This window comes from Lolium perenne, chromosome 3 (genome assembly GCF_019359855.2).
Source record: "Lolium perenne isolate Kyuss_39 chromosome 3, Kyuss_2.0, whole genome shotgun sequence".
Taxonomy (NCBI): domain Eukaryota; kingdom Viridiplantae; phylum Streptophyta; class Magnoliopsida; order Poales; family Poaceae; genus Lolium; species Lolium perenne.
Window position 1 is genome coordinate 233,823,484 of NC_067246.2, and position 72,089 is coordinate 233,895,572.

General features: G+C 44.1%; 2 protein-coding genes and 3 long non-coding RNA genes across 11 annotated transcripts; all 5 read right to left on the bottom strand.

Annotated features, from left to right (window-relative positions):
• Positions 1–37,467: 37,467 nt before the first annotated feature.
• Positions 37,468–39,199, bottom strand: LOC127343706 (anthocyanin 3'-O-beta-glucosyltransferase-like). Its single transcript, XM_051369897.2, has one exon. The coding sequence runs from the start codon at positions 39,087–39,089 to the stop codon at positions 37,587–37,589; it is 1,503 nt and encodes a 500-aa protein (XP_051225857.1). The 5' UTR covers positions 39,090–39,199; the 3' UTR covers positions 37,468–37,586.
• Positions 39,200–39,479: 280 nt separating this feature from the next.
• LOC127343707 (uncharacterized) lies at positions 39,480–43,448 on the bottom strand. 5 transcript variants are annotated; one of them, XR_011755810.1, is made up of 6 exons: positions 42,476–43,445; positions 42,332–42,379; positions 42,064–42,115; positions 40,921–40,988; positions 40,003–40,312; positions 39,480–39,884 (listed from the first exon to the last, which is right to left on the bottom strand). It is a non-coding gene; the product is annotated as an uncharacterized lncRNA (long non-coding RNA). The 5 variants fall into 5 exon arrangements; XR_011755809.1 differs by having other exon boundaries at positions 42,064–42,379; positions 42,476–43,448; XR_011755808.1 differs by having other exon boundaries at positions 42,332–43,443.
• Positions 43,449–43,497: 49 nt separating this feature from the next.
• On the bottom strand, positions 43,498–47,116 carry LOC139838551 (uncharacterized). The gene is made up of 4 exons (XR_011755811.1): positions 47,005–47,116; positions 45,901–46,050; positions 45,447–45,510; positions 43,498–43,594 (listed from the first exon to the last, which is right to left on the bottom strand). It is a non-coding gene; the product is annotated as an uncharacterized lncRNA (long non-coding RNA).
• Positions 47,117–47,158: 42 nt separating this feature from the next.
• On the bottom strand, positions 47,159–47,929 carry LOC139838552 (uncharacterized). Of its 2 annotated transcripts, none has more exons than XR_011755812.1 (4): positions 47,815–47,929; positions 47,628–47,717; positions 47,355–47,471; positions 47,159–47,190 (listed from the first exon to the last, which is right to left on the bottom strand). It is a non-coding gene; the product is annotated as an uncharacterized lncRNA (long non-coding RNA). The 2 variants fall into 2 exon arrangements; XR_011755813.1 differs by having other exon boundaries at positions 47,161–47,185.
• Positions 47,930–47,978: 49 nt separating this feature from the next.
• On the bottom strand, positions 47,979–50,114 carry LOC127343710 (uncharacterized). 2 transcript variants are annotated; one of them, XR_007877463.2, is made up of 4 exons: positions 49,243–50,114; positions 49,064–49,156; positions 48,152–48,965; positions 47,979–48,067 (listed from the first exon to the last, which is right to left on the bottom strand). XR_007877463.2 is itself a non-coding variant. In XM_071828380.1 (3 exons), the coding sequence occupies exons 1-3, from the start codon at positions 49,685–49,687 to the stop codon at positions 48,907–48,909; spliced, it is 597 nt and encodes a 198-aa protein (XP_071684481.1). In that variant the 5' UTR covers positions 49,688–50,114; the 3' UTR covers positions 48,083–48,906. The 2 variants fall into 2 exon arrangements, 1 of the variants encoding a protein (XP_071684481.1); XM_071828380.1 differs by lacking the exon at positions 47,979–48,067 and having other exon boundaries at positions 48,083–48,965.
• Between the last annotated feature and the right edge of the window lie 21,975 nt (positions 50,115–72,089).

Consider the following 72,089-nt stretch of genomic DNA (forward strand, 5'->3'; position numbering starts at 1 on the left):
TGCACTTGTTGATTCTATCACACCCGATCATCACGAGATGCTTCGAAACGACAAGTCTTGGCAACGGTGCTACTAAGGATGAACACTTTATTATCTTGAGATTTTAGTGAGGGATCATCTTATAATGCTACCGTCGCGATCTAAGCAAAATAAGATGCATAAAAGGATTAACATCACATGCAGTTCATATGTGATATGATATGGCCCTTTTGTCTTTGCGCCTTTGATCTTCATCTCCAAAGCACGGACATGATCTCCATCATCTTCGGGCATGATCTCCATCATCGTCGGTGTAGCGTCAAGGTCAATGGCGCCGTCTTCATGATTGTCCTCCATGTAGCAACTATTACAACTACTTTGAAATACTACTCAACATGAAATTTAAAGACAACCATAAGGCTCCTGCCGGTTGCCACAATACAATAATGATCATCTCATACATATTCATCATCACATTATGGCCATATCACATCACCAAACCCTGCAAAAACAAGTTAGACGTCTCTAATTTGGTTTGCATATTTTACGTGGTTTAGGGTTTTCTAGAGAGATCTAATCTACCTACGAACATGAACCACAACGTTGATACTAATGTTGTCAATAGAAGAGTAAATTGAATCTTCACTATAGTAGGAGAGACAGACACCCGGAAAGCCTCTTATGCAATACAAGTTGCATGTCGAACGAGGAACAAGTCTCATGAACGCGGTCATGTAAAGTTAGTCCGAGCCGCTTCATCCCACTATGCCACAAAGATGCAAAGTACTCAAACTAAAGATAACAAGAGCATCAACGCCCACAAAACCATTGTGTTCTACTCGTGCAACCATCTATGCATAGACACGGCTCTGATACCACTGTAGGGATTCGTTGCATAGAAAACAAAAAATTTCCTACCGCGAACACGCAATCCAAGCCAAGATGCAATCTAGAAGACGGTAGCAACGAGGGGATTATCGAGTCTCACCCTTGAAGAGATTCCAAAGCCTACAAGATGAGGCTTTTGTTGCTGCGGTAGACGTTCACTTGCTGCTTGCAAAAGCGCGTAGAAGATCTTGATCACGGCGCCACGAACGGGTAGCACCTCCGTACTCGGTCACACGTTCGGTTGTTGATGAAGACGACGTCCACCTCCCCGTTCCAGCGGGCAGCGGAAGTAGTAGCTCCTCTTGAATCTGACAGCACGACGGCGTGGTGTCGGTGGTGGTGGAGAATCCCGGCAGAGCTTCGCTAAGCGTGCGGGGAAGAAGGAGTAGTGGGGTGGCTAGGGTTTGGGGAGAGGGGGGCGCCGGCCATCTAGGTGGTGCGGCCACCTTGTGTTGTTTGGGGTGGCCGGCCCCCTCCCCTTGGCCCTTATTATATAGGTGGAACACCCAAGAGTTGGTCTACAAGTCTTCGAATAAGACCCCAAACCAAAACCTTCCATATCACATGAAACCTACCCAAGCTAGGACTCCCACTAGAGGTGGGATTCCCACCCTTCCTTGGGAGGGGGTGGCCGGCCCCCTTAGGGGAGTCCACTTGTGACTCCTCCCCTCTTAGGGTTGGCCGGCCATGGTGGTGGAGTCCCTTTGGGACTCCGCCTTCCAAAGTGGTTTCTTCCGGACTTTTCTAGAACCTTCCATAGAACCTTCCGGATCATTTTAAATCTTATAAAATGACTTCCTATATATGAATCTTATTCTTCGGACCATTCCGGAACTCCTCATGATGTCCGGGATCTCATCCGGGACTCCGAACAAATATTCGAACTCCATTCCATATTCAAGTTCTACCATTTCAACATCCAACCTTAAGTGTGTCACCCTACGGTTCGCGAACTATGCGGACATGGTTGAGTACTCACTCCGACCAATAACCAATAGCGGGATCTGGAGATCCATAATGGCTCCCACATATTCAACGATGACTTTAGTGATCGAATGAACCATTCACATACGATACCAATTCCCTTTGTCACGCGATATTTTACTTGTCCGAGGTTTGATCATCGGTATCACTCTATACCTTGTTCAACCTCGTCTCCTGACAAGTACTCTTTACTCGTACCGTGGTATGTGGTCTCTTATGAACTTATTCATATGCTTGCAAGACACTAGACGACATTCCACCGAGAGGGCCCAGAGTATATCTATCCGTCATCGGGATGGACAAATCCCACTGTTGATCCATATGCCTCAACTCATACTTTCCGGATACTTAATTCCACCTTTATAACCACCCATTTACGCAGTGGCGTTTGATGTAATCAAAGTACCTTTCCGGTATAAGTGATTTATATGATCTCATGGTCATAAGGACTAGGTAACTATGTCTCGAAAGCTTATAGCAAATAACTTAATGACGTGATCTTATGCTACGCTTAATTGGGTGTGTCCATTACATCATTCATACAATGATATAACCTTGTTATTAATAACATCCAATGTTCATGATTATGAAACTAATCATCCATTAATCAACAAGCTAGTTAAGAGGCATACTAGGGACTCTTTGTTGTTTACATATCACACATGTATCAATGTTTCGGTTAATACAATTATAGCATGGTATATAAACATTTATCATAAACATAAAGATATATAATAACCACTTTTATTATTGCCTCTTGGGCATATCTCCTTCACTTTTGTCGCTATATTGACATCTTTTTCGAATTCTTCCATTTTTATCGGGTGCGCGACCAGCGCTCCTGATGGGAGTAGCCCCTGAGGCTACAATCGAGTATATAAGGGCCAGGAGAGGGGCTTCCGAGGGACACGAACAATCTTAGCAACTTTAGCCATCATAAGTCTAGAGCTAGGTCACCGTAGCACTTAGCCTCTCAACGAGATCACAGCCGAAACCTTTGGCACCCCATTGTAACCCGATATTCTCATAATCAAGATCAGACAGGCAGGACGTAAGGGTTTTACCTCATCGAGGGCCCCGAACCTGGGTAAATCGCTCGCTCCGCTTGTCTGTTAACCGATGTCTCGTATCAGCCTACAGGATTCCATCAACCCTAAGCCCCAATCGGAGGGCATTGCCGAGGAGTACCCTCGACAATTGGCGTCGTTTGTGGGAACCCTGTCGGCACAAGATCTGTCATCGGCAGATCCAGTCATATCGTAGGCAGCTTCGTCGACACCATCATCATCATTGCCAAGTCTAGGAAGCCCGATTTGATTCGGCTCCTGTGAGTTCACCCGCACAGTGACTCTTCTCGCTCGACTTTCTCAGATCTACAAGGAAACATGGAGATGACGTTCGGCAGCGTCCACTACAACGTCAACGCGGAAGGAGTCCTTCGACTGCTAGAACCGTACACCCCCAGATCAGCGAGGAAATCACCACCACCGGCCGCAAGGCCAGGCACGTCGTCATCAGTCGATCTTTCGGCTGGCCTGACGGATTCGAAGAACTCATCTTCGCCATCAACCCCTCAGTCGACGTCTTCAAGGTCGGTTGGATCCGACAATCCCGTATCTTCAGAGATGACCTCGTACTACTGCTTGAACTGCGACACCAGGCACGTGCTGGGATCGAGCGACACACCGTTCATCTGCAGGGCCCAGTATTCATCGGGAGAGGACAGTGTCGACAGCATCGTCAAGGGGGTCACCTGGAAAGCGGCGCACCACCAAGTTTATGCCGCCTATAACACATGAAATGCAAGGAATAGGGGAGATGGAGATCACACCCCTCGCTCTAGCAGGCGGCTAAGTTTTGAAAATAGCGGCAGTAACAACAACAGCGATTACACCATCGCGGAGGAAGAGTGGGCAGCAGCCAGAGCAGCCGTGCTTAATAACATGTCACTCCCTGCTGGAACTTCGGTTGGAACCCTCAATGCCTATCGCTCTATATTGGAGAAAAACCGGGAGCGTCTATCGAAAGAGCAAGCCACCCTCGAGAAACGTCTAGTCGCCGCAGAACAATCTAGCGAGCGACGAAGGCGCTCGCGAGGAAGCGCCTCCCGAAGCAGTCAAGGCGTAGGAAAACACCGATCGAGGTTATCCAGGCTTTCGGAAGATGATGCTAGAGAAATCACATTGAACCTGTCCGTCCTTCATGACTACGGAAGCCGCGGGTATGCTACGGCCGAAAACCGTCGAGGGAGCAACTGCCAATCTCGCGGCGTACCTCATCAATCAACGACCCGAAGGTTCCATGGCTCAAGCTCACCGAGGCGCCTTGGAAAGCCTCGCAATATTAGGAGACAACTTGGTCCCACGGAAGGAAAAGACCACTATACAGGCCAGTGGTTCAAAGCATCGCTCGAGGGATGCTCGAGATGAAATCACCCAGAGTAGAATCGATAAAGCAAGGCGATGACGCGCCACCATGGAGGAATACGACAGTGATGCCTCAGATGAAAGCCAAGAGTATGACGGCGAGCTAAGGGGGGCCGATTGCTTAAGCTACAAGATCCATGAGACGATGCCGCCCAAAAAGTTCAAACCTACCCCCACCGACGCCGCTAAGTACGATGGACAGCAGGAGCCGAGCTCATGGATAGACGATTACCTACAGACTGTGATCCTACACAAGGGAAATCAGATAGCAGCAATGCAGTGCCTGCAGCTTTACCTGAAGGATTCGGCACGCGCTTGGTTGAGAGGCCTGCTGAAAGGTTCCATCAAATCATGGGATGACCTAGTGGACTCTTTCGTCGCGAACTTCCAAGCAACATACAAAAGACCTGTTGGGATTGAGGAATTACGGCATTGCCAACAGAAGCAGAAGGAGTCGATGCGCGCGTACATGGGAAGATTCACCAAACTCCTGAACGCTGCCGAAGATGTCTCCGTCGACAGAGCAATCGATGCCTTCAGCGATGGCATCCAACGTGAAACCTACATAGAGGAACTTGGGCGCAGGAAGACAAAAACTATAACCAAGTTAATGGAAATCGCTAACAGCTGGGCTGATGGCGAAGACAACGTACGAAGACCACGGCAACGCAGTGACGACGAAGACAACGATCAGCCGAAGCATGACTCGGGTGGACGAAGGGATCACCGTAAGAAAAGAAAAGACCGCAGTTACGAAGACAGTAACCATGTAGCTGTGGGGTATTCCGATCGACAGGACGATCGGTACGACGACAGGCGAGACGATCGGCAGGACGGCAACCGGAACAACTCTGGAAACCGTGGCAACTACAAACCACGACCACAGAGGACACCTGAGCTACCCTTTGCCGAACAGATAAATGCCCCCTGCTACCTGCACTCGTACATCGACTCTAAAGACAACAAGAAGAAGTCAAGTCATCTACTCAGAGATTGTCGACAGTTCATCGAAATGCAGAAGCTCATCCAGCAGCAACAACAGCCGCCGCCGCCACCTCCACCCCTGCACCAGGTCCAGCAAGCTCAGCCTCATAACCCCAATGAGTCGTTTCCACCACCACGTGGGCAGATGAGCATGATCCATAGGACAGGTGTTTCGAGAAGGGAAATGAAGAAGCTCACCCGAGAAATCAATTTGGCAGAAAGCATTATGGCCAACATACCCGAATATGTCGAGTGGTCGTCTCAGAGCATTGTGTTCGGCAGAGCGGATCACCCAATGACAATCCCAAAACCAGGGCATGCTGCTTTAGTCATTGAGGCGCAAATCGGAGAATTCAAGATGAGCAAAATCTTCATGGATGGCGGAAGTGGATTAAACCTAATATTCGTTGACACAATTAAAAGTATGGGGATCACTATGAGGATGCTAGAAGAGGCAGACACCTGTTTCCATGGGATTCTCCCCACTTCACCGGCGTACTCTCTTGGCAAAGTTTACCTGAATGTCGTCTTTGGCAAACCCAACAACTTCAGGAAGGAAAAGATCGAGTTCGAAGTCGTAAACTGGGAATCGCAGTACCACGCCATACTCGGGAGACCAGCTTATGCCAAGTTCATGGCTGTGCCGCATTATGCTTACCTCAAGCTGAAAATGCCTGGGAGCAATGGGACAAACATCACAGTCTATGGAAGTTTCTCACGCTCGGATAATTGTGATCGCGAGTTTTAGAGGATCGCTGCAAAATTTTGGGTAAAGCAAGAGGCTGTTGACCCCCCTTCAAAATCATCCGCTCACAATAATAAGGAAGATGAACGCATCAGGAAAACGAAGAAGAAGCCAACCGATCCCGTCCTAGAAGCTTCATCAGTGAAAACTTCGGCAGCAGATGGCACGGCAGCTATAGGAGAAAATAAAACCCTGGCAATCAACGCCAGGACTACCGGTGAAACTGGTGAAGCTTCCGAAACCGCTGACGCGACGAACAAGCTCGAAGATAAGAAGAACCCTCCTCTTGTTTAAACAGGACGGATAGCTTCTAGTTTTTTCTCTTTTATTCCGCAGGGCTACTTTTTGCCCCTTAGTTTTTGCCTACTTCATTAATGGAAACCCAAGTTTTGTCTCTGTGAAGCATTGCAGTAACTCGGGATACCCGAACCACATCATCAAAAACCTTGTTTCAACAAGCATTGGTGCGATGAAAAACACGCCAAGATATTGCACCCTAAAGAAAGCCTCTAAAATTACGAGTGCTAAGGTGCAAGATCAACGGGGACCCTACTCTTTTCTTTGCTATAGATGCCTCTACGAGCGCCGCAAATAGCAAGGATCATGAAAACTATATATATACGACCCACGTTCGGTACTTTACTTATAGAAGTACCCAAAAGCGACGGAGTCATCGGCAGAGCTAGTGCTACTGATATATTCGGAGCTGCTGTCAAGACATACATCGGTTGAAAGCAAAGTTGCACATACAACGGGTTTAGCAAGACCCGCAGCACGAGCTGATCACTCAAATAATTTGCTGACCAACAAACACACATACGCTGAAACGAGTAATTAAGATTTGCTCCTGCAAGATCTGCCAACGGCATTAACACGGTAAAAGTGTATATATACGCACTAACCGACATAAACAGTTTAAACCTAATCATCCAAACGCTCGGATGAAGTAAGCAATCAAGTCTTCTATTTACAATAGGGATACGATTCTGAATCATCCTTGTGAAGTTTCTTTTTCTTCAGACGCCTTTGAAGTCTCTTCAAGCCTGTCAACAATTATATTGGAAGGCAGTCCTACCTTCGGGTACAGCGACCCCAAATCGCCCACCGCATTGGCAATTGCTAGCAGATTGGCCGAAGGATAACGCGCGAGGACGAGGGCAAGTGTGAGTCTAGCTCCTGCAAAAAGTTGAGCTCGAACCAAGTCTCGGATCTTCTTGGTGTTACTAAGCTCTGACATCAAAGTCAACAGCGTGGGAGGAACTGCGTTCAAAGGAAACATCGTCTTCCATATTACTCTCAGCCCTTTGTAGCATTTGTCGAAGAAGCGATGGACCTGCTGGACCCGATCTTGAAACTTTGCGATAGCCGAAGCCTTCGAGTGCTCCTTCCAGAAAACCTCATCCGACGTTGATAGCTGAGTCAACGCGTTCACACGTTCGTGAATCCGCTTGTTCTCTTCAGCAGGATTTAGAGCTATGACTAGAAGAGGAAACAAGAAAAGTTAAGAGGATACATTCCGTAAGAAAACAAGGAGTAAAAAGATAAGGGGGCTTACAGTTCAAACTTTCTGTGGCCCTATGTAATTCAGTAAGAGCGTAGCGTTCTACGTCAGCTGCAAGCTCGCTCTTCTTTTTGATGATAGCATCCAAGGCGTAAGTGATGCGCAGATCTTTTTCCATCTGTGTGATTCGATTCTTCATCCGCTGAAGTCGATCGCTCTCAGAGATAGCACCCGAAGAATCATCAACAAATGAAGGCACAGGGAAAACCTGCAAGACATTGTCAAAGGACATGATGGATTGTTTGGATTCAGCATTGAAAATTACTCCCATCGGGACAGTGCAAGTAAAAAATGTCGTAATAAGAGTGCGTTGGCAACATTGCCAGCGTGGAATTCATTACAATCACAAAAGTTTCATGGCAGGACATTGTTTTAATCGAACTAAGTTACAAAAATCATGGGGCCTGGGTCTGGTTTGACAAGCTCGGACCAGTTGATGACTTCTTTGCGGAAACTAGCTCAAGAAGCTGGTAAGCACACTTGAGAGCCGAGGTTTTAAAGACACCCAGGTCGACAAATTGCCCATCTTGCTCTTTCGGCATCTCTTTGGACATCTCCTCAATATTGGCTTTGAAGCCATGACCCATCATGAGTTGAAAGGCTAGGAGGGCGCCATAGGTACGCGAAGTACGTTTGAATACATCGATAACCTCCTTGGTGTTGACGGCGAAAGCATCGATCAACTGCCCCAAAGTCTTGTCCTGACTAATCTTGGGGAAGATCATCGAGTGCATCCGTGTCATGGCTCCCTTGCCCTTCTCGAGGAGGTCCTGCGTAAGCCGATGCGAAGCAAGAGTCATCGACAAAGCGTTCGCCGGAGAATTGTCTGGAAGCTTATCCAGAGCTTCGGCAGGGATATCGGCAGCCTCTGTGAAGAACGAAATAAGAGGAGGTTATTAACAAAGGATTGAATTCGCGAAGCAATAATCAACAGGAATGCAGAAAGGGAGTTACTGAGCAAAGCCAGGGAAGACTGGCGAAGAAGATCATCCTTCTCAACCACCCAAGCTTCAGCGGCCAGTCTGGATGCCTCTTCGTCCTTCAGCTTCTTCTTCAGCCCCTCAAGTTCCTCCTTCAGGGAGTCGACTTCCTGGCGGGCTTCGGCAGCTATTTTTATTGCACCTTCCAACTTCGAGGAAGAAGACTTGACCTCCTTTTGCAGTCGAGCCTTGTCAGCTTCCAGGGAAGTGAATTGGGAGGCGAAAGTCCCCAAAGAAGATATGACAGCTCGCAAATCCTTAAGAAAAAGGAAAAAACAGATATTTGATGAAGGATCACTAATCAAAGTTCATTCAGGAAAGCTTGTGTTACGACAGAAAAAGACTTACAGATTTCCCTGAAGGAGGAGTTGCGGCAGCGGCAGTCGAAGGAATATCTTTCCCCTTGGAAAGAGAGGAAGCAGTCTATATCTGGGACGCGGGGACTGCAGCAGGGGCCGAAGCCTCGGAAGCCGCAAGATTCGGCAGGGCAGCGCCATATTTGGCCTTCTTAGATGGAGGCTCGATGAAACCTTCGTCACTGCAAAGAAGAAAAATTGGCAAAAGTTAAGAAAAGAATGTGAATGATAAGGACGTAATACGAATTCTGGGAAAGGAAGCAAGGACTTACAGATCGAAAAGATCATCTTCGTCGCCAAAGCCGCCGGATGGTCTCTTCACAGGCGAAGCTCTGGCATCCTCCGCAACTGCATCAACAAAGGCAGCATGATCAGTGTCATCGCCATGCATTGACCCCGCGGTGTCGCTACTATCGTTGGCTTGGGGTGGAGGATTGGTAAAGTCGGCTTCAGAGTTCATCGGGTCATCTCGTTCGTCCTTTGGCCTTGCGTTTTCGTCAGTATGAAATCCTACAGGGGCTGAGGAATCTCTTCCCTCGGAATTATCTTCCGACAGGTCTCGCAAGCTTTCGGAAGCAATGGGGATCTGTCGAAGTAAAACAAGTAAGAACAATGACAGATATATTAATCAAGGGAAAAAACGCAATGAGATTACGGAGAGGAAAATTTAACTCCATTGGTGGATGATCTGCATCAAAAGGTGGATGGGAAGATATCAGTGGAATCGAGTCTTCCTGGCTGAAAAGAGTGAGGCGTCGAACTTCATGAAGCAGTTCCTTTTCCGATAGTTCAGCAATATTTATCCTGGTCTCATCTTTGGGACCCGAATATAACCACATCGGGTGAGCCCTAATCATGATCGGCTGAACCCGACGCTTCATGAACACAGCAGCTACCTCTGTACCTATCATGGTTTGGCCATCGGTTTCCTTGATCCGAAGAAATCTGTCGAATAACTCGTCGACTGCTGGCTTTTCGTCGGGCGAAAGGATATTCTTCCAAGATTGCTTCGGCTTGGCATCGAGAACATCGGAGAAACGAGGAAGCTGGGATTCGATTGTTGAAGAGTACCTAATGTAGAACCACTTCAGTCTCCACACTTGCACGGATTCTCTCATCGGAAAGTTGAAATAATTAACCTCTGAGCGGGTGACGAACCCAACTCCCCCGATGACAAAGGGCCCGTTGCTACTGCTGTATCTTTTTACGAAGAAAATTTTCTTCCACAACCCGAAGTGAGGCTCAATGCCCAAAAACGCTTTGCAAAGGGTGATAAACACAACAAGATGAAGGATTGAGTTGGGGGTCAGTTGTCATAGTTGGATCTCGTAAATCCGTAGAAGGTGATGAAGGAACTCGTGGGCAGGAAGAGAGAGACCTCGGTACAAGAATGTCAAGAACATCACGGTGAAACCAGCAGGAGGATTAGGTCGTGAAATCGCACCTAGGAGGATCACATTCCTCTCATCGGAAGAGATTAGACCAAGGCTCCGAGCCCTCTTTTCGTCGCGCTTCATGACGGAGGATGCCAGCCAATCGCCGGGATTAGACCCGGCCGTGGAGCTTGACGGCGCTGGCGGCGCCAGAGCTGGAGGAGGAGCATCGGTAGTGCTTTTCTTCGGTGGGTTTAAAGGAGCCTTGGCGGCGGCACCGCCGCTCACAGAACTGGCGGCGGTGGTGGGGTTCGTCTTCTTCACCATTGTTGGATCTGGAGAAGATCTGGAAGCGGCGGCGGTGGCGCAGCGGTTATGAGTGAAGAAGCTGGAAGAAGGAGAAAAGGATGCGAGGATGAAGAGTGGAAAAGGGAGAGCTTGCTCCGAAAGATTATAAAAGCACGAGGAAACCTGAGGCCTGCGTGGGCACGTTTCATTGTTTCCAATTAAGAGGACTCTCTTTTCATCATTGATCACAGAAATCGAGGAGACGCCTTGGTGATGTACGAGAGTAGCGGTCATTTCTTAAAACAGAACCATGAGGAAGTAGGATGGGCCCAGCGGGTCGTGTCCTGTCAGTCAGAAACACAGCAGTGGTTACGTCATCAGTGACGTCGTGAAGCTCGCCGGAAGCATCCGAAGGAAAACGGAAAAAGCATCGGATGGTCAAACTTGAGTCTACGCACGGATCGCAAGCATCCGCACCTAGACTCGGGGGCTACTCCCATCGGGAGCGCTGGACGCGCACCCGATAAAATGAGAACTCGGAAATATTCCTGAGAAGAAATATTTGAAGAAAAGGATGGAATGCTCAGCTCGAGTCTGCATCCGGTCACAAGTGCCCATGCCCAGGCTCGGGGGCTATTCCCATCGGGAGCGCTGGACGCGCACCCGATAAAACTTTTTTGCACTCCAGGATCATGCCCGGGGACTTGATTCTGTGTAGGGTAATGTTGTTTTGCCATCGGCAGTTAACCAGCAAAGCTGGGCACGTTACTTAATATCCTTTACGCGTTAAAACCTTACTGAAGAATATAAGCCCCGGTACAAATGTATCAGATGACCCGTGAAGATTTGCAGAAAGCTTCGACAGAAGAAGACGTTCGAGTGGCACAACTTGAGTCTACACACAGATTGCAAGCATCCGTACCTAGACTCGGGGCACCCGATAGAGGAAGATAATGCTGGTACAAGATGAACAAGAACAATCAAGGGAGAAGAACATTCAGTAGAGGCGTGCTTTAGTCTCTACCGGAAATATCTTCGGCTAGACACTCGGGGACTACTGACATGGGCATTACCCTTCGGGTAACTGATATCACCCTATCCTGTGCGGCCCAACTGGAGGCCCATGAAGATACCTGATGGCAAGGCGGGCCACTAGGACGGTGCTGGAGAAGATTCCTTGAGGAATAAGACAAGAGAGGAGCCGAACAAGGAAAGTTTAGAGCTAGGTCTTTTGTAAACCTAGTCGTACCCGGACAGGTCTCTTTAGACCTGGCCTCCTATATAAGGGCCAGGAGAGGGGCTGCCGAGGGACACAAACAATCTTAGCAACTTTAGCCATCATAAGTCTAGAGCTAGGTCGCCGTAGCACTTAGCCTCTCGACGAGATCACAGCCGAAACCTTCGGCACCCCATTGTTACCCGATATTCTCATAATCAAGATCAGACAGGCAGGACGTAAGGGTTTTACCTCATCGAGGGCCCCGAACCTGGGTAAATCGCTCTCCCCGCTTGTCTGTTAACCGATGTCTCGTATCAGCCTACAGGATTCCATCAACCCTAAGCCCCAGTCGGAGGGCATTGCCGAGGAGTACCCTCGACATTGAGATTCATGGAGATGAAGTGCGCCAGAGTATCTCTGATGCTAAGGCGGCATTTTTGCGCCTTTTCCCCTACTTCTTACCAAAGAAAGAGCAGCCCGACACCTTTGCTGCCCTGACCAAGCACTTCATTCCCGAAGAAGATCTTGGGCTGACCCTCCGGCAAGAGAACTTGAAGATTGGCGTTGAAGGCACCATCGCTTTGGTTGCCGAGAGCCAACAAAACGTCGACTGGGCGAAGGTTGGAGAAGCAAAGAAGATGAAGAAAGAGAGGTGGCAATCCTTGATTAGGGTTGCCAAACCACATTCGAAGAAAATCCTCTCCTTCCTCGGATACAAGCCAGCTCCTTCCCCCAGTTCTGCGAAGCCGGAGGTCAAGTAGACCATCTTGTCCCTGTCTTTCTTTTTTCTTCTTTCTTTTGACGTTGTCGCCTGATACGCGTACAACACGCGTCCGTTGGGAACCCCAAGAGGAAGGTGTGATGCGTACAGCGGCAAGTTTTCCCTCAGTAAGAAACCAAGGTTTATCGAACCAGTAGGAGCCAAGAAGCACGTTGAAGGTTGATGGAGGCGAGATGTAGTGTGGCGCAACACCAGGGATTCCGGCGCCAACGTGGAACCTGCACAACACAACCAAAGTACTTTGCCCCAACGAAACAGTGAGGTTGTCAATCTCACCGGCTTGCTGTAACAAAGGATTAGATGTATAGTGTGGATGATGATTGTTTGCAGAAAATAGTAGAACAAGTATTGCAGTAGATTGTATTCAATGTTAAGAATGGACCGGGGTCCACAGTTCACTAGAGGTGTCTCTCCCATAAGATAAATAGCATGTTGGGTGAACAAATTACAGTTGGGCAATTGACAAATAGAGAGGGCATGACAATGCACATACATGATATGATGAATATTGTGAGATTTAATTGGGCATTATGACAAAGTACATAGACCGCTATCCAGCATGCATCTATGCCTAAAAAGTCCACCTTCAGGTTATCATCCGAACCCCTTCCAGTATTAAGTTGCAAACAACAGACAATTGCATTAAGTATGGTGCGTAATGTAATCAATAACTACATCCTCGGACATAGCATCGATGTTTTATCCCTAGTGGCAACAACACATCCACAACCTTAGAACTTTCTGTCACTGTCCCAGATTTAATGGAGGCATGAACCCACTATCGAGCATAAATACTCCCTCTTGGAGTTAAGAGTAAAAACTTGGCCAGAGCCTCTACTAATAACGGAGAGCATGCAAGATTATAAACAACACATAGATAATAGATTGATAATCAACATAGCATAGTATTCTCTATCCATCGGATCCCAGCAAACACAACATATAGCATTACAGATAGATGATCTTGATCATCTTAGGCAGCTCACAAGATCCGACAATGAAGCATAATTAGGAGAAGACGGCCATCTAGCTACTGCTATGGACCCATAGTCCAGGGGTGAACTACTCACTCATCACTCCGGAGGCGACCATGGCGGTGAAGAGTCCTCCGGGAGACGATTCCCCTCTCCGGCAGGGTGCCGGAGGCGATCTCCTGAATCCCCCGAGATGGGATTGGCGGCGGCGTCTCTGGAAGGTTTTCCGTATCGTGGCTCTCGGTACTGGGGGTTTCGCGACGAAGGCTATAAGTAGGCAGAGGAGATAGGTCAGGGGGCCACACGAGGGCCCCACACAACAGGCCGGCGCGGCCAGGGCTTGGGCCGCGCCGCCTTAGTGTGTCGGCGCCCCGTGGCCCCACTTCGTGACTCCTTCAGTCTTCTGGAAGCTTCGTGTGAAAATAGGCCCCTGGGCGTTGATTTCGTCCAATTCCCAGAATATTTCCTTACTAGGATTTCTGAAACCAAAAACGTTAAAAACAAAGAATGGCTCTTCGGCATCTCGTTAATAGGTTAGTGCCGGAAAATGCATAAATATGACATAAAGTATGCATAAAACATGTAGATATCATCAATAATGTGGGATGGAACATAAGAACTTATCGATACGTCGGAGACGTATCAGCATCCCCAAGCTTAGTTCCTGCTCGTCCCGAGCAGGTAAACGATAACAAAGATAATTTCTGGAGTGACATGCCATCATAACCTTGATCATACTATTGTAAAGCACATGAGCTGAGATCAAATCATTCAAAGCAAGTATCTATATTGATATAAGAGATGATAATGCAAGAGTTAGACAAGCTAGAAGTTTTCATGAACTATTGCTTTAAAGACATGAAACCGTACAAAGTTCATTAAGGATGTGTTAAGTATTCAGCGTAGAAGTTCTATCCTTCATTCCAAGCATCAAGTAAATTTTCACAACATAAGAAGGATTCAGTCAAGTAAACATAAACATGAACGTGATGAATCAACTGTTTCGAAGTCTACTCAACCGGTGAGCGCAAGCATTTGGTATTAGCACCAGGATGTTATGGCATAAAGAACGTTAATGGGGGTTTGGAAGGCCAAATGGAAGAAAGGCTTGCAAAGCTGTAAATGACCATTAGACAAGAGGAAGCCTTATGATCGAAGCTATGCAAGGAGTAGTGATTGCCATGCAACGGATGCACATAGAGCTATATGTGTATGAAAGCTCTCCAATGGAACTAGTGGTGGTGCATCCAACTTGGTTGCTCACGAAGACCTAGAGCACTTTTGAGGAGGCTCATCATTGGAATATACAACCCAAGTTCTATAGTGTAAATTCCCCACATAGTTATACTAGTAAAACATGAAAACTCTATCATATGAAGTGTAGGTGCTAAACATGAGCACAAATGATGACTATGAATAATGCGGGTGCTAAAACATGAGCACAAGTGTGGATAAAAGATAGTAATGCTGCCCCCTTTTTCTTTATTTTCTTTATTTTTCTTTTCATTCCTTTTTTCTTTCTTTTCATCATTTTTTTTTCTTTTCTTTTTTTTTTCTTTTTGATGGCCTCCATGGCTCTTTTCATTTTTAGGGGCAACATCCTAATATGACAACACACTTTTTGGTACAAATAACTCATAATGAATGAAACATGATGTATGAAACTGTATGCCTCTGCCAGTGTAGCAGGATGTGCAATGATCTAGCGTAACATGGTTAAACCACACATCAGCTGTATATGATCATGCAAAGCAATATATAAATAATAAATGACAACATGGCATGTAATGTAAAATGGATGTTGCATGGCAATATATCTCGGAACAGCTATGAAAATGATGTGGTAGGTAGGTATGGTGGCTGTTTTGAGGAGATGTATGGGCTTATGTGTAGGAGAACAGGAGAAATTACTCCCACGGGTTTGGATGTACCGGCGAAGTATGCACAATCCTCAATGTGAGCAAAAGGTAATGCACAGTACCGAAGAGGCTAGCAAATTTAGATGGTGGAAGTGCCAAAAACCGTAGCTTAACATTAGTCAAAAAGAACTCACAAGCTTATTGCAAACATCTAGCAGGTTCAACATTAAGAGCATGATTAAAATTTACTCCAAGGAGGGACGTTCACGGTGGCACAAGTACCCCGCTAGCTCCCTCGACCTTCAGCACAACTTAGTTATTACGATGAACTCTCAGACATGGAAAGCTATCAAGTCCAACTACACCTTCAACTATTTAAATAGAGTTTGTAGTACGGCACAAGCTTAAAGACAACAATCCACTACTAATTTTAACTTATTTATCCAGCAAGCCTTACCATATAAATACCTCAAAACATTTGCAAGGAATCAAGTTATCAAAGCTCAATGTTCTACAAGTATTTTATTATACACTACCACATGCAATATTTCCCGTTTCCAACCATACAACAATTTAACGAAGAAGATTCAACCTTCGCCATGAACACTATGAGTAAATCCTAAGGACATATTTGTCCATATGCAACAGCGGAGCATGTCTCTCTCCCACACAATGAATGCTAGGATCCATTTTATTCAAATAAAACAAAAACAAAAACAAATCGACGCTCCAAGCAAAGTACATAAGATGTGATGGAATAAAAATATAGTTTCACTAGAGGAACCTGATAATGTTGTCGATGAAGAAGGGGATGCCCGGCATCCCCAAGCTTAGACGCTTGAGCCTTCTTAAAATATGCAGGGGTGAACCACCGGGGCATCCCCAAGCTTAGAGCTTTCACTCTCCTTGATCATATTGTATCATCTCCCTCTCTTGATCCTTGAAAACTTCCTCCACACCAAACTCAAAACAACTCATTAGAGGGTTAGTGCACAATTAAAATTCACATGTTCAGGGGTGACATAATCATTCTTAACACTTCTGGACATTGCTCAAAGCTACTGAAAGTTAATGGAATCGAAAAATCCATCAAGCATAGCAAAACAGGCAATGCGAAATAAAAGGCAGAATCTGTCAAAACAGAACAGTTCGTAAAGACGAATTTTATTGAGGCACCAGACTTGCTCAAATGAAAATGCTTAAATTGAATGAAAGTTGCGTACATATCTGAGGATCACTCACGTAAACTGTAATAATTTTCTGAGTTACCTACAGAGAATTAGGCCCAGATTCGTGACAGCAAAGAAATCTGTTTCTGCGCAGTAATCCAAATCTAGTATGAACCTTACTATCAAAGACTTTACTTGGCACAACAATGCACAAAACTAAGATAAGGAGAGGTTGCTACAGTAGTAACAACTTCCAAGACTCAAATATAAAATAGAAGTGCAGTAGTGAAAACATGGGTTGTCTCCCATAAGCGCTTTTCTTTAACGCCTTTCAGCTAGGCGCAGAAAGTGTGTATCAAGTATTATCAAGAGACGAAGCATCAACATCATTTTCACAATTTATCCCATTAGGTATATTAGATGCTCCTTTTTCTATAGTGGTATTAAGAGCTTTATCAATTTTAGTCCTATAATAGTTTTTTTGGTTTAGGCACCTTAGAGACATACATGAACTTTTGCTCCTTACCCACATAAGATTTCTCTCTAAACTTTATAGATGAAAAGGTTGAACCCAATGTTTCCATAGCCTCTTCAAGTTCACTAATCCTTTGAGTTTGATTATCATGAATAGCACAAGCTTCTAAGATGGCAATTCTCTCATTAATTCCACCTAGAGATTTATCAAGTTTATCAGTGCTATCAAGTAATGCTCCCAAATTAATCTCAATACTTGGAAGATTTTGCTCTATGGTTTCCAACTTTTTCATGACATCTTCAAGAGAGGTTTCAATTTTAACTTCATTAACAGGTGGTATTCCAAATAGACTCTCAATAATGCAACTAGCTTCTAAGGCAGGAGTACCTAGAAAGTTACCTCCCGCGAGACAATCAAGAACATATCTATTCCAGCTAGAGACACCAACATAAAAATTCCTCAGTAGGATAGTGGTGGAGTGTTTCTTAGTGCACCTATTATGGGCATCACTAATTCTATACCAAGCATCTTTTAAACATTCTCCCCCTTTTTGCTTAAACGAACGAACTTCAACTTCAGGATTACTCATTTTAGCAATAGTAAATAAAGCAAACTAGATAAAGTAAATGCAAGTAACTAATTTTTTTGTGTTTTTGATATAGCAAACAAGATAGCAAATAAAGTAAAGCTAGCAACTAATTTTTTTTGTATTTTGTTTTAGTGCAGCAAACAAAGTAGTAAATACAAGACAAAAACAAAGTAAAGAGATTGGAAGTGGAGACTCCCCTTGCAGCGTGTCTTGATTTCCCGGCAACGGCGCCAGAAAATCTGCTTGATACGCGTACAACACGTGTCCGTTGGGAACCCCAAGAGGAAGGTGTGATGCGTACAGCGGCAAGTTTTCCCTCAGTAAGAAACCAAGGTTTATCGAACCAGTAGGAGCCAAGAAGCACGTTGAAGGTTGATGGCGGCGAGATGTAGTGCGGCGCAACACCAGGGATTCCGGCGCCAACGTGGAACCTGCACAACACAACCAAAGTACTTTGCCCCAACGAAACAGTGAGGTTGTCAATCTCACCGGCTTGCTGTAACAAAGGATTAGATGTATAGTGTGGATGATGATTGTTTGCAGAAAACAGTAGAACAAGTATTGCAGTAGATTGTATTCGATGTTAAGAATGGACCGGGGTCCACAGTTCACTAGAGGTGTCTCTCCCATAAGATAAATAGCATGTTGCGTGAACAAATTACAGTTGGGCAATTGACAAATAGAGAGGGCATGACAATGCACATACATGATATGATGAATATTGTGAGATTTAATTGGGCATTACGACAAAGTACATAGACCGCTATCCAGCATGCATCTATGCCTAAAAAGTCCACCTTCAGGTTATCATCCGAACCCCTTCCAGTATTAAGTTGCAAACAACAGACAATTGCATTAAGTATGATGCGTAATGTAATCAATAACAACATCCTCGGACATAGCATCGATGTTTTATCCCTAGTGGCAACAGCACATCCACAACCTTAGAACTTTCTGTCACTGTCCCAGATTTAATGGAGGCATGAACCCACTATCGAGCATAAATACTCCCTCTTGGAGTTAAGAGTAAAAACTTGGCCAGAGCCTCTACTAATAACGGAGAGCATGCAAGATCATAAACAACACATAGATAATAGATTGATAATCAACATAGCATAGTATTCTCTATCCATCGGATCCCAACAAACACAACATATAGCATTACAGATAGATGATCTTGATCATGTTAGGCAGCTCACAAGATCGACAATGAAGCATAATTAGGAGAAGACGACCATCTAGTTACTTCTATGGACCCATAGTCCAGGGGTGAACTACTCACTCATCACTCCGGAGGCGACCATGGCGGTGAAGAGTCCTCCGGGAGATGATTCCCTTCTCCGGCAGGGTGCCGGAGGCGATCTCCTGAATCCCTCGAGATGGGATTGGCGGCGGCGGCGTCTCTGGAAGGTTTTCCGTATCGTGGCTCTCGGTACTGGGGGTTTCGCGACGAAGGCTATAAGTAGGCGGAGGAGATAGGTCAGGGGGCCACACGAGGGCCCCACACAACAGGCTGGCGCGGCCAGGGCTTGGGCCGCGCCGCCTTAGTGTGTCGGCGCCCCGTGGCCCCACTTCGTGACTCCTTCGGTCTTCCGGAAGCTTCGTGTGAAAATAGGCCCCTGGGCGTTGATTTCGTCCAATTCCGAGAATATTTCCTTACTAGGATTTCTGAAACCAAAAACAGCAGAAAACAGCAACTGGCTCTTCGGCATCTCGTTAATAGGTTAGTGCCGGAAAATGCATAAATATGATATAAAGTATGCATAAAACATGTAGATATCATCAATAATGTGGCATGGAACATAAGAAATTATCGATACGTCGGAGACGTATCATCGCCTTAGTAGCCATTTGCGATAGCCTTCCATTGGTTCACTAGGAACCACCTTGTAATGGTCATGTAAATATCCAAATGAATTAATGGAGTGCTATTTTTCCAAATGATTGATGTTGGGATTTTCTTTCCAGTTGGTTTTTGACAACTATACCGCGGCTCCTCGTTCTTCGGATGCTTTACCTGCTTCATCCTACTCGAGGAAAACTTCCATTGACGAGTTTATTGAAGATTCTTCGAACGCTGATCCAGTAGAGGATTTGAACGAACTTCGGCAACAACTCCAGTCGATGAAAAAACAGGCTCTCGTGATAATGGAGCAATCTCGAAAATCTTCTGAGAAGGAGAAAATTGCTCTTCAGCAGGCCCAGGAAGCCTTAGCTTTAAAGGAGGTTGCGGTTACCGAAGCCGCACAAGCTACTTCACGAGAAGATTACATGCTTCAATTGATGACCGACGCTAGTCTGGATATGGCGGGTACGCTTCCTATCTTTGCAATTCCTCTATTCTATTTGCTTGTTTCCATCTCTCGCTATAATACTTCCATCGAATAGGTTCCTTTTTGGATGCTGCTGCTGAAGACGAACGAGTAGATGCGAGATCAAACCTTCTTGTCAAGCTTGCTCTGGAACATGGCGCCTGATCGTACCCGAAAAATCGTTAGATTCCAAGACCGCGCAATTCAGGTCCGTGATTTTCTTGATTTCTGTGCAAAGACGCTAGCCTTGGTTTACAACACCATGTTTCCTCACAACCCCCCGCCGAAGACTCTTCCTGACCCGATGAACAAATTCCGGGATGCTCCTCGAATCTATGAGTTTGTGAAGGCCCAATTGACTGCTGGTGCAAGGTTTGCCATGATCATGTTGCAAGTCTGCTATCCGAAGTTAGATATGACCACAATTGTCGAAAGGTGTCAAGCCAAACTGACGAGGAGGAGGAGAAATATCGACAAAATCAACGATGCTGTAACCCCTGTGGCTGAAGAGATGATGGATGAATTACTTCGACTAGATGTTGAATTCTTCGTGAAAGGTAGTTATGCTGAACATAGGAGTGGTACTGCAGACAATGAAAGAGTAAACATAGATGATATAATAGGTGATAACTGGAAGTTTCTTTTTTCCTTGTCGAATTTTCCTTGATAGTGAAAATATGTATATTGTAAGCACTATGTATATTGTAAAACAATTTATACGTTTTTCTTTCATCAAGCCCCCGAGCTTTTTTGTTGGCCGATGTTTGTATCTTTATTGGTTTGCGAGGTGTTTTGCGCCAGGTCGAATAATTTTGTAGACTGTGTTTTGCGGAGGTTTATATATATATATATTGTTATTGCGGGTTACGAGCCCCCGAGCCTGTCGACGAAAAAGATGTATATCACCAATATCTTTACTATATTGCAGCACCGCGAGTCCGCCTCATTAAAAACCTTCCAGCCCCACTCGGTGCCCTAAAAGGAAAAGAGTGCGTCTGAAAACTCGCGGGCATTTCAGTACATTGTATGTTTACAAAGAGGATTATATTTCGACTTTAAGCGTAGAAACGCCTAAGTTGTGCCATGATGACCCACAAGTATAGGGGATCGCAACAGTCTTCGAGGGAAGTAAAACACAAATTTATTGATTCGACACAAGGGGAGGTAAAGAATACTTATAAGCCTTAACAACTGAGTTGTCAATTCAGCTGCACCTGGAAAGGCACTAGTAACAGGGGTGATGTGAAAGCAGCAGTAATATGAGAGCAATAGTAACAGTAACACAGCAGCAGTAGCAGTAACACAGAGGCGATGGCACCAGAAAATAGTTGATACTACTTCCAATGTCATGTAGAACGAGTATATGATGATGAGAGATGGACCGGGGATTCCCAGCGATCTACACTAGTGGTAACTCTCCAATAACAAGTGACAAGTGTTGGGTGAACAAATTACAGTTGGGCAATTGATAGGATTGAAATAGCATTAAGAAAGAACATCAAGATTATTAATCATGTAGGCATGTTTTCCATACATAGTCATACGTGCTCGCAATGAGAAACTTGCATAACATCTTTTGTCCTACCAGTCGGTGGCAGCCGGGCCTCAAGGGAATCTACTGGCTATTAAGGTACTCCTTTTAATAGAGCACCGGAGCAAAGCATTAACACTTGGTGAAAACATGTGATCCTCATACCTACGCCTTCCCCTCCAGTTATCCCAGTTGCTGTCACTCTAGGGCCTCGGGTTCCGGACATAGACATGTGCATACAACTTGTAGGTACAATCTAAGCAATAAGTATAGAGCTTAAATCTAAGATCATGCCACTCGTGCACTAGTGACAAGCATTAAACACAACAAGATTGCAACAACAATAACTTCACAAACTTATAGATAGACTAATCATAATGTAACAATCCATCGGATCCCAACAAACACAACACCGATTACATCAGATGGATCTCAATCATGTAAGGCAGCTCATGAGATCATTCTATTGAAGTACATGGGATAGAGAGTACCAACTAGCTACTGCTAGAACCCGTAGTCCATGGGGGAACTACTCATGGAGCATGATGGAGGCGGTGGCGTCGATGGAGATGGCTTCCGGGGGCACTTCCCCGTCCCGGCGGCATGCCGGAACAGAGATTCTGTCCCCTGAATTAGAGTTTCGCGATGGCGGTGGCACCACTGGAGTCTTTCTGGAGTTTCGTCAATTGGTGTCACGTTTTGTAACATCCCAAATTTCAATAAAAGAAAGTTAGAAGAATTCCAGAGAGCAAAATTTCAAACCAACAAAAACTTTTTAAATTGCATATAGTGCCATGCATAGGACTTGTGCATTTGAGTGATATGCCATGATGATTTTTATTATGTGTATAAGATAAACCCTAAAACCCTAAAGTGATCATAAGAAGATCACAAACCAAATAAAGCAAAAAGAGGAAGAAAATCAAATAAATGCAAAACCCTAAAAACCCTCACATATGCCCTATGGCATTTTTATAAATTTTGACCCTAGACCAATTTGGTCTTCACCATTAGTTGAATAATGTTACTAAACACTTACTACAACTTTTGGAATCAAAGAATCACAAATCAAATGGATTTCAAATACAAAACTTGCTCACATATGATAATGGTCAAAACTGCAAATTATAGCCTGATCACTACTTTGAGCCATTGCTATTCAATTTTCTCCAACCAAACCTTGCTAACTCTTTGCACCACATCCAAGTCAACATTAAGGTGAACACTTTTTTGTAAAGATCACCATGCCAAATTCTTTCTTGATCATTAGCTATGCTCATCCAAAGTTGCAACTTTTTAACATATGTAACAATCTCACACTTGTCAAATTTGGCAATTCTTTGAATTCAAAAATTCCACCACCACACCTCACCACCTCTGATCATTTCTAACTCAATGGGACACTCACAATTCAAAACTTGCCACCTTTTGAATGGAATCCAATTTGGACAAATTTGGCAAAATGCAAATATGGAACTATTATACACTATTTCAAATAGTGTTCTATCCCACCCTAATCTACCTCAAACCACCCTATCTGGTCCCCTTGCCCCCTCTCACACTAAATGCAACATAGTAACCCTAGGAGGGAGGGCACACATGGCATAGCACTAGTAATAGGGGTGATGTGAAAGCAGCAGTAATATGAGAGCAATAGTAACAGTAACACAGCAGCAGTAGCAATAACACAGAGGCGATGGCACCAGAAAATAGTTGATACTACTTCCAATGACATATAGAACGAGTATATGATGATGAGAGATGGACCGGGGTTCCCAGCGATCTACACTAGTGGTAACTCTCCAATAACAAGTGACAAGTGTTGGGTGAACAAATTACAGTTGGGAAATTGATAGGATTGAAAGCATTAAGAAAGAACATCAAGATTATTAATCATGTAGGCATGTTTTCCATATATAGTCATACGTGCTCGCAATGAGAAACTTGTACAACATCTTTTGTCCTACCAGCCGGTGGCAGCCGGGCCTCAAGGGAGTCTACTGGCTATTAAGGTACTCCTTTTAATAGAGCACCAGAGCAAAGCATTAACACTTGGTGAGAACATGTGATCCTCATATCACAGCCTTCCCCTCCGGTTGTCCCAATTTCTGTCACTTTGGGGCCTCAGGTTCCGGACAGCAATATGTGCAAACAACTTGTAGATAAAATCTAAGCAATAATTATAGAGCTTAAATCTAATATCATGCCACTCGGGCCCTAGTGACAAGCATTAAGCATAACAAGATTGCAGCAACAATAACTTCACAAACTTTATAGATAGACTAATCATAATGTATCATCCATCGGATCCCAACAAACACAACACCGATTACATCAGATGGATCTCAATCATGTAAGGCAGCTCATGAGATCATTGTATTGAAGTACATGGGGGAGAGAGTACCAACTAGCTACAGCTAGAACCCGTAGTCCATGGGGGAACTACTCACGGAGCATGATGGAGGCGGTGGCGTCGATAGAGATGGCTTCCGGGGGCACTTCCCCGTCCCGGCAGCGTGCCGGAACAGAGATTCTGTCCCTTGAATTGGAGTTTCGCGATGGCGGCGGCGCCCCTGGAGTCTTTCTGGAGTTTCGTCAATTTGTATCGCGTTTTTAGGTCGAAAGGTCTTATATAGGCGAAGAGGCGGCTGATGCGTGTGGTTGACACGTCCGTTGGGAACCCCAAGAGGAAGGTGTGATGCGCACAGCGGCAAGTTTCCCTCAGTAAGAAACCAAGGTTTAATCGAACCAGTAGGAGTCAAGAAGCACGTTGAAGGTTGATGGCGGCGGGATGTAGTGCGGCGCAACACCAGAGATTCCGGCGCCAACGTGGAACCTGCACAACACAACCAAAGTACTTTGCCCCAACGAAACAGTGAGGTTGTCAATCTCACCGGCTTGCTGTAACAAAGGATTAACCGTATTGTGTGGAAGATGATTGTTTGCAGAAAACAGTAGAACAAGTATTGCAGTAGATTGTATTTCAGTATAGAGAATTGGACCGGGGTCCACATTTCACTAGAGGTGTCTCTCCCATAAGATAAACAACATGTTGGGTGAACAAATTACAGTTGGGCAATTGACAAATAAAGAGGGCATGACCATGCACATACATATTATGATGAGTATAGTGAGATTTAATTGGGCATTACGACAAAGTACATAGACCGCCATCCAACTGCATCTATGCCTAAAAAGTCCACCTTCAGGTTATCATCCGAACCCCCTCCAGTATTAAGTTGCAAAGCAACAGACAATTGCATTAAGTATGGTGCGTAATGTAATCAACAACTACATCCTTAGACATAGCATCAATGTTTTATCCCTAGTGGCAACAGCACAACACAACCTTAGAACTTTCTGTCACTGTCCCAGGTGTCAATGCAGGCATGAACCCACTATCGAGCATAAATACTCCCTCTTGGAGTTACAAGCATCTACTTGGCCAGAGCATCTACTAGTAACGGAGAGCATGCAAGATCATAAACAACACATAGACATAACTTTGATAATCAACATAACAAGTATTCTCTATTCATCGGATCCCAACAAACGCAACATATAGAATTACAGATAGATGATCTTGATCATGTTAGGCAGCTCACAAGATCCGACAATGATAGCACAATGGGGAGAAGACAACCATCTAGCTACTGCTATGGACCCATAGTCCAGGGGTAGACTACTCACACATCACTCCGAAGGCGACCATGGCGGCGTAGAGTCCTCCGGGAGATGAATCCCCTCTCCGGCAGGGTGCCGGAGGCGATCTCCTGGATCCCCCGAGATGGGATCGGCGGCGGCGGCGTCTCTGGAAGGTTTTCCATATCGTGGCTCTCGGTACTGGGGGTTTCGCGACGGAGGCTTTAAGTAGGCGGAAGGGCAGGTCAGGAGGCGGCACGAGGGCCCCACACCACAGGGCCGCGCGGCCAAGGGGGGGGCCGCGCCGCCCTAGGGTGTGGCCCCCTCGTGGCCCCTCTTCGTCTCCTCTTCGGACTTCTGGAAGCTTCGTGGCAAAATAGGACCCTGGGCGTTGATTTCGTCCAATTCCGAGAATATTTCGTTACTAGGATTTCTGAAACCAAAAACAGCAGACAAAGAATCGGCACTTCGGCATCTTGTTAATAGGTTAGTTCCAGAAAATGCACGAATATGACATAAAGTGTGCATAAAACATGTAGATAACATCAATAATGTGGCATGGAACATAAGAAATTATCGATACGTCGGAGACGTATCAGCGGCGCAAGGAGGCGCCTGGGGCCCCCTCACCATAGGCTGGCGCGGCCAGGGGGCCACCCGCACCGCTTTATGGTGTGGGCCCCCTGCTGCCCGCCTCCGACTCTCCTTTGGTGTTCTGGAATCTTTCGGGAAAAATAAGATACTGGGTCTTTGTTTCGTCGAATTCCGAGAATATTGCCCGAACAGCCTTTCTGGAACCAAAAACAACAGAAAACAGGAACTGGCACTTCGGCATCTTGTTAATAGGTTAGTTCCGGAAAACGCATAAAAACATTATAAAGTGTGAGCAAAACATGTAGGTATTGTCATAAAACAAGCATGGAACATCAGAAATTATAGATATGTTGGAGACGTATCAGCATCCCCAAGCTTAGTTCCTACTCGCCCTCGAGGAGGTAAACGATAAAAAGAATAATTTCTGTAGTGACATGCTACTTACATGACCTTGATCATACTATTGTAAAGCATATGATATGAATGAAGTGACTCAAGGCAATGATCTATAGTTGCTAACAAATAGATAACATATAGCAAAAAAAATCATGAATAGTACTTTCAAGACAACCATCAAAACTCATAAAGCAATAAATTCAAAGTAAAGGCATCAAAGCAACACAAAGGAAGATTTAAGTTTCAGCGGTTGCTTTCAACTTTCAACATGCATATCTCATGGATAATTGTCAACACAAAGTAATATGATGAATGCAAATAAGCAAGTATGTAGGAATCAATGCACACAGTTGACACAAGTGTTTGCTTCTAAGATAGAAAGAAGTAGGTAAACTGACTCAACATAAAAGTAAAATAATGGCCCTTCGCAAAGGGAAGCAGGGATAAAATCGTGTGCTAGAGCTTTTCAAGTTTTGAAATCATATAGAGAGTATAAAAGTAAAGTTTTGAGAGGTGTTTGTTGTTGTCAATGAATGGTAGTGGGCACTCTAACTCCCTCATCAAACAGACTTTCAAAGAGCGGCTCCCATGAAGGACGTTATCTCTACCAGCAAGGTAGATCATCCCTCTTCTCTTTTGTTTACACATGTACTTTAGTTTAGTTTAATTATTTTTGGGTGACACTCCTTCCAACCTTTTGCTTTCACAAGCCATGGCTAACCGAATCCTCGGGTGCCTTCCAACAATCACATACCATGAAGGAGTGTCTATTTATTTTAGTTTTATTTAGATATGACACTCCTCCCAACCTTTGCTTTCTCAAGCCATGGCTAACCGAATCCTCGGGTGCCTTCCAACATTTCACATACCATGGAGGAGTGTCTATTTGCAAAATTAAGTTGCTTACTGATAAATCAGGGCAAAACATGTGAAGAGAATTATTAATGAAAGTTAATTAATTGGGGCTGGGAACCCCATTGCCAGCTCTTTTGCAAATTATTGGATAAGCGGATGAAGCCACTAGTCCATTGGTGAAAGCTGCCCAACAAGATTGAAAGATAAAACACCACATACTTCCTCATGAGCTATAAAACATTGACACAAATAAGAGATGATAAATTTTGAATTGTTTAAAGGTAGCACATGAAGTATTTACTTGGAATGGCAGGAAATACCACATAGTAGGTAGGTATGGTGGACACACATGGCATAGGTTTTGGCTCAAGGTTTTGGATGCACGAGAAGCATTCCCTCTTAGTACAAGGCTTTGGCTAGCAAGGTTATTTGAAGCAAACACAAGTATGAACCGGTACAGCAAAACTTACATAAAAACATATTGCAAGCATTATAAGACTCTACACTGTCTTCCTTGTTGCTCAAACACTTTTACCAGAAAATATCTAGACCTTAGAGAGACCAATCATGTAAACCAATTTCAACAAGCTCTACGGTAGTTCTCCACTAATAGGTCCAAACTACATGATGCAAGAGCTTAAACTTGATCTACTTGAGAGCTCAAAACAATTGCCAAGTATCAAATTATCCAAGACAATATGAGGCATTTTCTGTTTCCAACCAAATAGCAATAAATGCAACAACTTCCAACTTTTGCCATTGGACATTAAAAATAAGAGCGAAGAACACTAGTGTTCATATGAAAAAGCGGACCATGTCTCTCTCCCAAACAAGGATTGCTAGGATCCGAATTTATTCAAAAACAAACAAAAATAAAAACATACAGATGCTCCAAGTAAAGCACATAAGATGTGACCGAATAAAAATATAGTTTCAATAGAAGAAACCTGATAAATTGTTGATGAAGAAGGGGATGCCTTGGGCATCCACAAGCTTAGAGGCTTGAGTCTTCTTGAAATATGCAGGGATGAACCACGGGGGCATCCCCAAGCTTAGAATTTTCACTCTTCTTGATCATATATCATCCTCCTCTCTTGACCCTTGAAAACTTCCTTCACACCAAACTTCTCATAAAATTCATTAGAGGGGTTAGTACTCAAAAAACTTTAATCCACCTTGGTACTGTAGTGACACATTGCAAGAACTCAATAAAACATTAGCTACAGCTCTCCACGTCTAGAAAGCCTTGCTTAAAGTCCACAAGAGACAATGCAAAAAACAGAGACATAATCTGTCAAAACAGAACAGCTAGTAAAGACGAATTTTTAAGAGTTACTGCCGTTGCTCAAATCAGAAAACTCAAAACTAATGAAAGTTGCATACATATCTGAGGAACACGCACGTAAATTGGCAGATTTTTCTGAGTTACCTACAGAGAACCCTGCCCAAATTCGTGACAGATAGAAATCTGTTTCTGCGCAGAAATCCAAATCTAGTATCAACCTTCTATTAGAGACTTCACTTGGCACGACATTGCAATAAAATAAAGATAAGAAGATGTTGCTACAGTAGTAACAACTTCCAAGACACAACAAAACAGTAGCAAAATAAAGACATGGGTTATCTCCCAAGAAGTGCTTTATTTATAGCCATTAAGATGGGCTCAGCAATTTCCTTGGCCCCTGGGGGTTTCTGTGTACTGCTTGCGTGCTAGTATGCCCTGCATATCTATGCAGCGCTAGAAAAGTTCGGCAGTCCTTCTGCAGATGCCCTGACTGCCTCTTTCCATTGTTGTCGAGGTAAAAGTGCATTTGGCATGGTCCATTTAAGAGATCCTCGGGTGATACATACGGCCTCTGAAACCTTGGTCCATTATTTTGCCTATTGGGACGGGAGCCATCCTTGTATTCACTTCGCTGCTCACCACTCTTTTGATAATCATCTCGATTGTTTCCCCCACTATTTCCTCGAAAACCAGCCGATATTTGGCAGGGAGCATCATAATCTGAGAACTGTCGAGGGAATCGTCGCCTATTTTGAAAGTTTCGATTGCGCTCATCCTCAGGTGATCTATGCCGCTTGTTATGAACAGCATCTTCTCCATTCGCCCAGCGATTCGCTATTTCCATGAGTGCTGCTATTGTTTTTGGTTGGTTCTTCCCAAATCCTCGACAAAGTCCCTCCTTCGAATTCCAGCAACAAATGCATCTATTGCTCTCTCGTCAGATATGTTCTCCGCTGAGTTTTTGATGATGTTCCACCTCTGGATATACGTCCTCATTGATTCGTCGTATTTCTGTCAACAAGCCCTAAGCTGCTCCAATGATGCGGGTTTTTTACACGTGGATCAGAAATTCTTCACAAATATATCCTCAAAACTTTCCCAGCTGTCGATAGAACCAGGAGGCAGCTTCTTTATCCACGATCGCGCGGCTCCACTCAAGTGTACTTGAATGCTCTGCATGGCTGTTGCTCTAGTTCCACCCATCAGCTTTACCGTCTCTAGGTAGTCAATTAGCCAATCCTCAGGATCTTGCAAGCCATCGAATTTTTTTGTAATTATCGGGTAGCTTAAACCCTGATGGAACTCGAGTTTTGCGGACTCGTCTCGTAAAGCATGGGAGCCCGCACATATCCTCTTCGTCAACCTCTGGTGAGTGCCGACGTTCCCTTCTTTCGTGTCGTGCTCTGTCCACCCTTGCTTGCGTCGCTATGTCTCTTGCCTCACTCGTTCTCGCAGGATCTTGCACCGCTGCAGTAGATCGTGGACTATTTTTCCTTGCAGATCCTTCGGGAGGTGTACTTGCGAACGCTGTTCCCATGGCTCCAACTCCCGCCATGGCCATGTTATAAAGCGCTTCTCTTGGATCTCCAGGAGGTGGCCTGAATGCCAGGATGAAAGCTTGTGTCACCATATATCCAGCTTCTGGTGTTTTCGGAATAATATTCCCCCTTGTATCTATCGACATAAAGGATATATCGAGGTTTTGAACTAGGTTCTCCCTCTCAGCCTCAGGTATATGTTGCAGTCGAGACCTTGCTCTATTCCGAGCTGCTCTGTGACTGTCTCCTCCCGAAGTACCTGATTGTCGACTCAACTCCGCTCTTCGCCTGCTTGATGCGGAAGCCGCAGCTTGCCTCCTATCCAACTCAACTTTTTGTTTTTCGAGCTCTCGCCTAGCACGGGCGAGTCTATATTGATATGCTTGCAATTCTTCCGCTGTTGCAGTTACAGTCATTGGTTCTGTGCCATCAATAGCTCTTGCAACTCTATCCCAAACTGTCTGCGCCTCGCGTAAGATCAGCGGGATCGACGTACGAATTTCCCGCGTTATAGAAGTCCTCTGATGTCTCCTCTTGTGGTCGGCTTGTATCTCCGATTGCATAGATTTTATGATACTTTGAACTTTGACCTTTATCGGGATTGTTGACACTGTCGTATAGATCGGCGAAGACCTCTCCAACGGAAGTGGATTTGTCGATGAAGCTGAAGCTGTCGACGCTGTCTGAGTCGCTGCTTATATTGGGGTCCGCAGACGACTCGAAGGACATGTTGTCGAAGATCTTGGCGAGCTTTTGGCTTGCCGTAGTTTTTATGAAGCGTGGCGGAGAAATCTCCTCATCGCCTGTCTCGGACGATGACGATGAATCCGAAAAATTGGAACCGATCGTCGACGGTTCCGACGAAATCGGAACCTCGAGACGATACGATCCTTCTTTCTCGACGCGGAAGTGGAACCTTCCGAACATCATCTCCATAGGCTCCTCAAGATACGCATATGAATCCAAACGGGAGGGCGGGTGAGGAACAAAATCGACTAGATCAATTTCGATCTGTTTACCTCTATCCATCGCGTTGCTTGCTACCGAAGAAGTCGACGATCTTGAACGTGACATCGAGATCAGCTCCTTGTGGCCTCTAATTCCCACGGATGGCGCCAATTGACAAGGGATTAACTTGTCAATGCCTACGGATTTTAGACTAGGGTTTAGTTGGAAGTAGAGGGCAAGTAGATCTCAAAGGTTCAGCCGGAAAAGTACTCGACTACTAGAAAACTAGGGTTGCGTTGACAATAGAATCGATTCTTTCTTTGTCCCTCCACTCCCCCTTATATAGGAGGCGGAGCCGAGGGTTTCGTGATACACAAGTTACATAGTTCGAGAGACTATTTGAGTCCGTCCCATAATAGCTACGAGTCAATATTCCCAATACAATTCTATCTTTCCAAACTATCTCCTGACTGGGCTTTCGGGCTTCATAATTTTCGGGTCGTGGGCCTTCAGTAAAACCCCGGGTACCATCTTCGGCAGGCCCATTGAGGATGCCTATGTCATAAGGAAACCAGTGCAAAAGCTCAAGACATTTCTCTCTCTCATACTCCATTGTTGAGCTCCAAATCCTTCAGATCTCCCTCCTCCTCCACCCAAACTCAAATCCCTCCGGGGAAAAGATAGAGGAGGCCTTGATCTACCATTCCACCAAGAAAAATCTTGTTCCACCTTGTATTCGTCAAGACACTTGCTCTCTATGGTTCCTTGGAAACCCCAGGTGGGCAAGAGAGGTCCGGAAGCATCCGGACTGTGGATTTTCTCCTGACAAGATTGTGAAGGTTTGGAGGCTACCTCAAAGTCTACCACAAGTGAGTGAGCTATTCCTTCGTGGGATAGGCTCTGGAGAATAGGGTGAGCCTTCGTGGCGTTGGGGAATCCTTCGTGGGACCTCCACCCCTCCAAACGTGACGTAACTTCTTGCAAAGGAAGGGAACACGGGAATAAACCCTCGTCTCCGCGTGCTATCGGTTATCTCTAAACCGAACTCCTTACTTGTGATATAATCGCCTGTGAGAGCCTTCGTGCTTGAGTTACTTGTATCTTCATATAGGTTGCCTCACCTAGTTGCATTAGGCTCACCTTTATATTCCGCAAAGCCTAATATTGCAACGAAAGAATTAAAATTTGTAGAAACCTATTCACCCCCTCTAGGTTTACCATCTCTGAACTTTCAATTGGTATGAGAGCCTGGACTCTTTTTAAGGGCTTCACAGCCTTAAGAGTGAGATGGATAAACTATTCGAGGGTCTGGATGAAGACTCTAACCTTTCGGTTAGGGAGATGAAATCCAGATTCTTGGCATATAATGCTGAGAAAAAGTTGAAGGAGGATGAAGTCCAAAGCCAAATGGCACAAATGACTACCATGCTTAAGAACCTGACTAGTGGAACTTCTAGTGGGACTTCGGTTCCTCTGGAAGGTTTCCATCAAGTCAATCGTGACTATCCCAAAAACACTTCATCCATGCCTCATATAAACCATAGTGGGAATGTTCCCCATTTTGATGGAACTCACTTTCCTTTTTGGAAATCTTCTATGGAGTCTCATATTCGTAGCTGCAGTGTGGAGTTGTTGGAGATCATTGTTGATGGATACCGGAAGCCACAATATCCCATTCGGTTGACCTCCACCGAATTCTACAACCGTCAACTCAATGCCTCTGCAATTGACAAGATTAGGAGTGGCATCAACCGCAAGCTCCTTGATCAAGTCAATGACATTGACTCCGCTAAAGAGTTGTGGGATCCAATCGTAGTACTCCATGAGGGAACCGATCTAATCCAATCAGCTCTTTATGAGTCAGCAAAGACTGAGGCAACTATCTTCATGATTAGACAAGGAGAATCCGTGGCCGATGCCTATGGAAGGCTTGGTGCTCTGAGAGTGAAGGTCAAGGGCCTTGGATGTGAGAAATACAACGATGGTTTTGAGATGAATGAAGCATTAATAAAGTCCAAGGTCATTGCCATGATTGCATTCAGGCAAAAGGACACCGATCTTGCACTCAACTTGCAAATCATTACCAAGAGCGCTGATCTGAACGCAGATGATCTAGTCTCCTATGTGGCAGCCAATGAGAACATGGCCAAGACAGGAGAAAGGCTCATGGCAATGAACCATATTGATGAAGCCTCACACAACCTTTCCCTGAAGGCTAGAGCGGATCATGAAAAAGAAGAAGACTATGAAATTGAAGAGGATGAAGAGATGACATCAACTAGTGACATCGCGACCGACTTTGCCTTCTTTGCTAAGAAGTAGAAGACGAAGCTTCCAATATTCTTCAATGAGAAGAAGAAGAGAACGTGCTACAACTGTGATGAAGATGGTCACTTTGCAAATGAGTACCCTTAGGAGAAAAGGGTAGACAAGCCAAAGTTTGTCAAAGGAGTCAAGCCAAGATTGAAGCCAAACCCAATCAATGATCGATACAAGAAGAACAAGGGAAGAGCCTTTGTTGGGGCTGAGTACACCTCTGATGAAGAAGAAGATGAGGAGAAGGAGGCCGGAGTGGCTGGTTTGGCTTTCTCCAAACCCGAGTCACTCTTCACATATGACTACTCCAAGGATTACTCCACGGAGAATGATGTTGGTTCTTCCTTCATGGCAAGAACAACTCATGATGATGACTCTTCCTCCTCTACGGTCGTCGGCTCTTGTCTAATGGCAAGAGAAACAAAGGTGATGGAATCCCCACCCTCTCTATCTAGCATTCTTGATGATGATGAAACTGAGAATCAAGAAGAGTTAGCTATTCTTAAAGAACTTTACAACGTAAGATGCACTCTTCGTGGTGATGCTCTTGTCAAGTTTGATTTCTTGATGGACTCCCTCAAAGAAAAGGATGAGACCACTGAATAATAAAGAACAAAGATTCAATCTCCTAAGACAAGAGCTAAAAACCGAAAGGTGCATATCTCAAGGCCTTAAACAACAAACTGAAACCTTTGAACTTGATAAAGTTATGGACCTAGAAACTATTGAAAGGGCTCAATTATTGGCCCAAGAGCTCGATGCTTCAAAGAAGGAGCTTGAAGTTGCTCATGCTTCTCTCACTAGGGATCTTGACCACCTTGAAAGGGCTAACAAGCTTGTTAAGGATGAGCTCAAGAAACTTGGAGAGAACCATGACATACTTCAAGAAACCTACAAGAAGGCTCTTGGATCAATGAATGATCACATTGTTGTTGAAAAGTTTGCTAGTTCCTCCACCTCTTTTACTAGGATGGTGTCACAAAAAAGGGAACCAGTGTTACCTTTTCTTTCCCCCTTTAGCATATATCTATACTATGTAAACGTCAAACATGAACCAACAGGAACAAAAAAATTAACTTTATATGCCTTTCAGTATTTATTGAAGGTAATTTTTTTAATCTATGTTCAGTGTTAAATCATAATCATTAGTATGGTTCAAGCAGAGTTAGATATCTGAAATGTTGATGCTTTACAGATCAATAACAGTGGATAAGCATGGAACAAATGGAAGGAGGTCGGATGAGTACCCACCTGAGCATGATGATACTATCCAGATTATCTACCATAGCCCGAAAGGTGCCCTCAATTCTTTGAATATCAATAGATTACGAAGATTTTCTCGATTTGAAGATAAAAAATAAAATAGTCTCCAGAAAGATCTTAAAACCAAGATTATTGATTTTAGACCAACAACCTCTCCCAGCAGGTAGTGCTGATAACGAAGGCTGAGACTGAACGAAAAATGGGGAGCAACGGCTACAAGAGATAAACAGAGTAAACTACACCTCTTAGGCTCTTATAGTTTACTACCATAACAATATTACAGATCTGAGTGCCTTATTTTTGTTTTCCACTTTTCAGCGAAAATGTGCTCAACCATGTAAATTAGGGACAATAACTTTTGTACCAGAATCTGTATAATCTAGGCAGTAGCATGATTACTGATCACTTCCATTGAAGTCTTATACTTCACAGGTATCTCAGGTCACAGAACAAGCTTCTTGCCAGATTCTACCATTATGATATTTGTGGACGACAATCATTGCTACTGTTCTAAATGGCAAGTTTGTATGTTTAGTCAAGTTGAGTTGCTTCTTGATTATTGCTTATCTATTCTGGAGAGCTGCAAGCCAGGTATACTCCTGACTGACCTTTCAACTGACAGGATGGGTATGAGTTTGGAATTTTCTAGGCAAAATTTGGTAGATAACTTGATATCAAGATGCCTCTGGCAAGGTGGCCGATATCGAGGTACCACTGATTCGGGAAAGAACATTTAGAACCTTGATGAGCCTCGCAAATTGATTGCAGTGTCTCCCTTGACCCTTTTTCCTTGGTGAATGGGGCAAATATGTGGCCCACTAATGCATCGTGAGTTGATTTGCAGGTTAAGAGGCATCAGAAAAATAGGAAACTCTGGTGGATAATTTTCAGAGAGGTGCGTAAATGGTGGCAGAGAGGTACAAACTGCTATTATGCAGGCCAATCAGTTTTGGAGGTTTTAGTTCTATTAGTATTGTGCACAACATATTCGTACAACTCATAGGTCTGGGTTTGCCCTTGTGAATCTGTTTCTCCGAAACTCAAACTGTACTTAGGTGGTGGATTGGTTGTTGTTGGCAAATGGTCCTCTTTCATATGCAACGGTATAGAGCATGCATTGGGAAGAATATAGATAATATTTTTCATACTAGGTAGTCTAATATGTCGGAGGGAGATTCGATTTGATGTTTCATATGTTGCAATTTACTCATCACAATAAAAATTTCGATGTGTTTCCCTATTGCAATCTTATAACTATCCCAACTATCCCATGTACGACTTATGTTAGCAAAAACCCCAATTGCGTGTTTGAGGTTTGAAGTAAAAAATGTGTGTATTACCTCTTGATAAGAAAGCAATATGAGTATTGGTTCTCCATTACTTGGTCGTAAAAGCTTGCACAATATTATTCATTCACCTTGCTCAGACTACTCATCATACAATTAGCCTTTGGCTATCATTTCACCATCTAACTAAGTTTCAATAATCCGCCTGATTTATCTGAAACCGAGCTTAAGTTTATGTCTCTTTCTATGGTTCTTCTCCCTTTTTTTTTGGTTGTCTCTCAGTGAAGTTTTTTTCTGGAAAAACGCAAAAATAACTAATTTACCAGTAGCACTAGCTAAAAAATTGTTGTGTTCTTTGAAACTGACGGTTCTGAAAGATGAAGATGACAATGATGCTAGCATATTATGATGATATTTGAGCTATAAAAAAGTGTGTAATCATTTATCAATGCCCAATATTGATTCTGCTTGCTTGTAACAATGTTCCATCTGAAAATAATTTGCCTCAAAAGATTTCTTATTGATTTTTACTCTGACGTATATATTTACCTAGGATAACTTCTCAACTAAGGAAAAACATGAATTATTGATTTTGCATGCCCTAAATTAAGCATGCAAGACTGTGTATGAACATGAGCAAGCTACAGTCTGCTCGCTGAAGCATACCTTGGTCTTGATTGTTTCTATATTGGTTCAACCGAGGAGCTTCAAAAGGTAACTCGATAGACTTGTTTTTCTTGTTGGTAGTCCAAGTAAAGAATATATATGCAAGGAAAATTGTTGTATAATCATTGTATGTCATCATCTTAGGTGTTCACTTCTGTTGGTGTCCAAATGGCTGCAATGTCGAAGAATGGTAGAATACGTACATGCTCTAATTTGATATTCAGATATTTGGCAAAAGCTATAAACTGCACTATTGTATGATATGTTGCAAGCGTGAGGATCTAACCATGCTTAACCAGTGGATTAGTCTCACTATCTGCCTGCTAAATAATGATGGGTTCATGAGAATTACCATGCTTAACCAATGGATTAGTCTCACTACCTGCCTGCTAAATAATGATGGGTTCATGAGAATCCCATCTGCACCATCACTCTGCTTACATAAGAAGATGCAAGGTGAATAAGGAGATGAACAACTAGAAGAAAGGTCCCTAGAATGCACGTGGAGATGACGGTAGTTGCTGGAATAGGGAAGATCTGGAAAGATGTTGATGTTAATTTACACAAGGTGTTTAAAAATGATGACTTGTCAACATGGCTCTATGGTTTTTTTTTTTTTTTTGTCCTGTAGTCCAAACTGAGTTCACGCTTCTGTTTAACTCGACATTTTTTTTGATTCGTGGACATTGGGTGCAGTTCTGCCCTTGCCAAATCTAAAACAAACCGCGCATTCATGCTTGTAGTGATATTAGACATGGTGGAAAGCGAGAAGGATGTCATAAGCAAAGAAACCCTAAACTGCATGACTTTTTCCTTGTTGGATGTTGTTACTCACACTGAAATGTTGCAATTACATATGCGATGACATAGAAACCTGAGATTTCGTGGCAACGCACGAGCGTTCAACTAGTATGGAGTAGTATATTATCTAATTGAAGTTAGATAATGCCATCACAAAAAAGGGAACCAGTACTACTGGCATTGGGGAAAGATGTTGTATATGGAAAAATTGCACTTTGATGGCAGTTTTACTATATAATAATTCAGTAGGTCTTTTGCTTAAGCTGACTTCTCGTAGGTTTAGCATTATTGTTTTACTAATTACTTCATCCGGTCCTTTTTAATTAACTTAAATTTAGTACAAAGTCATACTAAATTTGAGTTAATTAAAAGAGACTGGAGGGGTAGATGCCATGGCATGTCTGTTGATGCTGCAACACTATGATCATCGGTCAGGAATTTGATGGGAATCAATCAATCAAACAGGTTCAATATATGTTGCCAAACACACACAAAACGAGCTGGGCCATCGGATTAGAATCCATCAGGTGTGTGAGATGTCTTCTCCAACCTTCGCATGGCTTCGCCGGGCCATCATCAACTCGTCTATCAGCCTTCCAACATCATGGTAGGATGATCCGTCGTTCTCTACCGCTCTCCGTGCCTCCGCGCCGAGATCTTTGGCCCTCTTTCGTATCGCATCGCCTTCCTCGGTGCTGTCCATCAGTCTCCCGATGGATTCAGCGATCACCTCGCCGGCGATCACCTCGTGGGCCTCGACGGACGACGCGTAGTCCTTGGCGCCGATGCTGACACCGATCTTGAGGACCTCCACGACGAGCTTCTCGTTGTAGAACTGATCCGCGTACCGCGGCCACGTGACCATGGGAACGCCGGCGCTCACGGCCTCCAGGGTCGAGTTCCAGCCGCAGTGCGTGACGAAGCCGCCGAGGGCCGGGTGGTTCAGGATGAGCATCTGCGGCGCCCAGCCTCGGACGATGAAGCCGCGGTCGCCGTGCGCCATTAGCTCGGCGAAGCCTTGGGGCATCCACTCTGAAGAGTCTGGGACGCCTGCGCGGCCAACCACCCACATGAAGTTTTTGCCTGAGAGGTCGAGGCCGCGAGCGAGTTCGTGCAGCTCCGCCGGTGAGAAGCTGGTCATCGAGCCGAAGGAGACGTACACCACCGAGCCAGGCTGCTTGGTGTCCAGCCACCGTAGGCAGCCGTCCGCGTCCGGCGAGGGCGCGCTGGTGCCTCTTCCGGCCTTGTCGTTGCTGGCGAGTGCGACCGGCCCGACGAGCCACGCGCGGCGACCGAGCGTCGTGTGGTAGTGCTCGACGTAGGATGGCTCCAGGGCTTGGAAGCTATTGACCACCTCGCCGAGGCTCCTCTGGTCTGCGGCGTTGATCCTCTGGAACATCGCCCAGTGGTCTGGCCTCTTGGCCGGGTCCAACATTTGGCGCCGCCGCAGCTCGACACGGTGCGGCAGGCCAGGCAGGGAAATGAGGGCGTCGGGGTCGTCGGGGGCGGTCTCCACCGGGTTGTTGCGCAGCATGCTATCGCTGCAGGAGCGCGCGAACATGCTGCTGCCGAGGAACACCAGGCGCGGGACGCCGTGCTCGGCGGCGGCGTCCGCGGACCAGTAGAAGAAACTGTCGGAGACGGCCGCGTCGGGGCGGGAGTCGGCCAAGAACCGATCAAAGGGCTCTCGCAGCTGCGTCACCGCTTGGTAGAACTTGTCGCGGTCGTCCTGGGACGCAAGGGCCATGCCGTTCTCGACACCCGGGGGTAGGCCGACGTCAGGGAAAGGCACGACGGAGATATCGATGGCCGGGCAGTCGGTACCACGGAGAGCGTCGTTGGCACTGTCCACGGCCGACCGTATGATGGCTGCGTTGACGGGCGTGGTGAGTATGGTGCACCTGACGCCCCGGGAGGCGAAGAGCACGGCCATGTCGGCCATCGGAATGAGGTGGCCGGGGGCTAGGAACGGGAAGAAGAGGATGTGCAGCGGTGACTGCTGGTGCTGGACATCTTTGGCAGCCATGGCTAGCTGCGTCACGACGCCGGTCAACTACGGTGCATATGAGGATGAGAATGAGGATAGCACAACCGCACCTTTCGGACTTACGCTATCCTAAAGTTTGGGCTTATATAATGGCGTGAGAGTATTATTATATACTAGATTTAGATGTGCGCCTTGGCGCACGACCCCGTAAAGCTCGTGTCGATATTTATTTTGTATTAGAACAATGGTAAATTTATCTGTTAATATGGTAATACATATTTTAGGTTTTGCAAAATGCATCTATTAGTATGAAATTAGAATAAATCACACGAAACTACAAACAAAGCTACAAACACTCATATATAGCCAGGAAAATAGGGGAAACATAGTAACACAACAAACATTTACATATGTAAATAGGGGAATATATTGTAGCAAATAATGCCTCCGTGTTAATATATAAGATGTTTTAGATATTTTCGACCAGGTGAAAAGGAAGCAAAATTACATCGGTACACTGCCGAATCGCGATCCAACATTGTGGTCTTCAATAACGATCCTATCACTGTCCAACGATCTTATCACTGTCCTCTTCTATCTTCCACCTCGGCAGCACCTCCGCCTCGATCCATCAGGTCACCCAGATTCATCTGGTCATCATGCCGCCTAGATCTCCAGGCAGCACCTTCTTCCCTATGTAGCACCTGCGCCACGATCTCCACTGGCCGTCAGGACGCCTAGATCCCCTCTGGCCATTAGGTCACCCTACTCTAACACATCACACCACCTAGCCAAGAACCTGCACCTCTGTGATTTTGCTCTTCTCCTCCAGCCCTGGAACAATTAGTGACCCACTACCGTCACTTGCAAAACTCAAGAATGATAGTGCCATACTTGCTAGCCTTGGAAACCATCAGAAATTTAGGAACCTATGAAAATTTCAACTCATTACCTTCGAAATTGTATCCGGATAATGTTGGGACTTTGCCTTGGTGACCCAGAGGAACGCGACCTCAGTCATCTTGAGATGCCTCTTGGGGAACTTGCACCGGCCACCAAAGACGCCCGCAAGTCCAAAGTTGGGTGGGCAGAAGTCGGTCGCCGTCAAGACGATGGTTGGGCTACCGAGGCACCAGAGCTCGTAGCAGCCACCACAGACGCTGCCTTATCGAACAGCTCGTCGCTCAGGCCGACTGTGTACTGTGTACGGTGTACCTCCGTAGCTGAAGATGTCAGGCCCGCATACCCATGAGCACCACCACCTTCAAAGTTTCAGACAACCATTTTATAAGAACATTTTCCTGTTTCTAACATAGAACAAAGAAAGATTTGACACTCACAATATGTAAATGACATTCTATGTGAACCATAACAGAGTACATTTTTGAAGAATCTTGAGAAGAAAAAAACAGAGTCGGTTTCAATGGAGGAAAGTACACTGCATGATTTCAAGGCATGCGAAAAGTTCATGTCGTAGCAGCTTGCATATGAGGATTTTCAAAGCATTAAATGTGCATTATTACCACTTCTTACGCTAAGAGAAACAAATTTAGTAAAAAAATGCACTAAGGCTCCACTCCCTTATTAGTTTTCTTAAGGCTGATTAGGATTGTACTAACACAGTATAGGACCAAAGTAAATGAAGAAATGCAGATAGAGCAGTAACATGGTAGTGTTTGGTTAACAAGCATGCATACTCCAGAATGCATGTACAACACTGATTATTGTTTGGTTGCAATGATTTTGGAGTACTTCACAAATTAGTTAAGGGCAGACTCAAAAATCTCTTTAAGAAACACTGATTTGGTACAACACAGAGCCAAGAAGCTCAGCAACTTGCCAAATAATGAGATCCAGACAAGAAGCTTACCATAATTATTCCACAAAACAGAAGAGACACTTATCTTTCCGAAATTGGTCCAACACAAGAGTAGCTTTCTGGAAAATAAAAAGAACAAGCATCCCAAGTAAACAATAAACCCTGCCATAGTATCTCATCAATCCCAAGCATAAATATGCAGAAAATACATCCTCAATGGACCCTTCTTGTGTTACAGAAACTTGATGGAATATTGTTGATAGAGCATGGATTGGCAGTGTGGCGATACATGTACAAGTAGATACTGAACTCTGAAAGCAATGGAAGTCTAAAAAATTCATGCTACTGAGACACAACAATTTAATTGAGCCATGCTAAACTGAGAACCAAATGTTTCAGCCATAATGGGAAATGTGTAACTCTCTAATTGACCACATAAGATCTACCGGAAAGCACACTGAAATTTAATGCATACGTTCAAATTTCTTGTTTTGGAAGGTTTGGTTTGGTGGCAGTGGAGTACAACTGGAATGCATATGTTAGTTCTGAATGTGATTTAGGGATGCGCCTTGGCACAGTCCCGTGGCTCTCGCGCACCACTTTCTATTCTTTATGATGCTAATACATAATCGATGGGAAAGCAATAGCGCGTTTATGAATTTTCCGCTGCAATTCACACAGAAAATATGAGATCCAAGAAGAATGGGTCTAGGAGTTAAAATGGTACTACCTCTGTTCGGAACTATAATATGTCTTGGTAGCTTCCCAAAACATACTATATGTCAGAACGGAGGTAATAATTTATTTGGATTGAGGTGATGCCTTACCATCCTAATTTTATTGTGTGAGTTGTATCACGTATAGGAAGGCATAGAAAGACACAAAAAGGCAGAGGGGTTCAGTTGCATCATGCAATCACAGTATTCAGTATTGTAAAAAGCATCAAGATATGTCTTCTATTGGCTTGTCTTCACTTGAGATATTTGCCCATGGTGAGCATAGATAGTTAGGTTAATACCCATTGGAGCTAATCATTGCTCACAAATACAAATAAGTTGGATGAAGCAAAAACAACTCATTGCTAGAATCTACTGGTAATACAGAAGGTATACTCAGCTTATTCTTGCAAGGAAGCAATCAACAAATATATGCACAAAAAACTCTGGAAAGAAGGAAAAATAAAGCAATACGTACATGGCAATCTTTTTGTCCATGGTGAAGGCACAATTTTTGTGTAAAGAAAACCCTGCATTCAAATAAAAGATATATCCAGTTTGAGCAGAAGGACATGCCAACAGCTAATGCGTTTACCCAATGATGAAGTGAACGACTATTGGCCCTAATAATCAATAATCTAACTAATAATTTTGCAGATAGAGAAGCAGAAGGTGTCAGATAACCATATATAACCTTTCATTTGAAGGATCATCAGATCTAACTTATACAGAGATGCTGACATTACCTTGTGAAGAACCGGGAATGTTTCCACATAGGTTAAAAGCTCATAGGCCTTGCACAAAGAAGTCAAGAGTAAGCTCATAACCTTGTGAAGTAAGCATAACGGTAAACCAACAAATGATCATCAAATAAGAACACGTAAGAATACCGTTGTAAATCATAGAGGCTGGAAATCGTACACAGATGTATCAAGAAAAACACTCCAGGGAAGAACAAGAACGACCAAGCAGATGCAAGCGAAAGAAATAAACCAACATCTAAACCACAATGCACAAGTAATAAAGCTGGTCAAAAAACAACAACAACACTACAGAGTTAAGAAAGGGAAAGTATAGAAATAGCAACTGCTGTGCGGCAACCTTTTATTTCTATGAATAAAACTAATTAAAGGGAAACAAAGACTTCTGAGAGCTTTATTTGTTCACAACCAAGAAGCAACCAAATAGAAGCAAGCGTAACAAAGAAAAGGTGGGAAACACCAACGTGTGCGCACCGAGGCATTTTTTCCATGAAAATAACTCGATAATAAAACAAGAAACAAACACCCAGAAGCAATGCCGAGAAACGGGAAAAAGGGACCAACACAGAAGCAGGTATAAGGGACAACAAATTAGAGAAAGCACAACGTTTGGGCACTAATCCTTTTTTTTCATGTATAAATACACATTAAAAGGAAAGAAACAACCATACAAAAGGCATAAATAGCCAGAAACAAGAATACGTATGAATATCATGGTAAGATCCTAGAGGCTGAATTTCTACATCGATGTATGAAGAACAAGAACAACAAAGAAAGGATTAAGAAATAAAAGGTACAGAAGCAGCAATAGTTTTGCGACAACCTTTTATTTCCATGAACACAAACTAACCAAAGATAAACAAGGGCTTTTATGGTACTATATATCTGCTCACAACAGAGATGCAACCGAACCGAAGCAACACTGAAACTTCAACTGTAATGTTAATAAAAAAAATCTGTCACACATTCTCAGTCCTGGCAGGAGAAGCCTAAGCACCAAGCAAAAAAGTAAAACATGTGCTCATAAGTATCATCCTTCAGGGTGAATCCAAAAATAACGATATGCATGGGAAATGTATATCATATCGCAGTCTAGAAGGAGCTTTACCGGAGGGAAAAAGGCTCAGGTCGAGTTTGGATGTTATCTGAAGCCCTTGTCAAATTCCATGGTCGCCGGTTCATCGTCATATCCCTGTCATGCTCATCTTATCATAAAGCCTAGAGCTCATAAGTGCATCTGAAAATATGCTGACAGAGATATAGATTGATTTAGAAAATACAAACAATACCATTGACGCATAAGAAGATAAAACACGTCAAGACTGCTACTTTTCTAGTTTTAGCAAACAGAACCTCCAAAACCTAAATTCATAAAATAGATGTTTTCCCTCAGTAATACCTGAACAAGCTCGTAGTCCATACGATTAATTTGTAATCTGCATAAGGACTCATTTTTTTAATTCAGTAACCATGTTGGGCACTACAACTTGTTAATTGCAATGCAAAACTAAGTGAAGACATATATGGGTTCTAGATAGATGGAAATGATTCAGGTATACAGTGACTACATGTGTTTCAGATGAAGAACATCTGGAATATCAAGAAGGGAAAAAAGACACAAAGAGTAAACTCCTAAACTAACTTTCTGCACCTCAAGAGGTTTATGATTGCATCATCCGGCTGAAGGACCAAACATAAACTAAATATCAAGTGTTATTACTAACAAAGAGACATCATTAATCATGATGATAAAATTCCAAAACTGAACCAGTAAGTGTTAAGTGCCCCAAACTCACTTGTATATTTCTTCTCGTTGTACAAAATATTGTCAGCCCACGTCTTGTAATTTTCTTGCAATTTGTTACTCACCTTAAAGTTGCTTTGGTGTTATTATTTTTACTTATGTTGTTTGTACATGAAAAGGCTTCAAAACATCCTCATTTGTGGAACGATGTACTTGCTGCCATAGTTAACAAACCAGCAGAAATTGCAAAACTTACTCAAATAGTGTGGTCAAAGGTAACATCTCAGTGGCCCGCAGAATCGTGGGATCTACACTTGGTTTGCAACCGATGCCATGCTTAATGCATTACTCTTCCCACAGACATGCAACGTGAAATCTAAAAACCAACCATATCAGGTCGCTTGTTCATTTATCCATCTATGATAAAATATCATTTAACTAATAGATGCATAGGAATAGGTGGGCACAGAGACAACTAAAAGTCGCAGGAAACATAGCTCTTATATTTTTGTCTCAAAGCTGTCAAACAAATAAATGACTCATATATGATTTTATCTTCCAACCCAAGCAAAATAAGAACACAGAGACACCAACAACCAACTGAACGGAAAGTGCTTTCATTTGAGCATTAGTATCAATTGCAAATCTTTTCTAAAAGGTCAACAATAGGAAAATAGTGTATATATATATAAGATGATATGTAAAGAGGCAAATAAAAACAAAGAGAAAGAGATATCTAAATCTTGCTATCCAGGCCTCTAGGCCATTGTATACTCTTCTTTTCGCTTGGTAGAAGACCTTATGCATCAACTCAAGGATTATCCCGGGTCTAAAGACCTTGTTGAGTTCTCTGAATAAATAGTTATTTCTGCAGAGCCAGAAATACATGTGTTGCAGCATCTCTCTTATAATAAGTCTATCCATAAGAAAAATCCAAAAAGTGTGTTTGAGTTGACTGCATAATTTTCATAACCGCGAATTGACAATCGTCGAGACAAGGTTACCAAAGGGGCGTTTTTCATTCTCAGGTCCTCAATACAGGATTTGTTCCAGGATGTTTTTTAATGAAGAATCTTATGGTTGAATTTATAAACCGGTCTCATAAACATAGAAACGCACTTACCGTTTTTCTTATGCAAAAGAAGCTACGTCAACCTTCTGCACAAGGAACACTAAGGACAAACCTTTCTAATTTTAGAGCATCCAATGGTAGAGTAAGAACAGAATGTGTAAGAGAAAATCAGAGAAAATGTCAATAACATAAGACGGCTTAAATTAAAAAAGCAAACTGGTTCAAGGGTTAAGCTAGAAATGCTTGAAAGACAAGGAGAATGTCTAGTATCACAGAGAGCTTACCAAATGAGGCCATGTTCTACTCATACTGAAAGAGGCTCATGTATTGTTCCGCTCCTAGTCCAACCTTTCGAGTAAGGTATCATAATGAAATAACGTGTGAGCTCCAAGATTATCATGCCAAGGAATCATTAATGGACTGATTTAAAGAACCATGAGCTAAAAAGGGAAAATGAATAATTGCCAGAATAATCATCAACACAGCATAGTTGCATTAGTTAGCTGACAGCATTGAAACCTCGAGCACATATAAACTACATGAGCAATTTAAATGGAACTTCAGCATATTTCCCAAAGGCCCGAAATCTACTCCATAGCCAGAGGTTCATCACCTAAAGTCAATAGCTACTATCCTACAGCTGATCAGGTTCATCTTGCTGTTTATCAAGCACCTACATGAGCATGTAGGTTCAGCTTTTCTAGCAATTAGAATGGCAACACCAGTTAGGATCCTCACCAAGGAAAGAAAGCCTCATAGTCAGAACACCAAAATCCAAATGCCAATCTATTGTATGCATACCATGTGGACATAGGTTTCAACATTCTTGGGGAAATCTGATAACAAAATTAATTAACAACTTGGATATTTATTCCCATTGTAAAGAATCTGCAAAAGAAAACACAAATTTTAGAATATTCGCTTGATGAGATTCTGTCTTGAAAAAGATTGCAGTATTGAATCAACATTTCAGTCAGCAAATCTTTGCTTGATGAGATTCTGCGGAAGTGGAATCATGCAACTTCTACATACAAATTGTAATTCTACATAAAAATAAGTAAATCAGAAAAGGTGTTGGATTGCATGTTGTAGTGTGACAAAATTTGGAAACAAAGAAGATGCAAAAGAAGATTAGAGAAAATTGGGATAAGGAAACCTGAAAAGACTATTGGAAGGTGGGGGCCAGGATGATGGCTACGAGCGTAACGTCCCCTTGTGACATGATTATATATTTGCAAGTTGCATAAGAACAAACACGCACTCAACATGAGCACATAGAAGGAATATTGCTCCGACTTTCAACAGGAACAATTCAATAATGTAGTGTATGTATATTTTTTTGCAGGATAATTTCACATATAGCAGAAGATGAGGGCATCTGCATACAATGCAGTAGAGAATGACACCTACTATGGACCTGGTATGTATAGATATGTCGAGTGGTGAACATTTGCAGCCAATGTCCAGGGAAAGCTGTGTTACATCTGTGAGGTAAGATTGTAGCAATTTAACCTTTATTATGCAGCAATATACTATCGTATTTTAAAGACCGTCAATAGACACAATTTAGGAATAGTTTTGCACATCTTATAAAAAATATCAAGCTGAGCATATCACAACATTTGCTGGCATGTATATTATATATTTTGACTTGTATGTGTTGAGAAAATAAATTCAGAAGGTACAATTTTCAGTTGGCCAAGTATCTATACACATGCACGACATATACACATTGGGCTAGCTAGCGGATATCATTTCCAAATATTATGTCAATTCTATGTTGTTTTGAAGTGATATGAGTAGATAATATTATAGGATATAAACAGGCAGTATTGCACATACTTTTGCAGTAGAGATCTCATCTGGTTTTGTTCCTTGAGCCAATCCAACCGGCATTTGCTAGAGGATATGGCTGTCTGAAACACCGAAAGTGGCGGAGAAGGACCAACCGGTCCTTTGTCGGCATGCAATTTCAGAGGGCAGAAACCACTTTTCTTTGGCATGCTGCAAGTAAGTTTACGGTCTGTACTGCATAGAAAATAGTTCAAGGTTCAGTATCCTTGACCATATTGATACATAGCTCATTTGTGTGGAGATTATTTGAAAAATTGACCTGGCAAAAGGATAGCTCTGTACTTCGAAGGGAACAACAATATGAACAATGTTAAAACTAAACCATTTCTTTATCTTACCCTCTAAATTTGAGGCCAGCTTGCCAAACCTTTATCAAGACACTTTAATGTTGCTCTTGAAGTTGTGAGGCCCATTTTTTATCTGATTCCAACTAAATCGTCCTTGTCTCCTGTTTTCTGAAAAAAATGTAAAATATTATGCACTTATTCAGACTAACTGCAAGATCAACCCTTCATCCAGGATGCTAATTTGCAAACAAGGGGATTAGTATGTAGAAAGGTCACTTGAAGATGGAGAAACAAAAAAGATGCTCTCCTGAAGATTGGGACTACCTCACCAAGAGACGTGCCATCTCATTTGCAGGGCCATACCTCCTTCCCTAGAGCCATAACATCCTGCTGCACGAGTGCACCTTTAATAGCCTAGTCAAAGCACATAGATCAAAATCAGTGTCTTTGATTTTCTCCAACACGAAGAAACAAACTCTAACTGCAACCATAAGGCGGAAAGCAATCATACAAAGTCATAAAAAAGCTGATCATGTACAACTTTTGCATCAATCTTGTCATCTTTTATAGGCAAGCAACCAATCTCTGCTTTAATTACCTGAGGACCATATGTAGATTGAATTTAGACCATGTCACTGATTTGGTGCATACTGTAAACATGTAATGCTCACTCGACAGCAATCGATTTGCATGATAACCACAAATCTTTGTGTCAATTTGACTCAATAAATGCGAGCATAAAATGGAAAATAGTAGTAAGCAACCTGCATAGCGAGCGAAGATATACATATAAAATTCATAAGAAAAATAATAGTTTCCACATACACAGTGATATTTTAAGCCATTACCTGCTACAGGTAGTTTTTTAGCCACTACCCGCTTCTTGAAATATGAAAAACATAAAACTAAACATGGGTCTAAACATGGCTTCGATGGGGTTTGATGTAAACCAACAAATAAATATGCACCTGCGGGGGCTCTCCCAAAGAATGCAATTTTTATACTCAAGTCACACTTTTGTAGTAGCACCATCAGGCTACAAAATAAAACTTCAAAGTTACATATAAGCACACAGATTACTGAGTCAAATATGCATCATATCTGAGCTCAATATTGCAAGGTAGAAGTGACTCTTCTTGTCGGTTGTCATTTTTAAAACTACCTGTTTAAAAGATTGCCATGTGGGACAGATCTAGAATTCCAAAATACACGTCTAGACATATTCAGCTTCATCTTCTCATAATACCACATAAATTTATTTGAACAATTATTTACAATATCATAATTAGAAATTTGATGAACAGAAAATCAACAAATTATAGTTCCAATAAATAAACAGTTTATCAACCAAGATCTCTATGATTAATGGAGGCAAGACAAACATGTTCATGGAATTGTGACACGAAATCTCAACCAACTTCCATATAGCAACAATCTAAAGTGCGAAAGGATAAAATTCACGGTAGCTCATGTAGAATGAGATCTGAGTTATAACTTGATTTCAGAGATGAATGTAGACAAATGTCACAATCTGCTCAATCCATCACACGAATAAATTTCTCACCCAATGTAAAGTACCTGTTCTCTACGATTACTGCTTCTCTCAAAGATGTTTCTCAATGGCACCAGCTTCTCTCAAAGATATTGATGGCCCTCCTCTATCTGAGGAACAATCGGAGCAACCAACATGCATTATAAAATGTGCGATCAATTAAACAGAAAAGACGACAGTACAACACTAAAAGGTAGATATCTTGCACCTGCAGCCTGCTTATACATTTCCTCAAACTGTACATATGCAACCTGCTTAGACATTTCCTCAAACAGTTCATATGCATAGAAACAAAACATATCTGCACAAACCAAAACAAAATCATAAATTATGTGACTGGAAGAGAGAGGGGATGAGGCAAATCAAGAGGAAGAGAGGAGTGAGTACCTCGAATCAGCAAAGGGGATGTGGAGAGATGGGCCAGAGGAAGATGAACCTGGCTAGCCGCAGCTCCATGTAAAGGGGCCAGGGATGGAGGTTGCAAAGCATGTCCTTCTCTCCCCTCAGCAGGCTGTGGATGAGACAGGGCTGGCCAGCCAAGAGAAGCAGGAAGCGGGGGACCTTGTCTGGTCATGGTTGGTGAGGACGATGACGACCTTGGTGGCTTCAGACAAGAGGATGATGGAGAGGAGCTCAACCACGGACTCCACGCCAAGCAGCTCGGGAGAGGCACGAAGTCCCCCGCTGCTCCAAACCTCGCCGTTGTCTCCAACACCGACAGAGGGCGGGGAGGAGGAGCAGCGGCGGCCTTGGCGGCGGCAAGCTCGATGGGGAGGACCAGGGATGGGCGAGCTGGCGTTGAGCACGGGAGGAGGCAGAGCGGGGGCGGCATCGCAGAGGAGGAGGCGGGGGCGGCGGCGCCGGCGCAGAGGAGGAGCCAGGGCACAGGCGGCGGCGGGATGCGGAGGGTGGTGCGCGAGGAGAGAGGACGATGAATGGGTAGGGTTTGTTGTGGGATTCTCTGGTTTTGTCTCAGGCAGGGAGGAGGAAAACCCAAAATTGCCCCCGGTGGAGATCTTTTCCACCAAACCAACTCCTAGCTGCAGCGACCGACGAGTAGACCCGGCCGAAGATGGGACCCACGGGCAGTCTCAGACGGGTAACACACAGCTGTTGCATGGTTTTATCTAGCAGGAGAACCAACCAGCACCCTTGCTCACAGCTTAGAACGAACGGACGAGATTGGCCAGATGGGAAGATCTGATGGACCAGAAGCGCTGAGCGCTGTGAAGCCCCCTATGGGGGGCATCGTTTATACCTTTAGAAGCCGAAAGTTTGGGCCTCGCACCATTATATAAGCCGAAAGTTCGGGCCTCACCCTATCCTATCGAACCATCGAAGAAAACAACTAGGTGAGGTTGTTTCTGACTTTTGATCCTCGGACTTGCCGTCCAAGATTTCTATACCTTCACAAGGAAGAGTTTGTGGTCTCACATGGAAGAGTATATTCTGGACACGGTGTTTTGAGTTCTGACTCATTGGTCCAAATGCATCTATTATAGAAAATACATTTTAAATATATTTCAGTGCATAAAACAAAGTCTGAAAAACATCTGGAAATATTATGCTCATACACAAAATTTTGTGGAGAAAATATTTCTTCTCTGGGCTGTGTAAAATAAAAAATAAACGTCTCGTGAGAAACTATTTTGATGCACCGAAAATTATCTTTTTATATAAGTCACAAAAATGTCATTCTTTAGCAAAAAAATGTGTACAAACATAGATTGTGCGGATGTACATCTAGATTTTTTCAACTTTTTGTTAACATTTTCAATAGACTTTTTAAATAATGGGTGCATCTACACCTACGAGCCAAAATGCATTTCCCATATATTCCCTCCGTACAATATTACTCCGTACATAAGGTTTGTTCAAAGCTAAATTTATAATATTTGACCAATTACTAATGAAAAATACGAATGCATACAAAATTAAATGTAAATGAGATGATAGTATATTTCATTACGGTACTAGTGATATCATTTTAACTTTTGAAATGATAATATAAATTTATATATAATTGGTTAAACTTGACAAAATTTGATTTTGACTAGTGTCACTCGGACCTCCTCGTAGCACTCGCATGTGTGTAGCCCGTCGTAGCATGTAGCAGCAACGTGGTCATCGCCCACAGCTTCTGCCATGGCTGCAGGCCATCCAGTCCACCCCTGCAGCACCGACAACCAATCTTTATAGCACCGCTGGGCGGCGTTTGTGCAGGGGTGAACGATGTTTGCAGCAAGGGGAGGCGTACGGCTATGTAGCAGCGGTGGCCAACATTGGTACGTTAACAGCAAAAGTGTTGGCGGCAACAAACTCTTGCAGCCCCTGCGGCCGATATTTGCAACTTCGGAGGACGACATTTGTAGCAAACATGGGGGGTGTTCGTAGCAAGCAACAACAAATTATAGGGGTTCATAGCAGAAAACAAAAAAATCTAACTAGCGTACCTGAAAGTGCATGGATCCTCTATGTGTGTTTTGGTAATTAATGATAATTTATACGGACTAATTTTTGCATTACGTCTTATTGTAGGAGTTGTCCATGCACAATCCTTGAAGCATATGTTGGCTTGAAGGTTGCAATAAGAAGAAATTAATGAAGAATATCAAGTAACAAGCATGTCTTGAAGAAGAAGATTACGTGATCTCTCATGTGTATCATCAAGATATCAACATAATGAAGAAAGAAAAAAACATAATGAAGAAAGAAGTAATGAGGTGCAAGTTCAAGAAATTCACTTCGAATAGATCATATGCTTGAAGCTTGCCATCCATATGGTGATCATTGATATGTGAAGATGCACCGAAGAAGAAGCTCTCCCATAGTGGATTATGGGTGAGCAATCCGCACGACTTCAACAAGCAAGCACAATCAAGTTTCACAACCAAGTCAAGGTCACAACTGGACCAACATCGTACGTCACGATACAAGAGGGACAACATAACAAGATATCACTATCGAAGGTGCTCAACTAGTCGTCGTCAAGGACAATGGTGTTGTCCTTGAACGGGGGCTCCTCAAGATCCTCCTCATCATTCGCAACTTCTCCTGGGAGGGGAGGGGCTCGGGGTCCTCGGGCTCGTCGTTGATGAAGGCGAGGTCTTCCTCATCCTCATCCTTGTCCTGGCCGTACCAGTTGTACCCCTCATCCTCCATGTAGTCATCGTCGTCACTCAGGAGTGCGGCATTCTCCTTACGGAGATCCTCACCCTCGTCCTGAAGAGTCTTTATCTTGTCCTCGGCCTCTCGGAGGGCGGTCTTGAGGTGCACCACCTTGACCTTCAGCATGTAGTTGGCCTCTCTAACTCGAAGCTTCAGACTCCTCTGGCGGCGGCCTTCGAGCTTCGCCAACTTCAGCTCCTCCTTGGCCTCCTCCAGCTCGGCCTTCAACACCTCATTCTCCATTCTGTTGGAGTCGAGGCTGGCCTGAGTCTTGTAGAGAGGTACTCCATCTGTGCAGCCTAGCGGACGAGGGGGCAAGTGTAAGGCACCACGGTGGGGATGCCCTCCTCGTCGCGGTGTCCCAGGTGAGCCTGGGGAAGTCCCTTGGACTCCAGCTCCTCACGGTGGTGAAACACAAGGAAAGCAAGGGCTGCTTGCATCACCCTCACAAGTCCTTCCTCCCAAGTGCGATCAAAAAGCTGGATCTCAATCTCCTCGAGGTTCGCCACATGGGAACCCCGAAGAGTGCACACCACCGTCCAGGACAGCTCTCCGTCCTCCATGCTCTCCATATGCCCTCCCTTCACCTCGGAAACCAAGCGTCCCACGGCATGCGACACCTCGATAAGGGCGGACTCAAAGAGGTAACGAGGCTACTCACACCAAGTTGACGGCTCTTGGTGTACATGACGTCGGCCATCTACACAAAAATCTAAGGTTGTAATTAGTAATATGACCAAAGTGTGGACAGTTCTATCTCACCCGGATGGACAGTTCCATCTCCAAAATAGCAGTTATTCATAACACGTTTAACAATTTTCATAGGTATTTTAAAAGGATCCAATTGACCACACGGTGGTTCATCTACTACCGTAACAGTGGCAGTAGTAGTACCAAATAGAGAGTCAAATGGAGACATCTCCATAATGAAATAAAGCAGTAACAAACAGAAATAAAAACAACACTTACAGTAAAAGTTACCTTTACCAATGTCACTCTTCAATAACGCTTCACTCCCCGGCAACGGCTCCAGAAAATAGTCTTGATGACCCACAAGTATAGGGGGTGTATCGTAGTACTTTTGATAAATAAGGTCGAACCCAACAAGGAGCAGAAGGTATTGATGAGCAGTTGTGATCAAGAATTCACTGTAAACACTAGAAAATAGGTTTGCAGGGGTAATTGGTATTGCAGATAAATAAAGTACAAGTAAATAAAATATAGTAGTAATAATTGCAGTGAGTGGCCCAATCCTTTTTAGCGAAAAGTACAAGCCGATTGTTGTACTTATGATGACCAAATGTTCCTCAGGACACACGGGAATTTCGTCATGCGCTTTCGCTTCACATAGCTAAATAATCTTCAATGATTTGGTAAGTGATGTGTGGGTGAACCTATCCTAATGCAATACTTTATACTTGAACTAATACATACTTGTGATTATATCTCTTGCAAGCATCCGCAACTACAAGAAAGTAATTAAGATAAATCTAACCACAACCTTAAACTTTGAGATCCTACACTCCCTCGTGCACCGGTTTCCTAACGGTGGTTTGGGTTTCTGTCGCTCCCGCGACCCCATAATTAGTAGCCAAATACACGATGCATTCCCTTAGGCCCATAAAGGTGAAGTATCATGTAGTCTATGTTCACATGATACCACTAGAAGAATAACACCACAACTTAAATATCAAATCATTGCATATTACTCAACATAGTTCCACTACTAACATCATGACTTCTCCCATGTCGTCAAGAACTAAATGAACTACTCAAGAGACATCATATGGACCATAATCAGAGGTGATATAATGATGAATAACAATATGGAAATAAACCTTAATTCAATGGTTTCACTCAATAGCATCAACTACAAGGAGTAATCAACGCCGGGAAAGTTCCCCCTATGAACTAGACAAGTATCAAACCCAAGATGTTACAGCTGGTGGTGGAGATGGTGTTGATGATGATCCCGATGAAGTTCAGCTCGATGGCGGTGACGATGGCGACGATTTCCCCCCTCCCGGAAGGAATTTCCCCGACAGAATTATGCCTGCCGAAGAGCTTTTCTTTCTCTCTGGTTCTGCGCCTCGTAGCGGCGGCGGAATATTTCTCCGGTCGCTCCCTCGATGTTAGGGTTCTCAGGGGGATGAAATATGCGAGGGGGCGATGCCAGAGGTAGGCCAGAGCGCCCAGACCATGCCTAGGTGCGGCCAGGGGGTGGCCCGCACCTATGGGTGGTTTGGCCCCCTCCTGACCGATCTCTGCCTCCCCTTATGGCTTCCCCCGTCATTTGGAAAAATATGATTTTCTGTATATTTTCTGGGAATTGTTTTTCTTCAGAAATATGGTGTCTTGACGGTCCTTTTTCCAGCAGAATCCTAGCTCCGGCGGTTAACTCTCCAATAATCATCAAACATGCAAAAATAGATGGAATGACATAAGTATCACCTTTAAATATGAAATATATCCATGAATAACAATAAATTATGATATAAAATAGTGATGCAAATTGGACGTATCAATGAGCGGTGGTGGTGTGGACAATGGCATCATGGTGTTTTTTTTTCACGCTGTCGTGACATGCCGGCCTGGACAACATTGGCATGGTGGCGTTAGGTTTCGTGGAGGGTGACATCGCGTCAGGCTTCGTGGTCGGCGATGTGGTGCTTTGGCCAGCGCGAACGGTGGTGTCAAGCTGATGTTCAGCTTTGTGGTCGGCGATGTGGTGATGCTTGTGACCGGCGTGACTGGCGGTGTCAGGTGGTGTTTGGCGATGTCGTCAGCGACATGGTGATGCTTGTGACTGGCATGACTGGAGGTGTCATGGTGGTGTTCGTCGACGTCGTCGGTGACATGGAGATGCTTGTGACCGGCGTGACCGACGGTGTCATTGTGGTCTACAGGGATGTCATGATGCTTGTAACCGGCGTGAACTGCGGTGCCATGGAGCTGACTGGCGATGTGATCGCCAGCTTGACGATGCTTGTAATGAGTGAGGCAAGGTCACCATGTTGTCATACAGGTAAGGCTAAGAACATCATGCGACGAAGTTGTGTACCAACTGATGCAGCCTAGGCCACCCAACTATGGGCATTTTCTGGCCCGTGGCCTGTGTGGAACGCGCAGGTTGTTTCTTCTCCCTAGCGTAGTGCTGCAAAAATCTAGCCCAAGTAACCAAACAGGCCCCTAGCGCTCGACCCGCGTGTTACCCTACGGTTCGGGAATACTCAGACATGACCGAAACACCTTTCCGTTCAATGATCAATAGCGGGACCAGGATGCCCATAATGACCCTTCTGAATTCCACAGAGATATGATCATCGTTTGAACCATTAAATTGAGTCCTATTCCCTTTGTTACTTATCTACTAGCACTCGTCCGAGATATAATCGTCGGTATCACTATGCCCAGTTCGATCTCGTTACCGAGAAAGGTATTCAACTCGTTCCCGTGTGATTTCATCCTCATGACCTAGTCATACATTGCGCAACTTTATGGATGTAATCTCACCGAGTGGGTCCAGAGTATATATCCATCATGAGGATGAACAAATCTCGTTCTTAATACATATGCCTCAACTCATCCCTTCAGAATACAGAACAACACCTTTATGATCACCCTGTTACGGTGTGACGGTTGACTCAGTAAAAGCAGCCTCCGGTGATAGTGACTAAATATGATCTCACGGTCTAAGGATCACTACGCTTTCATAAATATCGTAACATTGACTTTGTGACTTGATCGTGTTATATTATTTATATATTGGGTATGTCTCATATTATTCACCCAATGATATGATCCCATTGTCAAATGACATGTATTTCCGTGAACGGGAAACCTCGATCACTGAATGACCACAATGAGCTAGTTAGCATATATGCTCACGAGGGACCCGAGTTTGTTGTATCAATATTTCTGATTGATACAGTTATAGCATGGCACAAAACTTATTATAAACAATTGAGATATAATAATAAACTCTCATTATTACTTGCCTCTAGGGCACTATCTCCAACATAAATGAGGCACCACCGACAGTGGCTTTCGAGAAGAGAGGGAGATGGGTTTGGCTGTCGTGCATGCTTCCGGGGTGGAGGAGGGCAGCAACACGACATGGCAGGAGCAGGGGCGGCACAATCTGGGTGGATCACAAGCGTGGCAGCCTCCTGTTTTCCACTAGTATGGACCATACTAATCTCTTACTTTTAGGGCAAGAAATACGAACCCTACAAAAATAGTGAAATATTTAAATACAAATTGTAACATCCCAAATTTCAAATAAATGAGAAAGGTGGTTTCCAAATTTCAAATTTTAGGATTAACAAAAACTTTTATTTGAATATGTGCTATGCATAGTGCTCATGTATAATTCTTGTGTGACTACCATGGTGTGTGTTTGCAACTCTTGCCAATGTGCTAAAACCCTAAACCCTACCTATTGGAAGCAAAAAGAAATAAAGAAGAAAATAAAAAGAAATACAAATCACCTCACATATGGCTTATGGCCATTTTTGAAAATCTTTAACCTAGACCACTTTGGCTTGTGCTAATGGTTGAATAACACCTTTGGAATCAAAGAAACTCAAATCAAATCAAATGTGAATTCAAAATGAGCTCACATAAGATAATGGTCAAAACTGCCATTTATCTCATGATGCCCACTTTGAGCCCCTGGATTAAGAGTTTTCTAAACTAAAACCTCCCAACTCTTTGCACCTCATCCAAGACCTCATCAAGATGAACAACTTTGTTCAAGCCAACCCTTGCAAATTCTGTCTCAATTTCAAAATATCATCAAGCAAAGTAGGGACATCAAATAAGATTCTAGATTGTGCCTATTTTGAAATTTCACAAACCAACTCAATTTTGCACCCCACCACCACCATTGTGTGCCAAATAATATATGAATCCAATCCACCAAAATTCACTGCAAAATTCGAAAAATCCTTTCATGCGGCCATTTGACCGAACACTTGGTATGCACCTTGCTGCAAACTCCATACATGCTTTTGTCCAGTGTGTTTTTGCCCTATGTTGGGGGGATGACCCCCGGTATGCCAAAGGCATGCCAAACCGGATGGTATGAGCCATCAAGATACCGGTTTAATATTGATACCGGACATGGTCGTCTCTAACCAAAGATACCGGATAAAAGAATAAGATACCGGATTGAAGAGTAAACCGGATTATGATGGCTGGGTTCAACAGTGTTGGATGAAACAATCCGGTATACCATGAGGGGTATACCGGAGTAAAGGCAACCGGTGATATCAAAGATACCGGATCAAAGATACCGGATCAAAGATACCGGATTAAAGATACCGGATCAAAGATACCGGTAAAAAGATACCGGCATAACAGGCAAAGGTACCGGAAAACCGGTACCAGGGTCACTGTAGCACGTCGGCAAGACTGGTCAAAGATTCTCTTCAGAGCAAGAAGACAAGGATGAGCTAAGCAAAGTGGCTTTAATCAGAGCCCTGGCGCCAAAGAGAGAGATGACGCTGAAAGAAGCCGGAGGACGTCAGCGTGCCTGATTAAAGAGGACCCAGCGTCATCCATGATTAAAGTAGCTTTGTAAAGTAGTTTGTCCAGTCAAAGATGCCATTAGGGTTCCTTGTTCTGTAAGCCACCCTCTCCCCTATATAAGGAGAGGGAGTGCGCCTCCTACAGGCGCGTGTCCACAGAGGATATTAGACGATAGAACTTGTGTTCATGCACTTGTAATCATGTTGAAATCAATGAAGCCAGCGATCTAGTGAAGGGTTCTTCCTCTTGTCTCTCTTCTTGTATACCGGGCCTTGGCCAAGTTCTTGAGGAAACCAACCGGAAGTTCATCCCATCTGATCACAAACCCTCCCCCGAATCCTCTAGCGTCCATTCGGCCCCAATCTAAGCCATCCTATGGCATCTGTCTGTTCACCACGACGACAGTTGGCGCCCACCGTGGGGCATGAAGTGGCGCTTGCTGGAGTACATATTCGGGCGGGCCTCCTCACCATCGACGGCGAGAGTGTCGTCACCGCGCTCGTCGACCGCGTCCTCGACACGGACTTCATCAACGACAACGCAGGCTGCTTCGCCAACGGCGGCATCTTCACCAAGAACGGCCGCATCATCGAGTTCGGCAGCCACCGCATCTACCACGGCACCGTCTCGGAGCGCCAGTACCTCTCGCCGGTACTGGAGGCGCCAAGACCCGCCAAGATCTTCACCAACTCGCGGGCTGCGCACCGACCGCGCAGCCGGCAGCGTCGAGGTTATGATGGCCGGCGCAGGAGGCGTTGGCGAAGCGGCAGCTGAGGAGGGCGCTGGGCCCGTCAAGTTCGGGCACATGGCAAAGCATCCAATAGAGCCCGACGGGATCATCCCGGCACCTCTACCGCGCCACCGGCAGCAACCCTGCTGCAGGCCGCCATTGGCTCGTTGGCCACGCCTATCGCTATTAACCCCGGTAATGTAAGGAGTTCTTTTCTCTGCCTGGTTTGCTGTCTGTAGTATGCCGGTACCTCGAATGAATCTCGGGGACTGCCTCTATCGAAATTGCATGCAATATGTTTATTCTTTCCGTATACCGGTTTGTTTGCTTAAGGTTCGCTCTTCCGGTCTGGTAACGTGCTAAACCTACCGGAGTCTTCGACTTTGCTGCTGTCCGAAACCCGGCTTCATGGCAAGCAAGATAAACCGGAAGGTCCTAAGCATGTGAAAAACGAAAAAGGGACCGAAAACGAACAATCCAGAAGAAAATTTAACTAACCCCGGTCATACCGGTTTTTTGTGAAACATTTCGAATTATTTCTAAATTCAAGAAAGTGCTTGCTTGGCAAAAGAACTTTGAGTCTCATATGCCGAACGCCCAAAAGAGGTAGGCAGAGCCAAAGCAAAAGAACCAAGTGTGCATCGGATTGGATTCGGAAACAAATCCGGAATCTTCACCATGCAAGGATCAGAGCAAAACCAAAAACAAACCGGCAAGGTCTTAATCATGTAAATACCGGCTCAACTTATAAGCCTACCGGTGTACCGGTTAAAGTCAGCACCACCAAGAGGGCTTAACGCATTAATACAACTCCCACCCGGTATACCGGGAAAATTTCACGAGGTTGCTTTTCATGAGACAGGAACAGAGTTTTCACAGGTAAAATGGAGATGAGCTCTCCGGGGCTTGGGCGGAAGTAGCAGGTATTTCTATGGCTTGTTTAGGGGCAGCGAAGCTCGGACAAAGCCGGGCTCGAGCAAAGCCGGGCCGACCTTCCTGTGCGTCGACTTGCAACTAAGGTAAAATATTTATGATGTATATGCATTGACTAACCCTATCTTCATGCACAACTGTTTTCCGATGAAAATTCATCACTACCATCATTTTTCTTAGCTCATAATATATCATGGCACCATCTAGTATCTCAGATCGCCGTTTATCATGGCATCATCCAAACTCTCAGATCGCCGTTTATCATGGCACCATCTAGTATCTCAGATCGCCGTTTATCATGGCATCATCCAAACTCTCAGATCGCCGTTTATCATGGCACCATCTAATATCCCAGATCGTTGTTTATTCTGGTTGGCCAAAGTATCACGCCAAAGTCAGCTACATCATGTCACAAGTAACGTGGCATTGACTACTAAGTCAAACCACTGCATATCTGGGTTGACCAGTGGCCATAGCTCGTCGAATATCATCTTGACATAGTCCAAGAGGGCAAAATGTCAAACATGCCAAGATGGCAAAATTTCAATCCGGTATACGCCAAGAAGGCTATACACACCGGTATGTGACAAGCCCAAGAGGGCAAAATGTCAAACATGCCCAGATGGCAAAATTTCAATCCGGTATACGCCAAGAAGGCTATACACACCGGTATGTGACAAGCCCAAGAGGGCAAAATGTCAAACATGCCAAGATGGCAAAATTTCAGTCCGGTATACGCCAAGAAGGCTATACACACCGGTATATGACAAGTCCAAGAGGGCAAAATGTCAAACATGCCAAGATGGCAAAATTTCAATCCGGTATACGCCAAGAAGGCTATACACACCGGTATGTGACAAGTCCAAGAGGGCAAAATGTCAAACATGCCAAGATGGCAAAATTTCAATCCGGTATACGCCAAGAAGGCTATACACACCGGTATATGACAAGTCCAAGAGGGCAAAATGTCAAACATGCCAAGATGGCAAAATTTCAATCCAGTATACGCCAAGAAGGCTATACACACCGGTATATGACAAGCCCAAGAGGGCAAAATGTCAAACATGCCAAGATGGCAAAATTTCAATCCGGTATACGCCAAGAAGGCTATACACCGATATGTGACAAGCCCAAGAAGGCAAAATGTCAAACATGCCCAAGATGGCAAAATCTATTCCGGTAAACGCCCAAGAAGGCTATATACCGGTATAAAAAAAAAAAAAAAAAAAAAAAAAAAAAAAGAGATGCCGGTTTCTTGGCAAGTTCGCACTAAGTACTGCGTGCTTAACCCGAAACTCATGGACTGTATATACCGGTATAAAAAAAAAAAAAAAAGATGCCGGTTTCTTGGCAAGTTCGCACTAAGTACTGCGTGCTTAACCCGAAACTCGGGGACTGGCTATGCCGGTTTTTTTTTTTTCCAGCAAAGTTTCGCGCTAAGAACTGCGTTCTCAACCCGAAACTCGGGGACTGGGAGGATGTACATATAAGCTGGGAAGTTGAAAACCGGCATAGATTTGAAAGATGAAGCTTTGAAGTTTAAGGTGTGCGGCTTACCACCACGTTGCCGCTGGCATCGTGCCAAGTGGTGTCAAACTCCTTGACGACGCGCGTAAGCCGGCTCAAGTGCTGCGCCGTGCTCCGCGAACCGGAAGTAACAACGACCGGAAGCTTGTCCTTGCCCGGGCCGCGGGTAGCCGGAGACAACTCCGCCTGGTTCCACTTCTCAGCGTTTTCTAGCAGCGGGCCCAGGTTGACCTCGCCGCGGTTGAGCTCAGTGATCCGGCCCGGCTGCGCTGAGACCTTCTCGCCGGCTTCCCTTGCGACGCGCCCAGTATGGGCAAATGCAAGGGTGCAAACCGGAAGGCTGTGATGATAAGGTTCACCCGAAGGAAACCGCAATCTGGTTCTTCCTCTTTCGGCCTGAGGGCGCTTGGCATCCGGAGCAGCGCTGTAGCGGCATCAAAAGCCGAAGCCTTCTGCACTATGGAAGCCGGGGGATCCCCGACTTTGGCACCAATGGAAGTCACGTGCTATAGCACCGAGGGTTACCAGTCGGCTGAAATCGGCGCCACAAAGAAAGCACAAGATAACGCAAGTGATGTAAATACCTCAAGCACAACACAGTCGTCGTCATCATAGCTAAGTGGGTTCGGCAAGGAGCCGGATGAGTTTAAATGGAAACCGGAAGGATTAATCCGGTACGTTTGGAATGGGAACCTGGCATGACGCGTCAGAAACAGTGCGTATGTCTCTGACAGGCACTGCTCCCCACATATTCTCGACTTCACCGAGAAAGTTTTTGACAACAAAGATACCGGAGCAAAGATACCGGAGCAAAGATACCGGAGCAAAGATACCGGAGCAAGTATACCAAAGCTGAATTCGGTGTGATGAGATGGTTTCGGTAGAGACGCCGGAAGGTTTTCAACTAGACGCCGGAAGGTTTAAACCGGTACCTTGAGGAAATAGAACCTGGCATGGTCCGTTGGGTAGGATCCACCGGACTATACCAGCTTCGGGGACTAATGTTGGGGGGATGACCCCCGGTATGCCAAAGGCATGCCAAACCGGATGGTATGAGCCATCAAGATACCGGTTTAATATTGATACCGGACATGGTCGTCTCTAACCAAAGATACCGGATAAAAGAATAAGATACCGGATTGAAGAGTAAACCGGATTATGATGGCTGGGTTCAACAGTGTTGGATGAAACAATCCGGTATACCATGAGGGGTATACCGGAGTAAAGGCAACCGGTGATATCAAAGATACCGGATCAAAGATACCGGATCAAAGATACCGGATTAAAGATACCGGATCAAAGATACCGGTAAAAAGATACCGGCATAACAGGCAAAGGTACCGGAAAACCGGTACCAGGGTCACTGTAGCACGTCGGCAAGACTGGTCAAAGATTCTCTTCAGAGCAAGAAGACAAGGATGAGCTAAGCAAAGTGGCTTTAATCAGAGCCCTGGCGCCAAAGAGAGAGATGACGCTGAAAGAAGCCGGAGGACGTCAGCGTGCCTGATTAAAGAGGACCCAGCGTCATCCATGATTAAAGTAGCTTTGTAAAGTAGTTTGTCCAGTCAAAGATGCCATTAGGGTTCCTTGTTCTGTAAGCCACCCTCTCCCCTATATAAGGAGAGGGGGTACTGCCTCCTACAGGCGCGTGTCCACAGAGGATATTAGACGATAGAACTTGTGTTCATGCACTTGTAATCATGTTGAAATCAATGAAGCCAGCGATCTAGTGAAGGGTTCTTCCTCTTGTCTCTCTTCTTGTATACCGGGCCTTGGCCAAGTTCTTGAGGAAACCAACCGGAAGTTCATCCCATCTGATCACAAACCCTCCCCCGAATCCTCTAGCGTCCATTCGGCCCCAATCTAAGCCATCCTATGGCATCTGTCTGTTCACCACGACGACACCCTAACCATCAAGCCATGGTCAGCATTAGTCCTCACTTGTACCTCTAGCAACTTGCCAAGCACCAGAGACAAAGTGTAATGCGGGAAATCATCACCATTTGACCATGCCGTGGCATGGCATCACCTCACCATGCCATTCCTCTCTCTACTCAAGTCCACCGTGCACAACCTTGTCAGCGCTCTTCCTCTCACTCACCTGAACGTGCTAGACACCATGGTCGACGAAGGGGAGCACGCCACGAGCCAACACGAGCGCGCCCAGTGACGCCCAGCACACGCCAGGACGCGCACGGGCACGCACCGGAGGGTGCCAGAGCATGATGTCGCCCCGCTGACCTAGGCCACCCCTCGCTCTCTCCGCGCGCCAGCAGCTCCGCCACGACTCCAGGAGACGCCCAGACACTCCCATTGGCCCGCGGGAACGTTGTAGCCGACGCCACCGTCGATGACCTCCGCCGGTACCCGCGACAGACATGACGATCGCCTGCCCTTGTCACTGCGTGGTTTTCCCCGCAATCAAGCCCTGCGTGACCGCACTGCACCACCAAACCGCCTGCATCATCGCCCAGCATGCCGCGCCCCTGTAGACGCGTCGCCATGGATGACCTCACCGCAGCACCACGGCCTCGCCCCGCCGCTATAAAAGGAGGCCTCCCCTCTCTCAAATCTTCACACCACCAGCATCCCCTCCCCTCAGAACCTCTCCTCGACCATCTCCACCGCCACATTAGCCAATGTCGCCCTCCAATTTCACCGCCGTAGCCTGTGGAGCCGCTGAAGAAAGAGGAGAAGAATGGCGCCACCTCCAGCGACGCCACCGGTACCAGGCGAGCCGCCGTCCTCGACAATGTCGTCACGCACATCGTCGACCATCGCCGGAGCTCCGGTGAGCACTCCGACCCCCCACCCACGCCGCCAGTAAGCCCACCTCTCGCCGTCGACGACGATGCACATGATCCGTTGGATCGTGTTCTAATCGTGCGATCCAGATAAAACCATACCGTTTCGCGTTTTAAGAGGCAATGACAGGTGGAGCCCACCTTGTCAGGCAGCCCACGCGTGCGAGCCGCGCTGCTGGGCTGGCCCGTTTGTTTTTACCCCTGTGGCCCGTTAAGCTTTCCCGCCAGGCCCAAAAATTCAAACCTGGATTTTCAGTTTCAATTCAAATTCAATACTGGATCCTTTTTCAAATTTGAATAGAATCAAATCTACTGAACCAAATTTGATGAATTTTATCCGTTGGATCGTGTTCTAATCGTGCGATCCAGATAAAACCATACTGTTTCGCGTTTTAAGAGGCAATGACAGGTGGAGCCCACCTTGTCAGGCAGCACACATGTGCGAGCCGCGCTGCTGGGCTGGCCCGTTTGTTTTTCACCCCTGTGGCCCGTTAAGCTTTCCCGCCAGGCCCAAAAATTCAAACCTGGATTTTCAGTTTCAATTCAAATTCAATACTGGACCCTTTTTCAAATTTGAATAGAATCAAATCTATTGAACCAAATTTGATGAATTTTATATATTTGGAAAGCTTAGAACATTATCTAAACAACTACACTGGTCTCAACCTAAGATTCATTGTAGAATTAATATAGCAAAAATAACAAGGCAGGGCCTTTTGCAAATTCAAACATTTATTAAAAATCAACCATAAGTGATTTTGAGTTGATTCCAACTCTCATAAATCAAATTTCACATACTCTACATGTTTATGTAAAACGATCACATAGTTGTTTGTATGATCATGGGCTAGAGAAAAATAATGGCTATGTGCCTATTTCTAGTCCATTTAAAATTATCCAAAAGTATTTCTTAAATAGTATGAGAGGTTCTCTCTCATTTAAATCATGGTCCTAAGAAACTCAATACGAAGTGTTGACTTTGGTCTATAGCATCTCATAGTGAATTACTTAGAGACATTAAATTGTTGCAATAATAGTATTTAAAATGCATGAGGTTTAGTACCTCATTTAAATCCTTTTTCCCAAGTGATAAGGGTGAAGTGTTGACCTTGGTCAACATGTGTTCATATCCTATTATTGGAGGAGATTAAATCTTAATAAGATTAAATGAGACGAAATTATTTCTCTTACAAGTTTATTAAACCCAAAGTCAAACTCCCCTTGTGACAATGTTGGGATACTAGAATAGCTTGTGTGAACCACTTGTGTGGTTAGTCTATCCCTTAAGATTTGTTTGGTGATTGTATACTTCGTATTCGTTTATAGACGCTAGTACCGAGGAATACCAGGAGGAGGAGGTCTACTACCAGGAAGAAGAAGAAAGCTTTGACCACTGTACCAATCAAGGCAAGCTATACTCTTGCAAGTTACCCTAGTGCAAGCTCAACTTGGGAAAGGCACTGATACGTCTCCGACGTATCGATAATTTCTTATGTTCCATGCCACAGTATTGATGATATCTACATGTTTTATGCATACTTTATGTCATTATTATGCGTTTTTCGGAACTAACCTATTGACGAGATGCCGAAGGGCCAGTTCCTGTTTTCTGCTGTTTTTGGTTTCAGAAATCCTAGTAAGGAAATATTCTCGGAATCGGACGAAATCAACGCCCAGCATCCTATTTTTCCATGAAGCTTCCAGAACACCCGAGAGTCGCCAGAGGGGAGCCCTGGTGGGCCCAGGAGGTAGGCCGGCGCGGCCCAGGCCCTGGCCGCACCGCCTTACCCCCTCGCCGCCTCTTCGACCCTCTGACTCCGCCTCTTCACCTATATAAAGGTCCCAGACCTAAAACTTCGATACGAAAAAGCCATGGTACGAGAAACCTTCCAGAGCCGCCGCCATCGCGAAGCCAAGATCTGGGGGACAGGAGTCTCTGTTCCGGCACGCCGCTGGGACGGGGAAGTACCCCCGGAAGGCTTCTCCATCGACACCACTGCCATCTTCATCAACGCTGCTGTCTCCCATGAGGAGGGAGTAGTTCTCCATCGAGGCTCGGGGCTGTACCGGTAGCTATGTGGTTCATCTCTCTCCTATGTACTTCAATACAATAATCTCATGAGCTGCCTTACATGATTGAGATTCATATGATGATGCTTGTAATCTAGATGTCATTATGCTAGTCAAGTGGATTTTACTTATGTGATCTCCGGAGACTCTTTGTCCCACGTGTGTAAAGGTGACAGTGTGTGCACCGTGTGGGTCTCTTAGGCTATATTTAACAGAATACTTATTCACTGTTATGAATGGCATAGTGAAGTGCTTATTTATATCTCTTTATGATTGCAATGTGTTTTGTATCACAATTTATCTGTGTGCTACTCTAGTGATGTTATTAAAGTAGTTTATTCCTCCTGCACGGTGTAATGGTGACAGTGTGTGCATCGTGTTAGTACTTGGCGTAGGCTATGATTGTGATCTCTTGTAGATTATGAAGTTAACTATTGCTATGATGGTATTGATGTGATCTATGCCTCCTTTCGTAGCGTGAAGGTGACAGTGTGCATGCTATGTTAGTACTTGGTTTGGTTGTGTTGATCTGTCATGCTTTCTAAGGTTATTTAAATATGAACATCGAATATTGTGGAGCTTGTTAACTCCGGCATTGAGGGTTCGTGTAATCCTACACAGTTAGTGGTGTTCATCATCCAACAAGAGGGTGTAGAGTCTAGCATCTATCTATTTATTCCGTTATGTGATCAATGTTGAGAGTGTCCACTAGTGAAAGTATAATCCCTAGGCCTTGTTCGCAAATACTGCTATCACTGCTTGTTCTTGTTTCTGCGTTTCTCTTGCTGCAATATTACCACCATCAACCACACGCCAGTCCTGGACAGCAAAGCACTTTTCTGGCGCCGTTACTACTGCTCATACTTATTCATACCACCTGTATTTCACTATCTCTTCGCCGAACTAGTGCACCTATTAGGTGTGTTGGGGACACAAGAGACTTCTTGCTTTGTGGTTGCAGGGTTGCATGAGAGGGATATCTTTGACCTCTTCCTCCCTGAGTTCGATAAACCTTGGGTGATCCACTTAAGGGAAACTTGCTATTGTTCTACAAACCTCTGCTCTTGGAGGCCCAACACTGTCTACAAGAATAGAAGCTCCAGTAGACATCAGGCACTAAGATCTTACTACTTTGTGTTTTACTTTACAAGTCCCAATTTTTATCTCTCCAAGCTTTTACTGGAATTTCCAAGTCTTACATTTATAGTTAACTTGAGTCTAGATATAGAGTAGTACAAGAGTATCAAATTTAGCCTAGAGCAATACAAGCAAGTTAGCACCCCTCGTGACTAGTTGCTAGTGCTAAGAACTAAAAGTGACTACTCTAGATGGGGACATGTGAAATGAAATGATTTTGAAAACCTTGGAATGATGAGTCATTCTATTGAAAGATTTTTGAAGGTGAAGGTGACTTGAATGACAAGATGAATTTGATAAAAACTGATGATTGGGTGTGGATGCGATACCATTCCAATTCTTGAGTACCCCCACAATACCTGATTATGGGTAAGGTTTTAGCTGGAAATTTATGTGTCTTAGTATGGGTTCCCTCTGAACAAGTGATACGTCTCCAACGTATCGATAATTTCTTATGTTCCATGCCACATTATTGATGTTATCCACATGTTTTATGCACACTTTATGTCATATTCATGCATTTTCTGGAACTAACCTATTAACAAGATGCCGAAGTGCCGATTCTTTGTTTTACTGCTGTTTTTGGTTTCAGAAATCCTAGTAAGGAAATATTCTCGGAATTGGACGAAATCAACGCCCGGGGGCCTATTTTTCCACGAAGCTTCCGGAAGTCCGAAGACGAAGCGAAGAGGGGCCACGAGGCAGCCGGAGCATAGGGCGGCGCGGCCCCTGCCTGGCCGCGCGGCCCTATGGTGCAGGCCCCTCGCGCCGCCTCTTGACCTACCCTTCCGCCTACTTAAAGCCTCCGTGACGAAACCCCCGATGCGAGAGCCACGATACGGAAAACCTTCCAGAGACACCGCCAACGCCGATCCCATCTCGGGGGATCCAGGAGATCGCCTCCGGCACCCTGCCGGAGAGGGGAATCATCTCCCGGAGGACTCTACGCCGCCATGGTCGCCTCCGGTGTGATGTGTGAGTAGTCTACCCCTGGACTATGGGTCCATAGCAGTAGCTAGATGGTTGTCTTCTCCCCATTGTGCTATCATTGTCGGATCTTGTGAGCTGCCTAACATGATCAAGATCATCTATCTGTAATTCTATATGTTGCGTTTGTTGGGATCCGATGAATAGAGAATACTTGTTATGTTGATTATCAAAGTTATATCTATGTGTTGTTTATGATCTTGCATGCTTTCCGTTACTAGTAGATGCTCTGGCCAAGTAGATGCTTGTAACTCCAAGAGGGAGTATTTATGCTCGATAGTGGGTTCATGCCTGCATTGACACCTGGGACAGTGACAGAAAGTTCTAAGGTTGTGTTGTGCTGTTGCCACTAGGGATAAAACATTGATTCTATGTCTAAGGACGTAGTTGTTGATTACATTACGCACCATACTTAATGCAATTATGCATTTGCTTTGCAACTTAATACTTTGGAAGGGGTTCGGATGATAACACGAAGGTGGACTTTTTAGGCATAGATGCGGTTGGATGGCGGTCTATGTACTTTGTCGTAATGCCCAATTAAATCTCACTATACTCATCATGATATGTATGTGCATGGTCATGCCCTCTTTATTTGTCAATTGCCCAACTGTAATTTGTTCACCCAACATGCTGTTTGTCTTATGGGAGAGACACCTCTAGTGAACTGTGGACCCCGGTCCAATTCTCTTTACTGAAATACAATCTACTGCAATACTTGTTCTCTTGTTTTTACGCAAACAATCATCTTCCACACAATACGGTTAATCCTTTGTTACAGCAAGCCGGTGAGATTGACAACCTCACTGTTTCGTTGGGGCAAAGTACTTTGGTTGTGTTGTGCAGGTTCCACGTTGGCGCCGGAATCCCTGGTGTTGCGCCGCACTACATCCCGCCGCCATCAACCTTGAACGTGCTTCTTGGCTCCTCCTGGTTCGATAAACCTTGGTTTCTTTCTGAGGGAAAACTTGCTGCTGTGCGCATCATACCTTCCTCTTGGGGTTCCCAACGAACGTGTGAGTTACACGCCATCAAGCTAGATTTCTGGCGCCGTTGCCGGGGAGATCAAGACACGCTGCAAGGGGAGTCTCCACTTCTCAATCTCTTTACTTTGTTTTTGTCTTGCCTAGTTTTATTTACTACTTTGTTTGCTGCACTAAATCAAAATATAAAAAAATTAGTTGCTAGTTTTACTTTATTTGCTATCTTGTTTACTATATCAAAAACACACAAAAAATTAGTTACTTGCATTTACTTTATCTAGTTTGCTTTATTTACTGTTGCTAAAATGGCCAACCTTGAAAATACTAAGTTGTGTGACTTCACAACCACAAATAATAATGATTTCTTATGCACACCTATTGCTCCACCTGCTACTACAGCAGAATTCTTTGAAATTAAACCTGCTTTACTGAATCTTGTTATGCGAGAGCAATTTTACAGTGTTAGTTAGATGATGCTGCTGCCCATCTTAATAATTTTGTTGAACTATGTGAAATGCAAAAGTATAAAGATGTAGATGGTGATATTATTAAACTAAAATTGTTCCCTTTCTCATTAAGAGGAAGAGCTAAAGATTGGTTGCTATCTCTGCCTAAGAATAGTATTGATTCATGGACTAAATGCAAGGATGCTTTTATTGGTAGATATTATCCCCCTGCTAAAATTATATCTTTGAGGAGTAGCATAATGAATTTTAAACAATTAGATACTGAACATGTTGCTCAAGCTTGGGAAAGAATGAAATCTCTGGTTAAAAATTGCCCAACCCATGGACTGACTACTTGGATGATCATCCAAACCTTCTATGCATGACTAAATTTTTCTTCACGGAATTTATTGGATTCAGCTGCTGGAGGTACCTTTATGTCCATCACTCTTGGTGAAGCAACAAAGCTTCTTGATAATATGATGATCAACTACTCTGAATGGCACACGGAAAGAGCTCCACAAGGTAAGAAGGTAAATTCTGTCGAAGAAACTTCTTCCTTGAGTGATAAGATTGATGCTATTATGTCTATGCTTGTGAATGATAGGACTAATATTGATCCTAATAATGTTCCATTAGCTTCATTGGTTGCACAAGAAGAACATGTTGATGTAAACTTCATTAAAAATAGTAATTTCAACAACAATGCTTACCGGAACAATTCTAGTAACAACTATAGGCCATATCCTTATAATAATGGCAATGGCTATGGTAATTCTTATGGAAATTCTTACAACAATAATAGGAGTTCACCCCCTGGACTTGAAGCCATGCTTAAAGAATTTATTAGTACGCAAACTGCTTTTAACAAATCTGTTGAAGAAAAGCTTGGGAAAATTGATATACTTGCTTCTAAAGTCGATAGTCTTGCTGCTGATGTTGATCTTTTGAAATCGAAAGTTTTGCCTAATGAGAATCATCATAATAAAATTGTTACTACAGCAAATGCCATCCAAGTTAGAATTAATGAGAATATAAGATTAATGGCTGAACTGCGTGCTAGGTGGGATAGAGAAGAAAATGAAAAACTAGCTAAAGAGAAGAATGCAGCTAAAGTTTGGACTATTACCACCACTTGTAATGCTAATGCTACACATGTTGCTGCACCTCCTACTAATACTAATAAAAGAATTGGTGTTAGCAATGTTTCCACTTCTAATGCAAAGCGAGAAGCACTGAAACTGCTAAAACTGCTGAAACTGCCTGTGATAAAGCTGCTGAAATTTTTTCCAACATTGGGGATGATGATCCCATTGCTTTATATTATAATGGTTTGAATTTTGATGATTGCCACATCTCTGAAGTTATAAAGTTCTTACAAAAACTTGCTAAAAGTCCTAATGCTAGTGCTATAAATTTGGCTTTCACACATCATATTACAAATGCTCTCATAAAAGCTAGAGAAGAGAAACTAGAGCGCGAAGCCTCTATTCCTAGAAAGCTAGAGGATGGTTGGGAGCCCATCATTAAGATGAAGGTTAAAGATTTTGATTGTAATGCTTTATGTGATCTTGGTGCAAGTATTTCTGTTATGCCTAAGAAAATTTATGATATGCTTGACTTGCCACCGCTGAAAAATTGTTATTTGGATGTTAATCTTGCTGATCATTCTACAAAGAAACCTTTGGGGAAAGTTGATAATGTTCGCATTACCGTTAACAATAACCTTGTTCCCGTTGATTTTGTTGTCTTGGATATTGAATGCAATGCATCTTGCCCCATTATATTGGGAAGACCTTTTCTTCGAACTGTTGGTGCTATCATTGATATGAAGGAAGGTAATATAAAATATCAATTTCCTCTCAAGAAAGGTATGGAACACTTCCCTAGAAAGAGAATGAAGGTACCTTTTGATTCTATTATGAGAACCAATTATGATGTTGACACTTCGTCTCTTGATAATACTTGATACACACTTTCTGCGCCTAGCTGAAAGGCGTTAAAGAAAAGCGCTTATGGGAGACAACCCATGTTTTTACCTACAGTACTTTGTTTTTATTTTGTGTCTTGGAAGTTGTTTACTACTGTAGCAACCTCTCCTTATCTTAGTTTTGTGTTTTGTTGTGCCAAGTAAAGCCGTTGATAGAAAAGTAAGTACTAGATTTGGATTACTGTGCAGTTCCAGATTTCTTTGCTGTCACGAATCTGGGTCCACCTCCCTGTAGGTAGCTCAGAAAATTAAGCCAATTTACGTGCATGATCCTCAGATATGTACGCAACTTTCATTCAATTTGAGCATTTTCATTTGAGCAAGTCTGGTGCCATTTTAAAATTCGTCAATACGAACTGTTCTGTTTTGACAGATTCTGCCTTTTATTTCGCATTGCCTCTTTTGCTATGTTGGATGAATTTCTTTGATCCACTAATGTCCAGTAACATTATGCAATGTCCAGAAGTGTTAAGAATGATTGTGTCACCTCTGAATATGTTAATTTTTATTGTGCACTAACCCTCTAATAAGTTGTTTCGAGTTTGGTGTGGAGGAAGTTTTCAAGGATCAAGAGAGGAGTATGATGCAACATGATCAAGGAGAGTGAAAGCTCTAAGCTTGGGGATGCCCCGGTGGTTCACCCCTGCATATTCTAAGAAGACTCAAGCATCTAAGCTTGGGGATGCCCAAGGCATCCCCTTCTTCATCGACAACATTATCAGGTTCCTCCCCTGAAACTATATTTTTATTCCATCACATCTTATGTGCTTTGCTTGGAGCGTCGGTTTGTTTTTGTTTTTTGTTTTGTTTGAATAAAATGGATCCTAGCATTCACTTTATGGGAGAGAGACACGCTCCGCTGTAGCATATGGACAAGTATGTCCTTGGTTTCTACTCATAGTATTCATGGCGAAGTTTCTCCTTCGT

Bases quoted from the DNA above. Each gene is read 5' to 3' on its own strand.
- LOC127343706 (XM_051369897.2), bottom strand. From the start codon at position 39,089: ATGGCTGCCAAAGATGTCCAGCACCAGCAGTCACCGCTGCACATCCTC.
- LOC127343710 (XM_071828380.1), bottom strand. From the start codon at position 49,687: ATGCCGCCCCCGCTCTGCCTCCTCCCGTGCTCAACGCCAGCTCGCCCA. The intron at 49,157-49,242 runs GTACTCACTCCT...TGGTTTGTGCAG, and splicing joins ATCCCCTTTGCTGATTCGAG to ATATGTTTTGTTTCTATGCA. The intron at 48,966-49,063 runs GTGCAAGATATC...ATTGTTCCTCAG, and splicing joins AATGTATAAGCAGGCTGCAG to ATAGAGGAGGGCCATCAATA.